The sequence below is a fragment of the Helianthus annuus genome, chromosome 6 (assembly GCF_002127325.2).
Source record: "Helianthus annuus cultivar XRQ/B chromosome 6, HanXRQr2.0-SUNRISE, whole genome shotgun sequence".
Classification (NCBI taxonomy): Eukaryota; Viridiplantae; Streptophyta; class Magnoliopsida; order Asterales; family Asteraceae; genus Helianthus; species Helianthus annuus.
The window spans coordinates 114,221,028-114,293,116 of NC_035438.2; the positions used below are offsets into that span (position 1 = coordinate 114,221,028).

The 72,089-nt window shown below is 39.4% G+C and overlaps 1 protein-coding gene across 1 annotated transcript; it reads right to left on the reverse strand.

Moving 5' to 3' along the window:
* Nucleotides 1–28,794: 28,794 nt before the first annotated feature.
* Nucleotides 28,795–29,568, reverse strand: LOC110934787. The gene has a single exon (XM_022177586.2). The coding sequence runs from the start codon at nt 29,451–29,453 to the stop codon at nt 28,998–29,000; it is 456 nt and encodes a 151-aa protein (XP_022033278.2). The 5' UTR covers nt 29,454–29,568; the 3' UTR covers nt 28,795–28,997.
* Nucleotides 29,569–72,089: the final 42,521 nt, after the last annotated feature.

Here is a 72,089-nt window from a genome sequence, read left to right on the forward strand (position 1 = left end):
TTCGAAGCCCAATAGCATTTCTCTTCATCGCTTCCAGAACATATCTTGAATAGTTGAACGGCTCGTTTGTAATCACACAAATCAATGCAGCAGTCTGTGTGGTGTTTAACTGATCAATTCCCCCTCTATTTTCTGTCATGCACAAAAGAAACATGTGCAGTAATAGACGCCAGTACGGATGAACAAACTTCTTAACCAAGGGAGGAAACTTTCCTTCATAACTCAAACGTGGCAAAATTGCTTCAATGGTTCCAGCAGCAAGCTCGATTGGATCTGTTTCCTGATCATTGAACTTCGACACATCTCTGATAATCTGCTCAGTCACTACAACCTTTGTCCCATCAATCTCAGCAACTATAGCTCCTTTTCCTTCAATGATTTCAACTTTAGCTGTCTTCCAAAAGTCTTGAATAAGGCTTTAATAAACGACCGGATTTTCACGAAGAGCATGAACAATACGGCATGTACTTAGGCCTTTTATCAATGATGTAAACAGCTGCTTGTGCTTCACTGGTGGAGGTGCCAAATATGCTACTTGATTATGAGACGCGATAAACTTTAAATCCATTTTTCTGCACACAAAAACAAATCATATAAGTTTCCAATTACATATATAACAGTGATAAAAATTAAAAACAAAACAAACACTGTCACTGTTCACTCGAAACCATGAGTCGCAACCAGCAAAACTGAGTCGCAACCAGCAGATTGCGAGTCGCAATCATGAGTCGCAACAAGCCAAGATGAGTCGCAACCATGAGTCGCAATCTTGAGATTGCGACTCGTAACCACTGGTTTCGAGTCTTAATTGTTCTTGGTTGCGAGTCAACACTTCATCGGAAACTTCAAAACATCATCGGAAACATCATCGAAATCATCAAATCTTCATCGGAATCTTCAAACATTCGCCGGAATCTTCAACAAAAATTCATAATTCCTGCAAAAACTTGAACAATGACGTCATTGTACCTGATGAATATCAAATCAGATTGCGAGTCGCAATCGGAAGTCAGTCGGAACCGTTGATAGATGCCGGAATATTGAGAGAGAATTGAGATCTGATTGCGAGTGAATGAGGAATGCGAGTCGTAATCACCCTTTTATACTACAACTGTTTCTCATGGGCCCAAATCTTTTGGGCTTGGGCCTTATGGACTTGGGTTCAAAAATGATTTTCAAAAGATATTTTAAACAAACCCAATTCAAAAATCTGATTTAACAAAAAATTACCCATTAAACCTTTTGAGCATTTGTTTGCAAAATAAAAACCTAAAACAAAATTAAATAATAAAATATTATTTACAAAAATAAAATCAGGAAATTTGCATAGATATTCAGGGATCAAATCACAAGGTTTCAGGCTTGACTTCACTTATCAACACTGATCTACTAGAGGATGATCTAGACGATTGCCAGTATATTTGTCCTCTTAAACTCATCTCCCTAGATCTTTTCCATATAACTGCCTGTATCTCTTTTTATCATGTTTTGATATTTTTAATAATGAGCACCCAAACAAATACTAATCAAATCCTGGAATTATGCACAGCTCACTCTATCATGCAAGCAGTTTCCCTACCACATATTTCACAAGTCCAATCCAAATTTCTGAAATCTTAACTGGGAATAGGTTGAGAAGAGAACAGAATAGATCTTAGATTGAGATGATATAATATACAGATCAAATGAGTTTTCTCAATTTGATATAGGTTTATTGGGTTTCTTTTGGGCACTAGAGGGCCTCTTTCGGGTGTTAATTGATCTACAGATCGACAACGTACAGCTAGGTCAGCATGTATCTGGATGCAGCAGAAGCTGACGTTGACTAGCACCTCCAGGTCAGCATGTATCTGGATGCAGCAGAGGAGGTACACGACTTTTTCAGATAAGATTTCAGAATCAGATCAAAATTGTGTGTATCGGGAAACATACAAACATTCAAATAGACATGAGCTAATTCCAAGTGATTTTCTTTTCTGAGGTCATGGACTAGTTTAGTTCTGAACAGAAACAGCTATTGTTTCCAATCTTAAGGATAGAGCCTACCAACACATCATACTAGAGTCAAACTATTTCGATACTGGTCTTTCATGAGTCAGCCCTCGACCATAATGTGAAAATTCATTTCATTTCCCAGTCCAGCCACACTTCCTTTTGAACCTCTTTTTGTATTTTTCAATTTTTCAATGTTTTTGTATTTTTCGATTTTTCTCCCCCTAAATTTGTGCAGAAATAAAAACTACCTAAGAATAGAAAACTTTATGAACAAATTTACCTACGAAAAACAAAACATGCTCAATCAGTAAAACGGATCATTTTTAGAAAATCCACAAGCACTCTGAATTTCGAGCTGTTGACAGGTTTGGTGAACAAATCGGCAGCATTTGCATCTGTGTCGATTTGTTCAAGAGTAATCAGACCTCTGTCAAAACAGTCTCGAATGAAATGAACTTTAATATCAATGTGCTTGGTTTTGGAGTGAAAAACAGGATTTCGAACAATTTGTATTGCAGCATCATTATCGCAGTAAATAGTAGTGTTAAGATAAGTCAAACCATAATCCTGCAATTGATGTTGCATCCACACCACTTGAGAGCAAGAAGCAGAAGCAGCAACATACTCAGCACATTCACTGGACCAAAAAGATCCATGTGAAGTAGTTCGAGTACAGCTTTTGTCGAGGGTACTGGTTTAGTCTTATGAGGTTTTCGATGAGCTTTCCCTTTCGCACAAGCAACACATTTTTCCACCAACATGAAATCCTTGATCGGAAGATCTCGTACCAATTGACCTTTAGCTAGACGGTTCAGATTTTTCATATTCACGTGCCCAAGTCGACGATGCCACAGTAGACCATCATGCTCTGAGATCTTTGAAAATAAACAAGTGATCTCTTCACACGGTTTCTTGTTCATATCAATGACGTAAGCATTTCCCTTTCTTTCAGCTGTCATCAAGAACCAGTCTTCTGGAATAACAATCCCAGGCTTAAGAACATGACATCCCTTCTTTGTAAAATGAACTGAATTCCCTCGATCACAAATCTGCGAAATACTTAACAGATTGTGTTTCTGTTCTGGAACATAATTGACATTTTCAAAGCTGAGAACACCGTTTTGAACAGTTCCTTTCAAAGTGATTCTGCCAGATTCACCTCCCGCAAATGAGACATATCCGCCATTAAATTCTTTGACATTCACAAGTTGGGATAAGTCTCCTGTCATGTGCCTGGAACAGCCACTATCCATGTACCACAGGCGCACGGTAGTCCTCCACAGCTGTTCCTGCACGAGTAGCGGGATTAGTTAGATTTAGGAACCCAGCCCATAGTGGATCTGGGTTTTCCTTGAGCATCGAAATACGTTACCCTCTGCCAAACTAAATTATCTTTATTCAGAAATTTTGAAACATTTTTGTTGGCGACCTTTTGATGATATGATTTCATTGGATTGGATTGCATGCCATTGACTTTAGGTTTCCAAAACTTTCTCGACCAGTTAGAATTTAAACTTTCAAATGCGTTACCAAAAGAATTACTTCGATTACGCTGAAAATTTGTTTGTCTATTCTGATATTGATTATGGCGTTTGGCTGCATTCCAATCCTGATCAGAAGGTCTAGTCCTATGATGATTGTTGTTCTTCATCGTCTTAGTCCTTGCAGACTTCATGGACTCCGAACAGTGATATCGATTAGACGTGACCTTCTGATTTCGCCCTGATGGTTTCTTGTTCGGTGTCCTTGGGAGTTTACCACAATTTCTGGCAATGTGACCGGCAATGCCACAGTTAAAACATGTTTGACGTTTCACACTTTGAATATTTTTGACATTTGGACTCTGTTTGCTTGATTTCGTGTGATTCAACGTTTTAGTTTTCTGACTATGTTTGACTTGTGGTTTTTCTTTTAACTGATTTTCTTCTGATGATTTCTCGTTTTGACCAACATCCTTTTCATTTTCACTTAATCGTGATTCCGAATTTGAACATGTATGAGTTTCATCCAAATGCGTTTTATCAACACATTTATCATCTGAAACTGATTCAGGTTCACTTCCCAAGCAAGAAGAAGTCTCAACAATATGCTCTTCCTCAATGCATTTGCCGTGTGAAACTGATTCAGGTTTCATTTCTGATCCTGAAGAAGTTTCATCAACATGCATTTCCTCAGAGCATTTATCTTGTGACACAGATTCTGATTCATTGTTTAACACAGTTTCCAATGGGGTCCCACTAGATTCAACATTAGGGACACCCACTGAGACAGATTCAGAAGAAGAATCAGGATACACTTGATTTTCTTGAGAAGTCGTTTCAGTGGTTTCACTGAATGCATCCTGGGGGACCTCACCTGTAACATTATCACAAGCTGAAACATTTGATATGTTAGTATCACAAGCATTAGCTGAAAAACAATCATCACCACACGTATTGTTCAAATCATCCACACAAACATTTTCAGTTTTGCCCAAAACAACAGGCTCACAAGACGAAACATACGCAGAAAACGACGCAAACAAAGAACTAGTAAAAGCAATGTCAGACTCAGTTGGTTCAGAATAATGTTCAAAATAAGGTTCAGAAACGTTTGAAATAACAACTGGTTCACTCCCATGAACATCATCACACTTTACTTCAGAGCTATTATCTGCACATGACAATGAAGCGTTAGGATCAATTGAGCCTTTAGGAACAAAATTTAAAGGTGAGGACTTTTGTGGCTCAACATGTCTGTTATGAACAGACGATTTGCTAGGTGACCCATAAGTCATTTTGCTTTCGTTCAGTATCTCCTCCTCAGTCATTGGTAAATAAGTGTAATTGTTATTGTATGGAGGAGGAGTCTGATTATAACCTAATCCCGACCCTTTCTTTTTAGAGTAAGCCAATTGTTGATCACACAGATTTTTGACTAATTTACTGGAGGAATCGAATTTCTTAATGTTTAATTGATTTATTTGGTATTTATCTCTTACATTCTCCAGTTCTTTAGTCACCTCACACAATTTTTCTTTGACTATCATGAGTTGAGCTGTAGCCACACTGACATCGTCCTTGAGTTGAACAATGTCCTTACGCTGAGCTTCGATTTTCTCTTTGAAAAGTTTTTCATTTTTAGTTAAAGTGAAATTTTTCCGTTTAATTTCATTATAATCTTCGATTAGCTCAGCGTTGTGAATTCTATAAGCCTCAACTCGTTCCCTACATTCAGGAGTGCAGAAAACTGAAATTACCTCTTCTTTGGTGAGACCTTTGACAGGTGCTGACAGGATTTGAGTCATGAAAGCAAAATTGTCAGCTGCAGTCTCTTCCTCTGGCTTAGGGTCATGCTCGCTTGAGGTCATGAAAGCAATGTTAGAAGTAGCAGTTTGATTCTCTGGAGCTGATATGTTCAGACGCTCAATTTCCGAAGACCAATCAAAGTTGACGTTGGGCTGCACCACCAGTGCTTGTGCTAATCCTTGCGGCTGTGGACTTCCAGAAGCGGCAGCATCTGCTATACTTGTAGTGGTCACAAGAGCCCTTTCTCGATTAGGAGTAGCTGGTTGAGCAGGAGTTGCAGGAGTTTGATCTCTGTTCACAAGTGGCTTCGGGCAGTTTCGAGCATAGTGTCCTTCCTCGTGACAGTTGAAACATCGAAGATTGAAGGGCACTTTAGCAGCTCCATTCCAAGCATTACCCCACCTGTTTTTACCTGTTCTCTTCACAAACTTTTGGGCTCTGAATGCCGCCATTGCCATCTGCCAGGTAATGTCCATTTCTTCAACATCGTCTGGATGAATCTGTGACAGATCATCAGGACTCCACTTTGGTGGATCAAGCTTCCCTGCAATAAAAGCATTCAAACAATTGATCACTGAAGCTGCTATGTCTAGCTTTTCCTTTGACTGAGTTGCGAAGAAAGCCATCATTTCATTGTTTGTAGAGTGAGCGGAAGCAGGAGCAGCAGTAGAGACGTTTCCAGCATTTTGAACTGAAGCAGGAGAAGCTGGAGAGACGATTTGATTTGAGGATCCAGATGCGTGCACCTTTCCTGAAGTTTGAGAGACGGAGGAAGTATTACGAAACATCTGAAAACCTCCTTGTGACAGAAGAGCTGTGTTACTGTCGCTAGATGTGGTGGGAGCAATTGAGAAACCTGCAGCCAGCATGCTATTCTTGTAGTTAGTCTCTCTCTGCTTATCATCCAATTCACAAGCTTTGATATGTGAGATCATCTCTGACAGGGTACATCTTGCAAGATCTTTGGTTTTCTTGATCATGGCTACATGATGATCCCAACTCTTTGGCAGTGCATTAAGGAGTTGTCTGTTGGTGGATGCGTTTGTGGTATGAATTTCTTCCATTTGCATTTGAGTCACCAGCTTGACAAACCTCTGAATCTGATTGTCTACCGTTTCACCATAAATATGGTTGAAATTGTTGAAGTTTTGTTGCAGCAAATTCCTTCGGCTCTCTTTCATATCTTCGTTTCCTTCATACACTTCGACTAGAGAATCCCATAATTCTTTGGCAGATTTGCAGATGCGAAAACCAATAGCAATATTAGGACCCAAACCCATGGTTAAATAGGAAAGAGCTCGATCATCTTCTTCAACGATGAGCACATCTTCTTCAGTGTATTGATCTCGAGGCTTCTTTATTTTGACATCTGGTTCTGTGGGGCTTTCCATCATAATCTCCCTAGGTCCTCTCAAGATGCTGCGCCATAACTTGTAATCCTTAACCTTCAGATGCTGTTCAAAGCGCCACTTCCACTCGGGAAAGTCATTAGCATCAGTTAACCTTGGAATACATGTTGTAGTTCCAAGCTTTGAGTCCAGTTCTTGTTGTTGAGTTAGGGCAGACAGTTCACTGTTGTTCGATGACATGGTTAATTAATCAGTTAATTAATTAATTGATTTTTATTAAGTCCAAAGTCAACAGTCCAAATGTCCGTAACACAATGTCGTTGCGAGTCGAAACAAACGGGGTTGCGAGTCAATTTCCTGAGGTTGCGAGTTGAAACTGATAAGGTTGCGAGTCAAGTTTGCTGTGGTTGCGAGTCGTAACTGGAATGGTTGCGAGTCGTAACTGAGGCAGGATGAACCGAAACCAGCAATGGTTGCGAGTCGTAACTGAGGCAGGATGAACCGAAACCAGCAATGGTTGCGAGTCGTAACTGAGGCAGGATGAACCGAAACCAGCGATGGTTGCGAGTCGTAACTGGAACGTGATGAGCCGCAACTGAGTGATTGCGAGTCGTAACCTGCAAAACAATAAGTGATAAGAACTGTTTACTCGCAATCCCGACTTTTCAGCAATTTCCAAAATTCAAAGATGTTGTAATCTTTGAATCTGTTGACCACCGATTTCCCGAAAATTCAGCAAACACCAAAGACTGAAATCAACAAACCAAAATCAGTGTTTTTTCGATGATTCTGTCAAGAACAGATGGTAAATATTTCTGCAAAACACTCAACAAAATTGGATCAGTAGCATATGAAAATTCTTGAATCCGAATGATATCAAAACCGAGCCCTTGAATGGCTTCAATGGCTCTGATACCAATTGTAAAACCCGTGAGGATCTCTCAATGATATCAATCTTGACTTGTGTAAGCGCGGAAATCAAACACAAGTTGATTCAAGAATAAATATAAAGATCAAACTATAAACAATAAACAATAAACAATAAACAAACCGAAACTTGCATTCAATGTTTACCAATGACTGATACAAGTATTCGAGAGGAACTCGGTTCCTATGCTTGTGTCGCCTCTAACTCTTAACCACATCAACAACCCTTAATCAAGTGATTAAGGTTGTTTAAATACAAAACATATAGGGCCGAAATCCCTTGGCCCATGCGACATCTCTAACTAGCCCAAACCACATTAGTTAACCCAAAACATAAAGAACTAGATAATTACAAGATCAACCCCTAAACATTAATAACCTACATGAATAAACCTTCGGGTTCCAACACATTCATCATAATTCGATCTTGTTTGCATTCGATTTGAGATTCGGGTTTCGATTCGTGTTTCGATTGATTCGATTGAATACCACACAAAACATAAAGTAAGCACGCACAGGTAACACATAAGGCACACACACACATAAGTACTACAACACCAATTTCGCATAGTTCGAGTCTCGAGTTTGATTGATGATTTGATTAGCTTGATTAATGATTGATTAACTTTATCGCATTGTTACTTCCTACTATTCACAGTCGTAAATCGGTCGCATTGATTAAACATTCGATCACTTCGATTTATTGATTAATAACACTTACTCCACATAATACAATTGTTTGAAGCTTTCAAAATTTTATCCCGGTTTAAGATCTGATCTTCAACCTCTCTGACTCTTTTTGTCAGATCTTCAACAAAGTTGACTTGGACTTTGACTTTGACATTCGAAAACACAGGGTGTTACACCCGTCCCCATGTGTGGCTGGGTCTGTAAAATACATACATATATATATATATATATATATATATATATATATATATATATATATATATATATATATATATATATATATATATATATATATATATATATATATAAGTGTGCAGTGCAAATATAATGCTTATAATATTACCTCTTCAACAATTCATGTAGACATACGAATATAATTTAATAATTCACATATGTACAATGTGAAGAGAAACCCGAATTGTTACATTATCCCCAAGTTGAAGGAAAATTCGTCCCGAAATTTAGTACGCAGCCATTGACAAGTTAGAGTAGTTAAACGTTTTCGCGGGGTGTCACATAAACAATATAAAACTTAACATTTTTATAAAAAAAACCCAAACCAATACCCCCCCCTTACGGTTTTGGATGAGGCCTATCATGGCCCCATGTTTGTAAAATTTGCAAGTGGTTTTGTGGATGTCTAAACATTTATACAATACAACTTTGGATGAGACTGAAGTCCATTATACATGCAAAAAGTCTTACATCCTCCTCTTTTCTCATAACACAAAATACAACACTCTCACTTCTCTTGAAATCGACCTAACAACCACCACCATCACCTTCTAAATTCAAAATACGAACCTTCATTATTCTTACATGCATGGCTACATAATGAAGATCTAAGACACTTGCAAGTGTGGAAACATTCTTGGAGCTTTGATTCTTGGTGTTAGAGCTCATAACCTTCATCTAATCTTCATCTTTTCTTCATCATAATCTATTTAAGTGCAAGTAGTAAGCTTCTAAACTTGTGTTTAAGCTTCTAATACCATGTTAATCATTAGAAGTACAAGTAGTCATCTTGAAGCTCATCTAAAACTACTTGAAACCCTAACTAAAACAAGATAAATCTAACATATTTATGGGTTATTTTGTGATTCTTGATGTTTATTTAGGTAGTAGTTTGTGTAGTAGACTAGATCTTGCAAATTTATATTTAAATCTAAACACATGCATGTTTTGATCTATCAAGATCTACCAACAAAAATATTACGAACTATATTTCATACTTAAAAATGGTTTTATAAAACATAAAGTATGGATTTTATATAAGAATCATGTTATAAAATGTTGTCTTGAAAAAGTACACAAAAGTTTATATAACTTTTTAAGAAAAATGAAGATGAACATACTTTAAATGTGATTTTTGAAATATATAAGATTACATACAAGTTCATAGTATTTCTTCTTGAGATTTTGATTTATATTGATTAAGTGAAAGATTTGAAAATTTGTTGAAGTTAAAAAATATGTTTAAAAATCATGTTTAAGAACATGGGAAAAGTCTATAGTTTAAAGGAAACTATGACATAATTTTTATAAAATCTAATCATGATTAAGGTGTAATTAACTAAGAATTATTTTGTAAAAATTGATTAACAGCCTTAATCATGATTATACAAAGTTTTTGGGTTAAAAAGTTTAAGTTAAATTTACTAGATTTTCTTAAACTAAAATGGATGATTATATATATATATATATATATATATATATATATCACTTTACCTATGTGTATTAATTGTATGTATTTGGAAGATGTAGAAAAATACATAACTAAATACATACATAAAAATACAAAGTACAAAACACTTGAAATATGACAAGGATAAAAATATATAGTTATACATATATACACATAACCATATTGGTTACTTGGACATATAACGGGTACTATATATATATAGGGGATCGTTAAAATGAAAACCACCTCTAGTTGTAAGAACCATGAGAACCACTTTTTAGCCCTTAGATCAACTAAATGGATGGATGAGATTAAAAGTAGCTAATATTAATATTAAAAGCTTTTTGTCCTATTATGTCTTTAATACTTTAATCAAAAAGGGTATTTAGGTAATTTTGTTTTTTTTGTCTTATTACTTTTAGTGTTTTTTAATACACTTTTGTTCTGTCGCATTAAATGTTTTTTTTTTTTTCTAAAATCAGTTTTTTTATTAAAGAAATATATTGAAATCAGAATTTTTGATAAAAAAAATTTACGTGCATTTTTTTAAGACCCGTTTTTTACGCGCGTTTTTTTACGACCCGTTTTACGCTCCGTTTTTTCACGCCGTTTTACGACCCGTTTATTAGTTCCCGTTTTTACGACCAGTTTTTTACGACCCGTTTTTACGAGCCGTTTTACGGCCCGTTTTTTATGACCCGTTTTACGCCCGAATTTTTCACGCGTCGTTTTTCCAACACGCCGTTTTTACGTTAACGTTTTTTACGTTTTACGCGCCGGTTTCTTACGTTGACGTTTTTCTACGTTTTATGCGTCGGTTTTTTATGTTTTACGTTAAAATTTTTACGTTTTACGTTTTTATGTTTTACGTAAAACTTTTTACGTTTTACGTTAAAATTTTTACATTTAACGTAAAAAATTTTACGTTTTACGTTTGGCGCCGTTTTTTACGTTCCGTATTTTACGGCCCGTTTTTTTTTCAAAAAAAAATTACGTTTTACGGGTTAAATTGTACGTTGTACGTTTTACGTTAAAAATTTATATGTTTTACGTAAAACTTTTTACATTTTACGTTTTACGTTAAAACTTTTAAGTTTTTACGTTTTACGTAAAACTTTTTACTTTTTACGTTTTACGTTATACGTAAAACTTTTTACGATTTACGTTAAAAATTTTACATTTTACGTTAAAAAGTTTACGTTAAACTTTTTACGTTTTACATTTTACGTAAAACTTTTTATGTTTTACGTTTTACGTAAAAAATTTAAGTTTTACGTTTTACGTAAAACGTTCTACGTTTTATCTAAAAAGATTTTTACACAAAACGAACGCACCCAGCAAATCGCTACTCGGTAGGTGTCTCAGATAGATTGCTATCATCATCGACGCCTCAATAAAAATAAAAACCCAAACAAACAAAAATCAAAAGAACAAGTGGATTTCTCGAAAAAAATGATGTTTTGGCTCAGATTTTTCGATAATCAGAGGCTGCAAAAGTGGGGTTGCAGGTTCAAAAACCTACCCTCCACTTTCCTTGCCGCGCCATCGTCATCTAAATTTACGTTTTTTTTTTCATCATCGCCGCCCAAATCGAGCACAGTTTTTTTTTCACTATCCAAACATTCAACACATTCGAAATCACTGATCAAACATTCAACACATTCACAAATCACCAAGAAAACCCATCAAAACCACTAACATATCAAAAAACCATCAGATTCAAAAAACCATCAGATTCAAAAAACCATCAGATTCTAGAGAGAGAAACCCACAATAAATCAACACCCACTAAATAAGATCAAGAACAGAAACACCCCCCAAAATACCCACTAAATAAGATCATTCAAGAACACATGTGAAGAACACAGGCCAAGAAATCACCAGAAAATCAACTAAACCCAGAAAAAAAGAAGAACACAGGCAAAAAAGAAATACCAGAGAAATCATCAACTCGTCGGGAGGAGACTAGGGCCTCCGCCGCTCACGGGGTCGCTGCCGCCGGCCCACCACCTGGGTGTTTGCCGCACTCCGGCAGCCTTAAAAATGGCACAAAAATCGGTGGCTGAGGTGGTTGTTCTCAGTGATGTCGACGCAAAGTTCATCAACTCCGGGGTCGGCTGCGAGTGAATCTCCCACCACCGACCAACCACCATCACCTCATTTACCTCCGCCCCCACCATCACCCACCACTCCCCCTGTCTTCCGACCGACCACCTCCCACCACCGCCTTCCACCACCTACCAACCACCTCCTACCACCGACCAACCACCTCCCAGCATCGCCTCGCCACTGATCAAACTTTCTGTGCTTTCTTTATTTTGGAAGGAGACAGAGAGATGATGGATGAAGAAGGTTAGGAACGAATATGAGAGAGAGAGAGAGAGAGAGAGAGAGAGAGAGAGAGAGAGAAATTAAAGGGATTTCAAAATATGGGGGGGGGAGTGAAATATGTCTGTCATCAGTCAGACTTTTAATAGAGATTGATATGATATATTGAGTAAATGACTATAATACCCCTTATTCTTATTGGTGGAGAGTGGTTCTTATGGTTCTTACAACTGGGAGTGGTTTTCATTTTAACGGCTCCATATACATATATATATATATATATATATATATATATATATATATATATATATATATATATATATATAGGATAAGGATCATGTGAGAAGTGATAGGCTAGTTGAGAAACTTGAGAAGCATTCTGGACCACACATTTTTCTAAGCCTTTCGTAATATACACATATGTATAGTTTAAAATTGACTATATACATATGTGTATAACTCAATATACATATATGTATATAGTCAATTTTAAACTATACATATGTGTATATTACGAAAGGCTTAGAAAAATGTGTGGTCCAGAATGCTTCTCAAGTTTCTCATATAGGGTGGACTTCTCTTAGGATCCCTACCCTATATATATATATATATATATATATATATATATATAAATATATATATATAGGGACCGCTAAAATAAAAACCACCTCCAGTTGTAAGAACCGTGGGAACCACTTTCTGGCCATTAGATCTTCAAAATGGATGGATGAGAATAAAAGTAGTTAAAAGTAATATTAAATTATTTTTGTCTTATTATGTCTTTAATATTTTAATCTAAAAGGGTATTTAAGTAATTTTTTTTGTCTTATTAATTTTATTGTTTTTTATTACATTTTTGTCCTATTGCATTAATTGTTTTTTTCTAAATCAGATTTTTTTTTATTAAACAACATTTTGAAATCAGCTTTTTTGATAAAAAAAATTACGCGCGTTTTTTTATGACCCGTTTTTTACGCGCGTTTTTTACGACCCGTTTTACGCTCCGTTTTTTCACGTCGTTTTTGCGACCGGGTTTTTAAGTGACGTTTTTATGCCCAGTTTTACACACCATTTTTTGCTGCGCCGTTTTTTACGTCACGTTTTTACAAGCCGTTTTTACGCCCTATTTTTTATGTCTCGTTTTTACGCGTCGTTTTAGCGTCCCGTTTTTATGTCCCGTTTTTTACGGGCCGTTTATACGGCCCGTTTTACGCCCCGTTTTTTTACGCGCCGTTTTTACGATTCGTTTTACACGCCGTTTTTTTACGCCCCCGTTTTTTACGTGCGTTTTTTACGCCCCGTTTTTCCAGGTTACGTTTTACGTTGTACGTTCTACAGGTTACATAAATTTTTTTTTACGTTTTACGTTAAAAAGTTTTTACACAAAAAAGTTTTACGTTTTGCGTTAAAAAGTGTTTACATAAAAGTTTTCGTTTTACGTTAAAAAGTTTACATTTTACGTTTTACGTTAAAAAGTTTACGTTTTATGTTAAAAAGTTTACGTTTTATATTAAAAAGTTTACGTTTTACGTTAAAACGTTTAAGATTTACTTTTTATGTTTTACATTAAAAAGTTTACGTTTTACGTTTTAAGTTTACGTTAAAAAGTTTTTACATAAAAGTTTACGTTTTACGTAAAATTTTTATTGTTTTACGTTTTACGTTAAAGTTTTTACGTTTTACGTTTTAAGTTTACGTATAACGGATTTTTCGAAAATCGGGTAGAGTTTCCTCTGTTTTTGGAAAATCCCGACAACCAAGTGTCGATTTATTTTTTTTAAATACAACAATAAACCAATCACAATTATCAATACTAGTGGGAATGCCCGCGCGTTGCAGCGGGTATCCCAACTGATTAGCTTCAATTTGTTTGTTTGTTTTATTTGTTTTTTTTTTGTGTTTGTTGCATATTGCTCCTAAGTTATTTGAGAAACTCAAGTAACTGGAGGGACTTTATGAGTATATCTTGATATTTATGCCTCCTGTTTGGCTTTTAGAAACTTGTTTCTGCAAAAAAAGCAAGTCCGAGTCAAACATGAATGAAAGATGTATTTGTTTGGAGGAATATGATGTAATAAACTATTTTGAACCGATTTCAAAGAACTATCTAGTATCTACACACGATTTATTTGCTATTTTTTACCCGTATCCGGCTGACCCGAATTGAACTTGCGACCTGCAATTTGTGTTACCCGTAAACAAACTGGTTAACCGAACATGGTACACCTTCCCCAAAGAGCAATTACAACCAAAAACCTATCTAGTATCTACACACAATTAACCACCATAACAAACATGTTTATAATCACAAATTCAAGATCTGAACGAATGACAAGTTTCTACTATTAAATGAAACCAACAGCAAAATAAAAACCTACCAAATGTATATGCAGACAGATATATGGATCTCTATGGCACACTAAGGTTCCCATTCTTGTAAATATGAGTATTATCATCAAAACACCAATCAGACTCATCACTGGTAACAATCTCTCTCCCATTCAACAACCGCAACGGCACATACACAAATATCTTCTCACCTTCTCTGTCCCTTTCCAGCGCCACCCTCACCACCATTTTCTCCCATTTCTGGTACAAAACACTCACCTCTACTGCAATCATCGCCGGTACAAAACCCGACAAAATCTGAAGTGAACCCGAACCTAACCCGAACCAAAACTCAAACCACATCAGAATTTGAGCACCAAATCTAAGCCGAACTTGAACCAAATACACTCACCTCTACTGCAGTCGTCGCCGGTGCAGCTCCGGCGCCTGCCGACTGCCGTTGTCACCATCAACGTCATTGCTCAAACCCCCACCACCACCACAAAACCCATGAAGAAAAAAGGAAAACCGAGTCTTGATCTGAGGGGTTACCGATGACATCAGCTCACGCAAAACCCAAACACAAATCACGTCATTGCTCAAACCCTCACCGCCTTCGCCGTCAAAACCCACCACCACCACAACACCACCCATCGCCGACTTGAAACCCACCACCACTACAACTCTGCCGCCGTGAACGGCGTTGGTCGTCGGTGACATCAAAACCACCGTACCTGAACTACCACCACCATCAAAGCCTCACCACCACTGCTCCACGCCCTATCGCCGCCATAAGCCGCTGATGCGGCACCTTCGTAACCAGGTGGCCAGAAACCACCAACCTGTATCTCGACTCTCTCTCTCCTTGGGCTCTCTATCTTTCTTTCAATAAAATGCAAGGTATGTGTGTGTTTTGTTTAGTTGGGGGGCTAGGGTTTACAATATACTCTTTATCTTGTTTAGTTGAGATCCAGATGAAGGATTTCAAAATTTGCACAAAAAGAGACAGAGATATGAGATTTAAATGAGAGAGGAGAGAGGAGAGAGGTAATTATAAATTCAGTGATTTAAATGAAGAGAGAGAGAGAGGAGGGATTTGACATTTGTGGTAAATGACCAAAATACCCTTTGAGTTGTCATATTCTGATTGGTTGAGAGTGGTTCTCACGGTTCTTACAACTGGAGGTGGTTCCTATTTTAGCGGCTCCCTATATATATATATATATATATATATATATATATATATATATATATATATATATATATATATATATATATATATATATATCCTTGATTTTTCCACCGTAAAGTAGTGGGTATGTGGCGTAAAGACTTTAAGGCTACCGTAAGTTACGGTGGCTACTGTAACTTACGGTGGCCTCTGCAGGATTTTGCAAGTTTGTTGTTTTCTAAAACGAAAACCTTCATAACTTTTAATCCGCTTGTCCGTTTGACCTACCGTTTCTTCCTACGTGTTTGTAATTTGATTCTCCATCACATAGAGTTAAAATCCGGCATCCGGATTAAATAAATTTGAGATTTCTTAAGCCTTGGACTTATTATCTTTTTACTAAATTTTGACTCGTCTATGTGTTTATCAAACAAACATGTTTGTTTGACCCCCATTTTTCACGAACCCTTTATCTCCAACATTGTCTATCATATTAGCCTCAAATCACGGGTTATCGTTAACCCGTTTATGCTTATATGCTTAATTTTACCCGCTAAGGGTGTTTACGCGCTTTTACGCATAGACTCCCATATTCATTTCTATCATCAAGATTTCACATTTCTACCAAGTGGTATTCCGCCACAACTATTATTGTGGTGGATTTTTATGCGTATAAATTAATTATTCCGAATTTACCCCTTCCGAATGTTAGATTACGATAGCGAACCGCTTTAATACATTTGATCCAGTTAAGCTTTTTGCCCTTACTTTAACACTTGACTAATTTTACCTTAGCATAATACTTGTTTCTAAACGACTCGTAAGGGTCGTTTGCCCCATTTAACGTTCAAGGGCATTTTGGTCAACCTTAGCCTCCTCTTGCATGACGAAGGACCATTAACGATATGTTCGACCAAATTCACACCTTTTACCCAATAAACCTACTTATACATACCTGGCTCGGGTCATAGCTTTGACCCTTTCAAATACCTTTTTGCTTATAAACCTTGTAGTTAAAAGCAACAAAGTCCGCGTGATATTTCCTGTGACCACAAAGCTCAACAAGCGGTCATCAATTATTGTTGTCAATGGTGTTAACACACCATTTGACCCGTTTAGTCAAGATGACCATTTACCAAAATATGATGGCATCTTAATACCATCCTGCCCCTTAAACCTATCCCCGTTTGCACCGTGAGTTCTTATTATATAAAAGACATTTTCTTAAATTGTTCGACCCGTTATGACTTTCACCAAAAGATATCTTTTTCAAATCTTTTGTCTATCCATCAACTCATGTTCAGATTATCATTTGACCACTTTTACCGTTATAATTCACCCCATGACGCGATATCCAAATTTCTCGTTTATTAGTCTTTACCCGACTAGTTTTCCGTTTTTACCCTTTTTGTCATAACTTATGGTTTCTTGCTACTTTTACTTATTCCGACTTGCAATGTATCATGTCAGAATATCATAATCAATTACTTAGCATAACTCGAAGTCAATACTCACATGTATGTGAATTATAATAAAAGAGGGTGTAAGCTTAACTTACCTTGTATCCAAACTACGCCTTTCTTCATACTTGATTTGTTTGACCCGCCTCCTTTCCAAGCTTCCACCTAGCTTGTCAAGCATCAAACTATCATCATAATTCATAAGACGGTTAGATTAGTCATCATTACTTATGACTATTCCATCTTACGGATTTTATGTCGAAACTACTATTCGATTTCATCATTGGTTAGTGTAACTTTCTAAAAGTTAACTACCGTTATTCATATGACATGCACCATTTAAATTAAATCAACTTCATGATTAGCATTCGTATTACCCCGTATCACACGTAATCAATCAAATTAGGTAATTACGCATTTCATTCATAATTTCAACATATTAGTTCTTATTTAGGCATTTTAACAAACACCTAATGTGCATAATTTTACATATTTACTAACTAGTTCATAACTAGTTATTTTTACCAAGATTTACATCAAAAATCAAACTTCTATGTCTCGTGTTCATGAACTACATCTAGAACTTATATCATAACATCAATATTCATCAATTTAACATCCTAATCTGAGTGTTCATCATATTATCATAAAACCCACTTAACACATGGTAATTATCAAATCCCTAGTTTTGACACCAATTCATCAAGTTTTCAACTAGGGTTTGTTTCTAAACCAAGATTTCATCACAATAACACTCATAGATTCAACATTCATTCCAGAATTTCGATTATGATTGTTCATCATAATCTCAAGGTATCACCAAATCATAAAATTCAACATACCTTGTGATCCCTACGATTAGGTGATCATTTATATGTGTTCATGCATTGATTTGGGGCTTGAATTGAGCTTCAATTTGTTGATTTTGTTGGATTTAGGGTTAGAGCTCTTGGAGCTCATCTCCTGGTCGAACTCCACGCACACCCACACCCTTTTTGTGTGTGTTTCGTGTAAATTTTTATTTTTATAAAATCATTTCCAATTTATCCAAATTTGGTCCCTCATATTTTGGCTTGTTATTAAGTTAGCCACAACCTAGTTCTTTCTAACAATATCCCCACTTGTTAACTAGGTTGAACATTCCTAGTTATCTTAGTGGGCTCCGAGAATTTATGTCTAAGTTTATTTTAAGTCCCGTTACTCGGCCTCTTATAAACTTCATTTCATTAGAAGCTTTTATTCACGTTTTAGTTAATATTAGGATTATTTATTTAAGTCCTAATATTCACCGGGTTAAATTTTACCACCAACGGTATTTCACCCGTCTTTCAGCATTAATGTGGTTTGATTACCATACCCATTTTCGGGGTGTTATAGTTAATTGGGTTTGGGCCAAGTTTGGGGCTAGTTTTTATTTTTCTCACGGGTTTGGGATGGGTTTGGGATTTGGTGATATACCCGTTTACCCGACCCAATTACCCGATAAAGTAAACCCATTTACCCGATTGTATACCCGATATAATTTCTTTTATATTTTTAAATATGTAAATATATAATACATCCTTTTTTCTATACACATAGGTATTTTATCCCATATAGATTATAGTTATTTGATATACTTCTTTAGTGATAATACTAAATGTAACTCATTAGTAGTTACCCGATGGGTTTTTGGTCGGGTATGCCCAACGGGTAAATATTTTAAATTTAATGGGTTACCCAAAACCCGCAGGTATACCCGATACCCGATGGGTATTTACCCGCTAGAAACCCGATGGGTTTTGGGACGGGTTTGGGACAAACTTATCTAATCGGCTTTGGGGTTGGGATTACCTAAGCCCGTCCCAAACCCGACCCATTCCCATCCCTACCTATGTGTCTAACGAGATTAGAACACTTGTAGGTTACGTCACATACAGGAACCCGAGTATCACTAATTATTAGCACAGAACGCTATTTGTGAGTTCATGTTCCCCTTTTCTTTAAACGTTTTTCAGTTTTAAAGTTACAATGGTATGGTTAAGCTAGGAATGAAACAATCATAAGATCATGTGCAAATATGATAATATAAAGGGGCCATTAATGAATTTTCAAGTACTAAGGAACGAAAGAGATAAATCTATTGGGTTTTGGCGAGCCCTACTCTTATCGGCACAGTTCGGTTCGTTAGAGTGCTTTTGTGTCCAAAACGAGTGTCGTAGACACAAAAAACGTCTAGGTTTGGTTGCTTCCTTTGTCGACACACATATTAATGTCCTTGCAAAACATTAATGATCAATGATTTCATTAAGGATTTACATACCGGTTTTCAGTACTTCCAACGTTTTAAGGATTCATTTAATTCAAGATAAACGCATGAATTCACCAACTTTTGATGCCGCTTTCAAACTTAACATGTATTTCAGGTAACTAGCGGGTTGCATTTGGAGAACGATTTATGTTGTCAAGAAGTCAAGCATAGAGGTCAACCACTTTTGATAGGCTTTGGTTCACATGTCCCGCCCTCGTGCGAAGCATTGAATGCAAAGTCTTGGGTGTTTTAAAAAACTTTATTTTGTAAACTTGTGTTTTATTTTCAAACAATGTATCTTTATCTCTTTGGTTATCTTTCTTTTGAATAACATAAATGATGTAAACTTGCTTAAATAAATCGTATGGATGAACATCTCACTACTTTTATTCATTTAGATGTTTACTTGATTGAATGCAATGATTACTACTTTGATCACACCTCGCGCTTCTGCTACGGGCGGGTGTGACAATACTAATCTTCTTCGGATGGTATCAATTCGTTTCTCATGGCAAAGAATAAAAAAAAATCAACTAAATTTGACCCTAAGCGTAGATAAAAAAATAAACATTTCACAACGGTATATTTGAAACTTATAAGACGTTATATTAAATTACTAAATAATGAAATGAGTAAACACGACATTTTATAAAAGAAATCATCCTCATCATCATACTAAGTGGGTCCCACCAATAGCAAAACTAAGGTAGGGTCTGAGGAGGGTAAGATGTAGACAAACTTACCTCTAACCCATAAATAGAGAGAGCCTACTTCCAGTAAGACCCCGGCTCAAAAGTAGTTTTGCTTCAAGACTTAGACCTAAGGCACATAACACTTAGCAATCGGGAAAAAGATCGATTGGTACATGTACCCTGTGTCTTTCGGCTATCAACGCCACCACATGATGCATGATTAACCGTCCACCGCTTTTAACGTTATTTTCATGAAATTAGTAAAATAACGCTAAGGTTAGTGCAGTTTCACTCTTGCCTTCCGAGCGCCCACACACACACACATATATATATATATATATAGTTTATAGAAAAAAAACTAAACCATGACATAGCTTCATTTATGTATCTTTGTTAGTTTCTAGGGGTTCTTTAAAGGCTTACGGGTATGCATATGTGATCCATGACCAACTTTATTCCATTGACCAACCAAACATCTGTTTTTTTCATTCTCACACATGACCGCATGATGGTCCATTCCATTTCGCCACTCATTTATGCATACCAAACACTACCTAGTTAATTTTATGGGTTAAAGTTTTATAAAAAAAATACATTTGTGCTTAGGGGCCATGGATTCAAAAAACTCTGGATCAATAAAGAAAAACTGTATATATGTAGTGTATGTACATACAAAATAAATACGCGGCTGCCTGTCATTGGATGTTAATCCTAGGAGTTGTTCCACATGCTCGGTTATAGACCTAGAATACGGTATGAGTTACCATTACAACCCTTTTTCATGGTTTTCTTGAAGTTTATGTTAGATTTATATGTACGGGTTTGATAAGTCAACGCTGCTCGTCGAGCTATGACCCGTAAGAGTTACACCTTGGGCAATGAACATTAAATCCACTTAACTTGGTTAACTGGTGACCACGAACAATTAATGGAACGAAATATATAATTATCTAGAATAATTATATATCCACGAGAAATAGAATTTATTATTTATACGGGTTATAAATAATATAGCGTTTAATTACTTAGTTAATTAAACTTTGTTTTTCGGGCTTCATATCACGTCTGGGCTTGAACTTATTATATTGGGCTTTGGGGCCTAAGAGATAATTAGGGATGTTAACCTAAATATATTACTATATATATTACAATAATATTCCTTTTGATATACCTCTTCTGCCGTAAAGAAACTCACCATACTTTTGGTGATTTTCAGTTAATCCCAATTCAGCCAAGTGCCCCACCTGTGTGCTATTGATTTACGAGTAGCCAAGAAAAGAATAGGGCCACTTCTCAAAAGCAGCTGCCACTTCTGAAACTGCCAACTCCCTTCAATTTTGATTTGCAAATCAGTTTGTTCGTGCAAGCGTTATAGCTTTTATTCGTTGAAGCTTGGTGTCTCACACGGTTAATTTTTAACCACAAAGGTATCATTTTTCTCATCGGGAGATTAATTATTTTATGTATCGTATTTGCATGTTTGTAACCATGATCCTGTTCGGTTCACTTTTGGTGTCGATTTTTATATTTATTCCGCTGCGTGTTTTTATTAATTATATATTTTTAGTTAATAAAAATATGTCAAACCCGTTTTGATAAAAAAAAAGTAAAATTGACATCACTGAATCCCAACAGTGGTATCAGAGCCACGCTTACAACATGCAAATCGGAACCGGTCCTTTTAACCGGTTATAGATCTCAAACTTTAACTTGTTTAAAGTTTCAGATCTAAATATTTCTTGGGCAAGAAGATATTTGGTCAAAAGTTTTATTTGTTTTTATTTGACCAAAAGATTGCCCACTTTAATATGATTGTGTTGAATATGTAAATCTGACCGACCTTATACTTGTATTATTGTTCTTGTTTTGTTTTTTGTTTTATGGTTTTTGGCCCACTTTGTGGCTCAAAGTTGTAACAGATTAGGGTTTCAATTTTATTATTTTTATTATAATGTTGAAGACCCGAAAACAAAACTGAAGACATTACATGAATCAAGGAGGTGCTAAAGACAACTAGATGCACTAGGTCCATCCTTGTGGTTGTTGTTACCCTATGACCCAGTTTGGTCTTGCTATTTGGCTCCAACAAGAACAAACGAAATAGACTAAAGATTTACATATTTATTTTTGCTATTATGGTTGCTCTTATCATATAAGTTGTTATATAACATACCAACCTAATACCAAACTTTTAAAAGGTGTTTTAAAATATTCAAAATCAATTATAACAAGTTCTAAATTGATTTTTACAACTTGTAAGTATTTGTTATAAAACAAATAGTTTATTCTAAAATAAATAATAATCATTAGAGTTTTTGAAATTTAACAAGTTTTAACTTTCTAAAACTCATAACTTAATAGTTTTAAAACTATTAACTTTTATATGGTTATACAAGTCGCGACAAACTTAGTTTTAATCGGTTATTTAAAATTAAGTATCCCGAGAGATGAAAGGGTTCATCAAAATATCACGACTAAATATGTACTAAAATTTGCTCTTACGACCCTATTTGGTAAATATTAAATTAACCCATAATTAAAATCAATAGTCTATGCCATCCTATCACAAGCTACACTTGGAACGTAAAAGCGAACCATCAGTGTTTGGAGCCACAGCACCACACTTGATGTCTAGCATATCCTTCCAAGGTGCAAGGGTTTCGTTGACACGTCCGACCCTTCCACAAGTACCTCTTTTAGGACGACTATTACTTTTTTCTTCTCTCATCACATGCTCCAGCTGTCTCGAAAGTAAAAAGTCGGCATAGATGAGGCAAAACGTATCAATGCATAGACAAGAGTTGTCTTAGCGGCCTCATACTCGAGAGTTGTGCAATTCTCACAATTGACACTCGTTGTCAGTCTGCCTAGTCACTTACTAAAGTGCATGCCACAACTGCCTTTACTACTGACATAGCCAGATTCTCATTCCTTGTTCTAATTATTGTAATGGGTCATTAATTAAAATAAGGAAATATACATCAAAATACTAATTAAAATCTATTTGCTTATGTAACAGATGTCTAATGAAAACAACTCCTTCATTCTCAAGTCTATACTTGAGAAGGAAAAACTGAATAACACCAACTTTCTCGAATGGCACCACAATCTGAGAATTCTCAAGATGGCAAAAAAGCTATATATCTTAGATGGCCCAATCCCTACCGAGCCTGAAAGTAACACTACTGCTGCTCGTAAGGCACTAGAAAAGCATAACAAGGATGCCATTGAGGTAGCTTGCCTTATGCAATCCACCATGTCTCCTGAACTTCAGAAGAACATGGAAGATAAAGATGCTTATGACATGATCCAGCAACTGAAAGGCATGTTTCAGAAACAAGCCAGACAAGAGCGATATGACACCATGAAGCAACACACAAGCTGTAAAATGCAAGAAGGATCGTGTGTCAGTACTCATGTGCTTAAGATGAAAGGGTACATTGACCAGATGAACAAACTTGGTTATCCCCTGCAAGATGAAATGGCAGCGGACTTCATCTTGAACACTCTCCCTAGCTCTTATGACCAGCTCATTATGAACTATAATATGAATGCTTGGGTGAAGACTGTGCCTGAGCTACATGGTATGCTTAAAACGGCCTAGATGAACATTCCACATAAAACCAACCAAGTTCTGATGGTCAAGTCTGGTGGTGTTAAGAAGCCCAACAACAAGAAAAGGGCTCATAACAGCAAAGGCAAGAAAATGGCTGTTGTTGCTGCCAAATCTGCCACCAACAATAAGCAGGTTGCTAAACCACCCCCTCCCCAGGAGCGTCAGTGCTTTGAATGCAACCAAATGGGGCACTGGAAAAGGAACTGCCCACAATATCTAGCCAAGCTGAAGGCGAACAAGGCCAATAACTTTTGCACTTTTTCAGGTATTCTCATTTATGTTATTGAACTTTTTACTGTCTCCGGTAACACATGGGTATTTGATACCGGGTGTGGTTACCACATCACTAATGTTTTGCAGGAGCCTGAAAAGTGGAGGAAGCTGAAATAAGGCGACATGGAACTCATCGTTGGTGATGGGAAAAGAGTACCCGTTCTTACGACCGACACATTTCATTTTTCATGTTCTTCTGACCTTGTAGTTAATTTAAACAATTGTTTGTTTGCACCTGGTATAACCAGAAAAATTATTTCGGTTTCCCTTTTGTTTGAACAAGGTTTCAAGTACGTTTTTAATGGTATTTCTATTTCTGCCTACTTGAATGATGTCTTTTATTTTGAGGCTAAACCTCGAAATGGTATTTATGAGATTGATGTTCAAACATGTAATAATGTATATCATCTTTCTAAGCGTAACAAAGCTGGTATGAATGAAACCTTTCTAAAGTATTGTAGACTTGGCCACATAAGTAAGGCACGCATAAAATGGCTCCAATCCGAGGGGATTCTTGAATCCACTGGACATGACTCCTTTAATGATTGAGAATCTTGCTTAGCTGGCAAACTAACAAAGCATCCCTTCACTGGTGTTGGTGAACGGGCCAATGGTCTGCTAGGAGTTATTCACATTGATCAGAGTCACGACAAGGAACCATGAAAGATACTTCGTTACTTTCATCGACGATTATAGTCGATATGCTTATGTCTATCTTATGAAGCATAAGCTTGAAACATTTGAAAAGTTCAAAGAGTTTCAAAACGAAGTAGAAAACCAACTTACTAGAAAGATAAAAATACTTCGATCAGATCGAGGTGGCGAATACCTCAGCTTAGAGTTCCTCAATCATCTCAAAGAGTGTGGAATAATTTTAGAACCCACTCCACCTGGCAAACCCCAACTTAGTGGCGTGAGCGAGAGGAGAAATCGAACTCTACTTAATATGGTTCGATCGATGATGTGTAGAACGGACTTGCCTCACTCCTTTTGGGGTCATGCTCTTATGACTGCCGCCCACATTGTCAATCTAACTCCGACTAAAAAGGTAAACAAAACCCCATATGAGTTATGGCATGGGCGTAAACCCGATTTGGAATACCTAAAAGTATAGGGATGTGATGCATACATCACAAGTGATGCTGATGATAAGCTCAATCCTCGAGGCAAAAAGGTCGTTTTCGTCGGATACTATAAAAGAAGCGGATATTATTTCTACCATCCTGATGCAAATGTTATTTCCATCAAAAGGAAGGGGCACTTTCTCAAGGAAGAACTTCTTAATCGAGGAACTGGAAATAATGTGGTTGATCTTGAAGAAATTCGAGAACCAACAACAACCGGTGATGAAGTCGGAACGTTTGAACAACAAGAAATTGTTGCTGATGAATCAGACATGAAGACAGACGTTCACAGAAGTAGCAGGACTCGTAAAGAACCTGACAGATACCTTTGGCATCTCGAAGGTGCTGAAGTCTTGGTAGTAGATTAGTCTAATGACGAACCTACTAACTACAATTCTGCTATCTCAGATCCTGAATCTGCGAAATGGCTGGAAGCCATGAACGCTGAGATGTAATCTATGTGTGATAATCAAGTTTGGGACTTGGTTGAGCTACCCCCGAATCTCGGGCAGTAGGGAGCAAATGGATTTTTAAGAGAAAAACCGATATGCATGGAAATGTACACACCTTCAAAGCACGGCTAGTTGCGAAGGGTTTCACTCAAACTCAGGGTATTGACTATGATGAAACCTTCTCGCCCTATGATCAAATCAATCAGGATATTGCTTGCCATAGCCATGTACTATGACTACGAGATATGGCAAAGATGTCAAAGTCGCTTTTCTTAATGGGCATCTCTCTGAAGATGCCTATATGGTTCAGCCAGACGATTTTGTTGATCCAAAATATCCTAATAGGGTGTGCAAGCTGAATAAGTCCATTTGTCGACTCAAGCAGGCGTCTCGTAGCTGGAATCTTTGTTTTGACCAAAAGATCAAAGAGTTTGGTTTTGTTAAAAATGAAGATGAGCCTTGTGTTTACAGAAAGGCTAGTGGGAGCACTGTATCATTCCTCATCCTATATGTGGATGATATACTGATCATTGGAAATAGCATCCCTATGCTTAAGGAAGTTAAACACTATTTGGGAACTTGTTTTGCAATGAAAGATCTTGGAGAAGCAACTTATATTCTAGGAATTAAGATCTATAGGGATAGATCTAAGTGACTTCTTGGGCTAAGTCAAAGTACATACATAGACAAAATGATGACACGCTTTAAGATGGAAAACTCCAAGACATGATGTGTTCCTATGACTAAAGGGACTGTGTTGAACAAATCACAATCTCCTTCAACGGACATTGAAATTAAGCGAATGGAAGCAGTTCCATATGCTTCAGCGATTGGTTCCATCATGTATGCTATGTTATGTACTAGACCTGACGTCTCGCATGCTTTAAGCATGACTAGTCGTTATCAGCAAACTCCTGGCATTGCCCATTCGACTGCTGTTAGAACATTCTGAAGTATCTGAGAAGAACTAAAGATATGTTCTTAGTATTTGGAGGAGGAGAAGAAGAGCTCACTGTAAGATGTTACACTAATGCCAGTTTTCAAACTGACCGAGATGACTCTCGCTCTCAATCAGGTTTTGTATTCACTCTAAATAGAGGAGCTATCTCATGGAAGAGCTCCAAGCAGAGTGTGGTAGCAGACTCAACCACCGAATCTGAATATATAGCCGCATCAGATGCTACAAAGGAAGCTGCTTGGATGAAGAAATTCATAACTGACCTCGATGTGGTTCCAAGCATTAAGAAACCCATCGAGATATTATGTGATAACACAGGTGCTATTGCTCAAGCCAAAGAGCCCAGGTCTCATCACAAGGCCAAGCACATTCAAAGAAAGTTCCATTACATACGGGAAATTGTGGAACGTGGAGACATTGTGATAAGCAAAGTGAACACAGATCAAAACCTAGCAGACCCGTTTACTACCATGACTCAGGACAAGCATGATCAACACATGGGTGCTATCGGGCTTAGATTAGCTAGCAGTATGTTTTGATTTAGTATTTGGATGTACGAACTTTTAACAGTTGTACTTTTTAAATTCATTGTTGATTTACTGGTTAAATGCAATTCTGAATCTTATAACTGTGTTCGATTTTAACTCGTTTAATCCATGAATCTTGCATTCTAAACTATCCGTAGTCGGTCAGACTCGTGGGAACGATTCTGAATTAAGACTATTCTGACTTTAGACTCAAGGAATTGACTTCCATTCCATAGACCTCATTGAGAATGACTTTGGATGTAACTCGCATCAAATCATCTTCACGGATCTTAGTCATAAGATGATTTGATATTGGTATACTCATTTAGTATCCTTTGACCATAGATACATATTAGAACTTCCGTGTACCAAGGATTATTCTTTGATTACTGTCAACCGTTGTCGCGTAACTGCCAGTCATAAAGGCTTTAATTGGGAATAGTTCTGAAGTTCAGTTGGAGTTGTATGTAGTCGATATGGGATTCTGTACTCTTACATGATATGTAACAGTTAGACATTGTGGCGCCCTCGTTGATTCAAACTGGTGAAGTGTAAGGCCTTACCAAAGCTTACTGTGTGTTTGTTTAGACCACTTTGACTTTTGATCGAGAACAATGATAATTGATCACCATATGAGAATGAACTTAATCCATGTCTCATTGATTCAACTTATGTCTTTTACAAAAAGGATGAATGACAACAATTACAATAGGCTATTATCTTGCAATAGTAAGTTGTTACTAATGGCAAGGTGTTTTGGTTAATGACTTTAAAGTGTCATACCTTGTTGGGGGCAGCCATGTGCAGCTAGAGCGCCGCTGACTGTCTGCGTTGAGGATTTTATCGAAGACCGTCCAAGTGGGAGATTGTTGGATTTATATGTACGGGTTCGATAAGTCAATGCTGCTGACCGAGCTATGACCCATAAGAGTTACACCTTGGGCAACGAACATTAAATCCACTTAACTTGGTTAACTGGTGACCACGAACAATTAACGGAACGAAATATATAATTATCTAGAATAATTATATATCCACGAGAAACATAATTTATTATTTATACGGGTTATAAATAATATAACGTTTAATTACTTATTTAATTAAACTTTGTTTTTCGGGCTTCGTATCGCGTCTGGGCTTGAATTTATTATATTAAGCTTTGGGGCCTAAGAGATAATTAGGGATGTTAACCTAAATATATGATATACCTCTTCTGCCGTAAAGAAACTCACCATACTTTTGGTGATTTTCAATTAATCCCAATTCAGCCAAGTGCCTTGTGCTATTGATTTACGAGTAGCCAAGAAAAGAATAGGGCCACTTCTCAAAAGTAGCCGCCACTTCTCAAAAGTAGCCGCCACTTCTGAAAGTGCCGACTCCCTTCAATTTTGCTTTGCAAATCAGTTTGTCCGTGCAAGCATTCTAGCATTTGTTGGTTGAACTTTGGTGTCTTACACGGTTAATTATTAACCACAAGGGCATAATTTTTCTCATCGGTAGATTAATTATTTTATGTATCGTATTTGCATGTTTGTAACCATGATCCTGTTCGGTTCACTTTTGGTGTCGATTTTTATATTTATTCCGTTGCGTGTTTTTATTAATTATATATTTTTAGTTAATAAAAATATGTCAAACCCGTATTGATAAAAATAAAATAAAATTGACATCATTGAATCCCAACAGTTTAATACCATGTTTATATGCCAGATCTTCTCAAAAAGCTTTTCAAGTTGTAAACAAAATGATTGTAGCAATTTGTAAAAGGAAAACCAACTACTAATGTGAAACAAAGAACCAGGTGACAATGTAGACAGAAGTAACCAGTGCACAGTTGTCGAATTTTCTACGGATTGAGTCTGTTTTGTAATGCATCATCCTCTTCTGCCAAAACCATTCTGCTTAAAGGGCTTGGACCTAGCTTTCTCCTTCTTTTAGCATTTCTCTTCCTCATAACTTCCATCTCATTTCGCCTTCTTTCTTTCATCATCGCATCCTCTTCGACTAGAAATCTCCTCATCAAAACATCATCTGTTAACGACTTCCCTCTAAATATCCTCCTTCCGTCTGTGCTCGTTCTTGCAGTTGCGCAGTCTTGTATGCAGTTTGGAAATGGTTTGGATCGCGGGTATGTGTTGCTTCTTCTAGGTGGCATGCCAGCATGGAAAACAACATCGGTGTATGAAGATATAGGGGCACACAGGCAAACGCGGGTAAATGAGATGGCAACCTTTAATGAAGTTGACTTTCTAAGCTTTTGTCTTTCGGGTGTGGTAGAGGAAAGATTTTTGTTTAAGATCATCGGGTATGGCAATGGAATCTCAGGAGATTTCGGAGAGGTGATTTTCCGTGGGGTTTTGACCTCCAATGCTCTTTGATACCAAGGCTTCCTGTTGCAACATACCAATGAGTTTGTTGTTTGAGTTTTTGATGATACTAGTAGAGCAGGAGGTTATTTAGAACGAACCGATCAATCTGGGTTGTATTTTATTTAATCTTCCAGCAGGTTAGAAAGTTGTCCCAAAGTTCATTTTTAATGCATACAACATTCTACATCAATCAATTTTATTGCATTGTAATAATATTATGCTTGTAATAATAGAAGCATTTATGATCGATCACCAATGCACCCAAAATTCTAATACCGTCCAAGTTTTTAAACTAGAAAAGATAATTAATCTTTAATTTATTAAAATCATGTAACCAGCTTAAACATCCAAGAGATACGCATTAGATAATATTTTATATTTACGCGGAAAGAAAGCGAGATACATTCTAGCAAACGTTTGATAAACACCTGATCGATTTGGGATAGAAGACACGCAAAAGTGTATACCAAGTGAAATATGATAATGTTGAATTTCAAAACTAATACATCAACCTTCCTTTTATAGGAGGAAAACACAATCAATCGGTCTACAAGTTATTGTCAAATCTTGAGATTAAGGAAATAAAAAAACGAAACCAAGAGGTAAACATAATATAACTAATCAACCATTAGTTGGGTTATATGTATGTCCATAGAACATGCTGCAGAAACATTCCTATGGAATGGAACTTTTTGTGTGACGGAGAAGAGACATACCTGGATGTTGAAGAAGAGTTGTTCTTGGGATCCTGCATGAACAGATGAGCAATGGGAGATGATCTACGAAGGGAGTTCATATATATTACAAGTGCTCTGATCTGATGAAGAAGCTTTTTGGTTGCAAAATTAATGGTTTTCAAATAGAAAGAAAGACTTCAATTCAAAATTAAAGGAGAAAGTTGGGTTTCTTGCTTTTTAGGGGAGGGAGGGTGGTTCACTAGTGATAGAATTTATCACTCACAAGCACCAATCAAGTTCCGCCATGTCATCGACCATTTTTCCATCACTCACAACCTTTTTTAGTGGGGGTGGTCATCACTCATCACCATACCCAACAATTTCCCCCCAACCAACAAATACCCTCACAAAACAAAACATTAACGCGTGATGGAGATAACGAAAACCGGATTGCGCTAATGTATCACGCGTTTTAGTTTGTACCGGCGGTCGGAATAACGCGTGGAAAACTGGATTGCGTTATGGAATAACGCACGAGCCCGAGTCCCCTTAGTGAAATAACCCCCTTCTTAAAATAAGCTGTAGCTGCTTCTTTTTCCTTGCATCCAGTAATCTATATGTTGATTGTTATGGCCCCAAAAATCACTTTTAAATTATACACCATGTAATGTAATATTCTATAATGATGTTCTTGCCTGTCACTTTAATTAACATAACATAATGGTGAATCAAATTGTAGATCATGCATGCAATAACAACAAGATTTAATCATGTCACTTTTTCTCTCTTTTTTCTAATTATACTTTTTAGTACGCAAGGATTAAAACTTAAAAATATAAGATTGATATTTTTTTTGAAGGAGCACAATGATTATATTATCTCATGAGGTTATCACACTCAAGTACTAATTATAATAAGTGTAATCGTCTAAAAAACCTTATGAACTTTTATTAACTTTCTGAGACCATGTGTAGTGGTGAACTAACATAATGCCCCCACCATGGGGCATTATCCGACACGTGGCAGTCCAGTCAACGTTGGGACATTATAGCAAAAGTGGCGTAGTGGGAATAACGCCCCTTCCAATCATTAAAAAAAAAAAAAAAACCAAACTAAATTCTCATTGGCTAGTAAAAACCAAGTCAACCCATCACAAACCAAAAGTGGCGTTTTTATAAACACGCCTAAGCAATTTTTTTTGAAAAATAATGCCCCATAACGCCTAGTGTAGTGTTGGGGGCGTTTTTTTTCAACTTTTTTCAAAAATCACGCCCCACTACGGGTGGCTGATTAGCATGATTATATCTCTTACTAATAAAATTAACAATAGGGTTAATGCACTAATTTTTGACATTATAGTAACCTATTATTAAATGAAGATATTAAACCTTTTTACGCATAGAAAGAATACTTTTTTTTTTCTCTTGAGTAGGTTACGGGTTTCATGTTGTTGACAAGCCACATGATCACAATTGTCACCGCGATTGTATATGTGGCATGCTACGTCATCATGATTGTCTATGTGGTGGTATGTGACAACCCTCAATTTATATGTATTCCGTACAATTTATTAGTGTTAATTAAAGTGCTTGATGACTGTGCTGAATCATTTAACTGCTCTCTGATTACTGTGATATACTTACATGTGTTTGTTAACGTACTTGGCTTGTGCAGAAAACTTGACTAAATGGTCCTGAATATTTTCCTATGTGTTAGGAATTAATTGTGGTCCTGATATATGAAACAATCTTTATAACTAGATTATGATCTATTATTTTAATTGATTTAGCTTGTGAAAGTTGCCAAGATATATGAAACGATCTAATATTATATTGGATATCTTACTTAAAGATCTAAACAAAATATGGAGGTGTAAGAATATAAGTATGGTGCATATCCTTGCAAATCATTTCATATCTTACAAAAATCAGCCAAATCTAATATTATATTGGATATCTTGCTTAAAGATCTAAATAAAATATGGAGGTGTAAGAATATAAGTATGGTGCATATCCTTGCAAATCATTTCATATCTTACAAAAATCAGCCAAATCTAATATTATATTGGATATATTGCTTAAAGATCTAAACAAAATATGGAGGTGTAAGAATATGAGTATGGTGCATATCCTTGCAAATCATTTCATATTAATTGTGTTACAAAAATATATGTATAAGACGCCTTATGGAACAATTTAACAACTTAACGAAACAGTATCCGACCGAACAACCGGACATTACTCGGGACACCAAATTTTTGCCAAACACATTGTTTAATTATTTCTTGGCTTGTCATGATCCCCGTCTACCATAACACCCACTAGAATATCTACTAACTAACATATCTAACTATATACTTGGAATTTAACTATTAGTTACAAACTTACCATGAAATTTTACACTTAACCCCCCCCCCCTAGCCAATCGGTCACCATCACCACCATATCTCTACACCATACTTCCTAGATTATATCTTATATTTTATTTAGATTTTACTTGTTGTAGTGAACAAGATATTAGAATGTAAGACTATATGTATGGACCATATCTTTGAAAGATCATTTATGTCTTCATTCATATCTCACACCTTACTTCACACCCCATCTCCCTCACCTCTCCTCTCCCTCTCTCGGTTCAACATAACCGCCCATCACCACCACCATTTCACAACCATCTCTTCCATTTTCAAGTTTCATTTAGGTGCTTGAAGGTGAATCAAAGATGCTTGAGCTTGTAGAACTTCAAGAAGAGCTTTGCTTCTTGCTTCTTCATCATCATCTCTTCTCATCATCTTTTCACTAGATTCTACCCTAGCTATAAGCTAGTAGTAAGCTCTCGTTTAACCCTTGATTATCTTACTTTTATGGCTAATATTTGTAGAATGATGTTTATTTCACAAGAACACTAAAAAGGGTTTAACCAAGAAGATGAAACATGATGTACTTGTGTTAGTATGAAGTTGTTTTGATATGTACTGAGTATTTGATGATTTACTTGTTGATATTGATGTGGGATATTGTTACGATCACTAAATATAATTAACGGGATCAACCGAACACAAACTAGTAAGCTAGAGACCAAAAACAGCAATCTGTCCATACTTTACAGCCAACTTCAGTTGGCTGTAAACAGGTCATAAACTCAACGAAAAACCGATATTTTGAATCTAAAATATTTCATTATGAAATACGGTTCTAATGGCACCGGAATCGTAATTTTTGGACTTCGTTTACTATTTTTAAAGAACCGATTCGTAACAGCAGCTTAGGCTGAGTTTTTACAGCAATAAATGAGCATTGTATTTTCTGTTGTAACTTGTATTCTGTGTAGAATCGGACCATGAAATTTGTACAGTAGATGACAACCGATGCATGTGTAATTACCCCACTGGAATTTCGTAAATCGGACACTCGATGAATTTTTAATAAATTGTTCCGTGGACTGTGGTCAGAAATACATAAATCTGAGTTCAGTCCGGAAGATGAACTTTTATAAAATATTGGTAGTGAACCGGACCCCGGTATTTTTACACAATTAAATTTTGAACGTTTAAGACATTCTGTAAAAATTTGGGAATTTTTGGAATAATTTAACTATTTTATTTAAATGTCCGAAAACAGCCGGTTTTGAATATAAATGCTGAATTGAGATAAGTTGTGACTTGCGTGTCTAAATGTCGGGTATGCTATCCGTGAATGATCTAACATGTTATATATGTTATGTGCATTATCGTATGTTTGATTTTGAGTGGGGAATGGATGGGAAACTTAGAGGGCATAAACCGTTAAAGTGATGCATGTTATGTGATAGATACGTGTAGGAACTTTGTGTTCTATTTGAAAGCCACTAAATGACTAACTGGTAAATCATACTAGGACGTGATTGACCGACCTTGACTGTTAGCTATATTGAGAATCTAACCGAGCAAACCGAGGTGAGTTCACACTCTTTCTAAGGCATGGGATTCCCAGGGGTTTGGGAATGGGATTGATTAACTATTTGTACTATCATTACTATTAAACTACTTTTTACTGTCCTCGGATTGAAGGGTACGTACGTAAAACCTACGTACACGATCATAAGACCATCAACTCTATCACTTTAAGTCCCTCATTTATCGACTTAATCGCCGAGGCCTATGGCGAGCGGGTCATTAGTTAATAGCGCTATTAGGTTTAACAAACCTCACACCGTGCCAGTCGGACGGGCGTGTACTAATGGACTATGGGCAAAGGGTCAATGCTGATAGACATTGACTTAGGACACCTCTTATATTTTCGTAGCAGTCGATACGCGTGGTCTAGTAACACATGGGAAACCCCACTAATCTTCGTAAACATGTCAGAAAGACCGCGATGCAAACTCATACGATACATGGTTTTCAAAACGAACAGATAATTTACGAAACAAATGCTATAACTAAACAACCAACTGTGAATTCACTCAACTTTGTTGTTGACTCGTTGTTACATGCCTTATAGGTCGTTAAATGCTTGGAGCTTGCATATGGAGGTGGTCGTTGTGGGATGCGGGCTGATATGTCCCGTATTTAATAAATAAACTTTATGAACTTATTAAACCTACGTTTTGGACTTTAAACTTATGAACTATGGACTATGTTTTGAACTTACGTTTTATGCTTCCGCTGTTTAACTAAAATCGGTTTACTTCCTTTTGGTCACCAATCGTATTGTGTTTGGTTTTAATTACTTAATTATGTTGTTCGATATGATTGGTGGCTCGATCCTGGTCATGTCACGCCTCCAAGCGGTGGTACTCCGCATGGTGGATTTTGGGGGTGTGACAGATTGGTATCAGAGCCATTGGTTAGAGTGAACTTGGTTTTAAAAAGGGAAAAGCTTTTCGATAAAACCAGACTATAACCTGTACAGTGCTCAACGATCCACAACGACGCTTCGCTCCACGTGCAAGACTCGACACCATAAGTGGTATGATATATGCTATATTGTCCGTTAGATAGTTCTCACTGTGCATTAGTTAACGTGATAATTGCTATTTGAACCTTGTGTGCTTACTCTCTCCTGTCGTCCCACACTTACGCACTTTCGTGACACTTCCTCACTTACGTTGCTTCATTATGAAGATCATGAGCGGACGCGGAGGACGTATCAACCTCACTCAAGCCCAGTTGACGGCTTTGATCAACGAACGAGTTGCTGAGGCACTCGCAGCTGTTCCTGCAGGAGGTATAACCTGCTACTTCAAACCATCTTAGGACGTTTAGATCCTACCTTCACGAACCGAATCTTGTGCTTAAACTTGTCCTTTATCTTCGCGCCACAGGACAACATGCCCAACCTCCCGTTCCTTCGATCCGTAACCGATATAACAAAACGCTAACAACCACACCACGATTTCTATCGATCACAAGATTACCCCCCCTCATTACCTTGTTGGGTAGCTAATTGATATCTTATTTTAATCTACACCCTCGTATACCCAACTTAGCAAGCGGATGCCTCCTAATGATGGAATAGTCTTCGGGACATTCGAGGACGGCGATACGGATTACTCAACCTATATACGATCTAAAGACTACATACTGGTGGCCTGGTATGAAAGCCAGCATAGCGACTTACGTCAGTAAATGCTTGACTTGTGCTAGAGTCAAGGTCGAATACCAGAAACCATCAGGCCCACTTCAACAACCAGAGATCCCGAAATGGAAATGGGAGCAAATATCCATGGATTTCGTTACTGGCCTGCCCAGATCTCAACGCGGAAATGATACCATTTGGGTGATCGTGGATCGACTGACCAAGTCTGCACATTTTCTGCCTATCAAAGAAACGGATAAGTTTTCTACTCTAGCAGACATCTACGTAAAAGAAGTGGTATCAAGGCACAGAGTGCCAACCTCCATCATTTCTGATCGTGACGCGCGTTTCACCTCTGAACTGTGGCAAGCTATGCATAAGTCTTTTGGCTCACGATTAGATATGAGCACCGCTTATCATCCACAGACGGATGGGCAATCAGAACGCACCATCCAAACCCTTGAAGACATGCTCAGGGCATGTGTAATCGATTTTGGTAACGGCTGGGAAAAGCATCTCCCGTTAGTGGAATTTTCATACAACAACAATTACCACACCAGCATCCAGGCCGCTCCGTTTGAGGCATTGTATGGACGAAGGTGCCAATCACCTCTTTGTTGGGCAGAAGTTGGTGACAGTTAAATCACTGGTCCAGAACTTGTAGTAGATACAACCGAGAAGATTGCTCAGATACGACAGCGAATGGCGGCAGCTCGTGACCGTCAGAAAAGCTATGCCGATAAGCGAAGAAAACCACTCGAGTTCTAGGTTGGGGATCGAGTGCTGCTCAAAGTCTCACCTTGGAAAGGTGTAGTCCGATTTGGCAAATGGGGCAAGCTCAACCCGCGTTATGTCGGACCGTTCGAGATCATTGAGAGAATTGGCAAAGTCGCTTACAGGCTGAACCTACCCGAAGAACTCAGTGGAGTTCACAACGTATTCCATGTGTCGAATCCGAAGAAGTGTCTGTCAGATGAGACCCTCATAGTTCCTCTCAAAGAGCTCACAATCGACGACAAGCTGCGATTCGTTGAGGAACAGTAGAGATTACGGATCAAGACGTTAAGATTCTCAAGCACACCAGAATACCTCTCGTCCGAGTTCGTTGGAATTCCCGTCATGGCCCAGAGTATACCTGGGAACATGAAGACCAAATGAAACTCAAGTATCCCCAGCTAATTAAGAAAAATGCAACCACTACTGAGGCTGAAGCTACCGCAGAATTTCGGGACGAAATTCCAAATCAACGGGGGGATGATGTGACACCCCAGGAAAATCAGGAAAACAACGCAACTTAACTAGCTTCCTCAGTAACCACATGCTAAATTTCGGGACGAAATTTTCTTAACAAGGGGAGAATGTGACAACCCTCAATTTACATGTATTCCGTACAATTTATTAGTGTTAATTAAAGTGCTTGATGACTGTGCTGAATCATTTAACTGCTCTCTGATTACTGTGATATACTTACATGTGTTTGTTAACGTACTTGGCTTGTGCAGAAAACTTGACTAAATGGTCCTGAATATTTTCCTATGTGTTAGGAATTAATTGTGGTCCTGATATATGAAACAATCTTTATAACTAGATTATGATCTATTATTTTAATTGATTTAGCTTGTGAAAGTTGCCAAGATATATGAAACGATCTAATATTATATTGGATATCTTGCTTAAAGATCTAAACAAAATATGGAGGTGTAAGAATATAAGTATGGTGCATATCCTTGCAAATCATTTCATATCTTACAAAAATCAGCCAAATCTAATATTATATTGGATATCTTGCTTAAAGATCTAAACAAAATATGGAGGTGTAAGAATATAAGTATGGTGCATATCCTTGCAAATCATTTCATATCTTACAAAAATCAGCCAAATCTAATATTATATTGGATATATTGCTTAAAGATCTAAACAAAATATGGAGGTGTAAGAATATGAGTATGGTGCATATCCTTGCAAATCATTTCATATTAATTGTGTTACAAAAATATATGTATAAGACGCCTTATGGAACAATTTAACAACTTAACGAAACAGTATCCGACCGAACAACCGGACATTACTCGGGACACCAAATTTTTGCCAAACACATTGTTTAATTATTTCTTGGCTTGTCATGATCCCCGTCTACCATAACACCCACTAGAATATCTACTAACTAACATATCTAACTATATACTTGGAATTTAACTCTTAGTTACAAACTTACCATGAAATTTTACACTTAACCCCCCCCCCCTAGCCAATCGGTCACCATCACCACCATATCTCTACACCATACTTCCTAGATTATATGTATGGACCATATCTTTGAAAGATCATTTATGTCTTCATTCATATCTCACACCTTACTTCACACCCCATCTCCCTCACCTCTCCTCTCCCTCTCTCGGTTCAACATAACCGCCCATCACCACCACCATTTCACAACCATCTCTTCCATTTTCAAGTTTCATTTAGGTGCTTGAAGGTGAATCAAAGATGCTTGAGCTTGTAGAACTTCAAGAAGAGCTTTGCTTCTTGCTTCTTCATCATCTCTTCTCATCATCTTTTCACTAGATTCTACCCTAGCTATAAGCTAGTAGTAAGCTCTCGTTTAACCCTTGATTATCTTACTTTTATGGCTAATATTTGTAGAATGATGTTTATTTCACAAGAACACTAAAAAGGGTTTAACCAAGAAGATGAAACATGATGTACTTGTGTTAGTATGAAGTTGTTTTGATATGTACTGAGTATTTGCTGATTTACTTGTTGATATTGATGTGGGATATTGTTACGATCACTAAATATAATTAACGGGATCAACTGAACACAAACTAGTAAGCTAGAGACCAAAAACAGCAATCTGTCCATACTTTACAGCCAACTTCAGTTGGCTGTAAACAGGTCATAAACTCAACGAAAAACCGATATTTTGAATCTAAAATATTTCATTATGAAATACGGTTCTAATGGCACCGGAATCGTAATTTTTGGACTTCGTTTACTATTTTTAAAGAACCGATTCGTAACAGCAGCTTAGGCTGAGTTTTTACAGCAATAAATGAGCATTGTATTTTCTGTTGTAACTTGTATTCTGTGTAGAATCGGACCATGAAATTTGTACAGTAGATGACAACCGATGCATGTGTAATTACCCCACTGGAATTTCGTAAATCGGACACTCGATGAATTTTTAATAAATTGTTCCGTGGACTGTGGTCAGAAATACATAAATCTGAGTTCAGTCCGGAAGATGAACTTTTATAAAATATTGGTAGTGAACCGGACCCCGGTATTTTTACACAATTAAATTTTGAACGTTTAAGACATTCTGTAAAAATTTGGGAATTTTTGGAATAATTTAACTATTTTATTTAAATGTCCGAAAACAGCCGGTTTTGAATATAAATGCTGAATTGAGATAAGTTGTGACTTGCGTGTCTAAATGTTGGGTATGCTATCCGTGAATGATCTAACATGTTATATATGTTATGTGCATTATCGTATGTTTGATTTTGAGTGGGGAATGGATGGGAAACTTATAGGGCATAAACCGTTAAAGTGATGCATGTTATGTGATAGATACGTGTAGGAACTTTGTGTTCTATTTGAAAGCCACTAAATGACTAACTGGTAAATCATACTAGGACGTGATTGACCGACCTTGACTGTTAGCTATATTGAGAATCTAACCGAGCAAACCGAGGTGAGTTCACACTCTTTCTAAGGCATGGGATTCCCAGGGGTTTGGGAATGGGATTGATTAACTATTTGTACTATCATTACTATTAAACTACTTTTTACTGTCCTCGGATTGAAGGGCACGTACGTAAAACCTACGTACACGATCATAAGACCATCAACTCTATCACTTTAAGTCCCTCATTTATCGACTTAATCGCCGAGGCCTATGGCGAGCGGGTCATTAGTTAATAGCGCTATTAGGTTTAACAAACCTCACACCGTGCCAGTCGGACGGGCGTGTACTAATGGACTATGGGCAAAGGGTCAATGCTGATAGACATTGACTTAGGACACCTCTTATATTTTCGTAGCAGTCGATACGCGTGGTCTAGTAACACATGGGAAACCCCACTAATCTTCGCAAACATGTCAGAAAGACCGCGATGCAAACTCATACGATACATGGTTTTCAAAACGAACAGATAATTTACGAAACAAATGCTATAACTAAACAACCAACTGTGAATTCACTCAACTTTGTTGTTGACTCGTTGTTACATGCCTTACAGGTCGTTAAATGCTTGGAGCTTGCATATGGAGGTGGTCGTTGTGGGATGCGGGCTGATATGTCCCGTATTTAATAAATAAACTTTATGAACTTATTAAACCTACGTTTTGGACTTTAAACTTATGAACTATGGACTATGTTTTGAACTTACGTTTTATGCTTCCGCTGTTTAACTAAAATCGGTTTACTTCCTTTTGGTCACCAATCGTATTGTGTTTGGTTTTAATTACTTAATTATGTTGTCCGATATGATTGGTGGCTCGATCCTGGTCATGTCACGCCTCTAAGCGGTGGTACTCCGCATGGTGGATTTTGGGGGTGTGACATGGTACACATAGCATGTTGTATCATCATAGTTGTATATGTGAAGTTACACATGGCAAGCCATGTCACTATGGTTGTCTATTTGGCTGTACATGAACCTGCAAACAAAAATTTGTGCTTAAAAGTATTTAATATCTTTTATTAATAATAAAAGAAATATATATCTTGTGTTATCAATTTATTGTTTTTTTATATTCAATTGCTTCTTAATTACCAGGGCAAATTACATAAAATAGCAGCTGTCGACGAGCAATAAACTGTGCCGTCATCCCCTTCTGAATAGAAAACCCTAATCTACTAAAAACAAAGCCTCGCCCCTGAAGGGTCGAAAAGTTGTTGTGGACCACACGCTGAACTCTAGCCACGGACCGAACGGCCTCCGGCACCAAGGAGCCGAACATGTCAAACGCCAGGGGGACAAAGACATGCTGATTATAAATGAAAATAATGTATCCATGATTTGTGTTTCTAGGGTGTTTTGGAGCCATTGTGGCGTTTTTAAATGTCTCGTCCATGTACGAAGATTGGACGAATTATGTGTGACAAGGAGGAGAGTCGTCATTGACTGCGTTTTAAAATTGTGAGATGGGCTTTTTCAATAGACCAATGGTGACTTAGCTGACGTTTTTAGCCTTGCGAATGAAAATCGTCTAATCGCTTTTGTGTGATTTGGCTGACGTTTTTGCTCTCACGAAAGTCCCTTTTTAGGGTTACTTTTTATTATTAACGAGTTTTTACGAGATGTTTTACGAGTTAGTTTACTAAAACAAATGTTTTTGGGGTTAAGAATCATGGCTACGAGATTTTATAAACTATAACCAACTTGATTTGAGTTGGTTAATTATGTTGCAATACACTTTTCAAAACGAGGTTTGTATTTTTGACTCTTGTAGTCTAATAAAGTACTGCAACATATAAACGAGCCATGAATCCAATACTCTCATAAAACCTATGTGCTCGCCAGCATTTCTTTGCTGACTTTGTTTTACATATGTTTCAGGTGGTGTTGATTGATGTTGATTGCTAGGATGTATGCTCACATAGGATCTGGACGAGGCCTTAGTGACATAATAACAATGATAGTTGATGTGTAACTTGTTTGTTTTGGTTTTAAGACAATGATAATGTAAATATTCTAATAAAACGAAACTTTTTGTATCCATGGTTGTGAAACAATAATTCTGTTACAACATTCCCCGACGTTTCCGCCGCGGTTTTCGTTGTTTCAACGCGGTCGGGGTGTGACAGAAGAGTTGGTATCAGAGCCAATGGTTATAGGGAATTAGGTTATTAGTAATGCTTTGACCTAGACTATAACTTTGTAGGACCCTAACGCAAGGAAATTTGCGTTTAGATTTTAAAACAAAACTGACCCCTATCCTTAGGTGATGACCACAATGAGAACACAAATTTCGAATCCGCTTTAAAAACTAATCATCTCTTCGTGGATGATTTGTTACTAGGTTTTGAACCCTTTAAGTTTTCAAAATCTTGTCAAAGTTTGGGTCTAAATAGTGTGAACACGTGCAACCTGGAAGGGTGAGTGCCTGTACCCTGAGTTTTCTGTCCAAGGCTAGAGTGTTCGTACCAATCCACATAATCGGACCAGTCACTCTTACCTGGGAACTCTTGGGGTGAGTGTTCACTTATAGGCGAGCATGTCTTCGCGATACGTTATTTTGACCCATTTACTTTGATTAGTCAATGCGTGTCGTTTGTTTGTTCGAAGTAACGAACAAATGATCGCCTTCCTTGTGTTTTGTCGATGTTTTCAATACCTCTTTTGTTTTTCCTAATTGTTGACCTCACACCGATGCAACTTGGGAGTTTCGATATTATCGTGGGGATGGATTGGTTAACCAAGCATCATGCTGAGGTGGTTTGTTTCGATAAGATTGTTCGTATTCCTCTTTCATCTGGCGGTGTTCTGGAAGTTCGTGGCGAGAAACCATCTGTTGGTTTGAAACTCATGTCGTGTATGGAATCCCAAAGGTATTTACGAAAAGGATATGTTGCTTTTCTGGCACATGTCACCAAGGAGAAAAGCAAGAGCAAGAGTATTTAGGATATTCCGATTGTTCGGGATTATCCAGAGGTGTTTTCTGATGAACTGCTTGGTTTGCCTCCAGTTCGTCAAGTCGAGTTTCATATTGACCTTGTACCCAATGCCAACCCGATTGCGAAAGCAGCTTATCGTCTTGCACCGTCTGAGATGCAAGAATTATCGAAACAGCTTTAAGAGTGATCTGATAAAGGATTCATCCGTCCGAGCTTTTCGCCTTGGGGTGCTCCTCTCCTCTTTGTGAAGAAGAAAGATGGATCTTTTCAAATGTGTATCGATTATCGTGAGCTTAATAAACTTATCATCAAGAATCAATATCCCCTACCTCGAATCGATGATCTCTTTGATCAACTGCAAGGTGCTACCTATTTTTCCAAGATCGATCTGCGTTCTGGGTATCATCAACTTCGTGTTCTCGAAGAAGATATTCCCAAAACTGCTTTCCACACGAGATATGGGCATTACGAGTTCATTGTCATGCCTTTTGGTTTGACGAATACTCCAGCTATCTTCATGGACTTAATGAATAGGGTCTGTAAACCTTATTTAGACAAGTTCATCATTGTGTTCATCGACGATATTCTTTTTTATTCGAAGTCTCGAGCCGATCACGAGCAACACCTTCGTTTGACTTTGGAACTCCTGAAGAAGGAACAACTTTTTGCTAAATTCTCCAAGTGTGAATTTTGGCTTAAAGAAGTTCAGTTTTTTGGGTCATATAGTCAACGAGCAGGGTATTCATGTGGATCCATCCAAAATAGCTGCTATTAAGGATTGGGACACACCGACGACACCTATAGAGATTCGATCTTTTCTTGGTCTTGCTGGATATTATCGACTGTTTATTTCGAACTTCTTGAAGATTGCGGTTCCACTCACTGCTTTGACTCAGAAGAATAAGCCTTATGAGTGGGGACCCAAGCAAGAAGAAGCGGTTCAAACGCTGAAATGGAAGCCAGGTGAAGCTCCTGTTCTATCTTTGCCTGAGGGAAACGATGATTTCGTTGTCTATTGTGACGCATCAAATCTAGGCCTTGGTTGTGTTCTTATGCAATAAGGCAAAGTTATTGCGTATGCGTCAAGACAATTGAAAGTTCACGAGAAGAATTACACCACTCATGATCTCAAATTGGGTGCTGTGGCTTTCGCTCTTAAAATCTGGAGACACTATCTTTATGGCACGAAGTGTGTGGTTTTCACGGACCATAAAAGTCTCCAGCATATTCTCAATCAGAAGGAGCTGAACATGAGGCAATGACATTGGGTTGAGCTCTTAAACGATTATGATAGCGAGATTCGCTACCATCCTGGTAAGGCGAATGTCGTAGCTGATGCGCTTAGTCGAAAGGAACGAGTCAAGCTTCATTCTGTTCGCACTCTACCTGATCTTCAAACTCATGTCCTTCAAGCTCAACAATTTTGTGTTTCACAAAATTTGATAGGTAAAGAATTACCATGTCAACTTGAGCTTAAACTCGAAGCGAAAGGCGATGGGTTACTCTATTTCAAGGATTGTTTGTGGATTCCGAAACAAGACGATCTTCGCACTTTGGTAATGGACGAATCTCACAAGTCTCGATATTCTATCCATCCTGGTGCTGATAAAATGTACAAGGATCTTCGTACCCAGTATTGGTGGCCTGGTATGAAGAAGGATATTGCCTTGTATGTATCAAAATGCCTAACTTGTCTCAAAGTCAAGGCTGAACATCAACGACCTTCTGGTTTGCTTGTACAACCAGAGATACCGGTTTAGAAGTGGGAGAACATTGCGATGGATCTCATCACTAAATTACCGCGTACATCAAAAGGTCACGATGCGATTTGGGTTGTTATCGATCGTTTAACGAAGTCAGCTCATTTTATTCCGATTTGCGAGGATCTATCTGCTGATAAACTTGCAAAGATTTATGTTGATGAGATAGTATCTCGACATGGTGTTCCTTTGGATATCATTTCTGATCGTGATGCTCGATTTTCATCTCATTTCTGGAAGACCATGCAAGCTGCTATGGGAACCCAACTAAATCTAAGCACTGCTTATCATCCCTAAACAGATGGACAATCTGAGAGGACGATTCAAACTTTGGAGGATATGCTTAGAGCATGCGTGATAGACTTTGGTGGTTATTGGGATTCTCATCTTCCATTGACCGAGTTCTCTTACAACAATAGTTATCATGCTAGTATCAATATGGCACCATTCGAAGCTCTCTACGGTCAAAAATGTCGTTCGCCTGTCTGTTGGAATGAGATCGGTGAAGCTCAGCTCACTGGACTTGAGCTCATTCTGGAAACAACAGACAAAATCAAGAAAATTCGCGATAATCTTGTGACAGCTAGAAGCCGTCAAAAGAGTTATGCGGATATGCGACGCAAGCCCTTGGAATTTCAAGTCGGAGACCGTGTCCTACTCAAGGTGTCACCTTGGAAGGGAGTGGTGAGGTTTGGAAAGAAAGGAAAACTTGCACCTCGATATGTTGAACCATTTAAGATTGTTGAAAAAATTGGAAAGGTTGCCTATCGACTAGAACTACCTCCAGAGCATGGAAATATTCATCCGACTTTTCACGTGTCCAATTTGCAAAAGTGTTTAGCTGATGCTGATCTTCACATTCCTCTCGACCAGATTCAAGTTGATGAAACGTTGCACTTTGTGGAGAAACCCATGGAGATAATGGACCGTGCAGTCAAATAGTTGAAGAATAAACGAATTCAAAGTTCGCTAGGAGTCTAAACGTGGCCCAGAGTTTACTTGGGAACGTGAGGACCAGTTGAAAGCGAAATATCCGCATTTGTTTTCACAAGTTTCCTCTAGTTAAAATTTCGGGACGAAATTTCCTAAAGTAGGGGAGACTGTGACAACTGTGTTCTGTAATCGATGTATAATGTAAAACAATGTTAATTATCAATAAAAAAATGTGCTTTGGTGTTATTATATGTGTTTTGGTGTTATTATGTGTGTATTTGTGTTTAATGATTTTACAATTTGATTCGATTCCGATTTCAAGCTTTAAATCGCTTTCTAGAAGGTTATACGCAAACTGGTGCGTAAATGCAGTTAGTATAACACGAAAAACACTCCGGAATAGTGACATAGGCTTAACATACCTTAAATAACCTCCACATAACTTAGAAATAAGTTTTTGAAGGTTTGGTGTGTCAAAATCAAGTTTGTTCGATCGTAGGGACTAATTGTGTCAAACTGTGAAACTATACCGATTTGTATAGTAACGAACATTCCGTAACTTGATCATAAGTTAAACATACCCTAAATATCCTTTACATAGCTTAGAAATAGGCTTTGAGGGGTTCGGTATGCTGAAACAAACTTTATTGATCAATAGGGACTTAAAGCGTCAAAAAGTGCATAAGTTTGCATTTTCGCGCATATCTTACGTTCTGAATATATCCGGACATCCAAAAAATTTATGTAATCATTAAAATATTTTATTTTAGTGATTGGCATGATAAAATTCCATTCGTCGCTTAATTTGGATCGTTTTTGCGTTCGTTACGACTTCCGTCGTAATTAACCGAATAACGTAACCATACGACCAAACGATCCGACATCCGAGATGTTTTTGAGCATATTTTAAGTTTCCTATACTTTAACATCATTTTAGAGGTTTGAAATGAGGTTAACGGGGCTTAAAAGTGTCAAATATGCATCAAAATGTAAGATTCTCAAGTGCAGGGACTAAAATGCAAATCTGCCAAACTTTACCAGGCGGGCCGCGTAAGATCTTGTGCAGATCTACGCGAGCCGCGACAGACTTACAAATCAGAACATTGAATCTGGTCCAAATTTGAAGTTTTGATGGGTTTTAATGGCTGGTTTTGGATGGTATGGGCTCAAATTTGATGGTTTTTAACATCCCCGTGGTTTTGAAAACCATGAGCCCAAGTGGAGGGCCAAGATCGAAGCACGGAAAGTGAGAAAAGACCCTAACGGTTTAACGAATCCTAGAAATACCCAAGCTCTCATTTGGTTTCTGCACACCTTGCCATACCCCAACCGATGGCGGAAACATCGGGGCGCGGCACTGAGCGAAACAGATTGTCCAGAAGTTTCCATAACAACTATATATTTACCAAATATTTAAAGTAACATGTCCCATACCATGTCATAAATGATAATAAAATTATTACAGAAAGATCTAGTCAAATTGTTCTGTTCCGACAACTCAGATTCTTATTACAGACAACTATTTATTGGTTTCTAGACCTTCCCTAGCCTCGATTTCATCACCGTGCAATTAAGCATCCTAGCAACTTAAGCACCTATCACATACGTTAAAGTAAAAGTCAATACACATAGTGTAAAGGCGAGCATACAAGTTTGATAATAGCATATAGAGTTCGAAAGCGTTACGCATAACCAGCACGTACACAGAGTGAAATGAGGCATGTTAGTTATCGACATGAACCTATCGATACCAATGACTGCTGGTTGACTGCCCAAGGCAGTTCGCGATACATACTCACCACTGTGAGCCATGAAGGTATTGTCCTTACAACCCCCGAGTGAATGGGTGCTGAGTCCAAACTAATAGTACTATCGTTGCTATGGCAGGTAGACAGCAATCCATGTGTAAACATAACAAACAAGCATTCATTAAGTCACGTATACATGTGATAGCGGTTAGCGTTTAAAGTATTGCGTAGTGTGTTCGATGTGATTTTGTATAAGTAACGTATGTAACACCCAAAAGTGCATAAAGCAAAAAGGGATCGAGTATACTCACAGCGATTGATGGATTGAAGGGAGCGCTAGAGAGTAGGGTTAGCCTGAACAGTTTGATAGCATAACGATAAGTGACGCGCAAAACGATACAAAGTACAAGTGAGTCGGACAATAGTTCGATCGGATGGTAATCCGATCGGACAGCCAGTCGTGCGAGTGGTAGTCCGTTCGGACGGTCGTCCGGTCGGATGGCCGTTCGAGTGGATTGTTTCTTCCTTTGAGAAGGATGTGTTGTTTATGATGGCTTAACTTTTGAAGTTTTTGTTGTAGCATTTAGAAAACATAGAAGTATCACTACCTTTCAAGTCAGTCGATTGGACGGTAGTTCGATTGTACGACAACCCGATTGGTTGGACACTTCAGCAAGAACAAGTTCACAGCAGGTTGTCACTCGTTCGGACGGTTGTTCGTTCGGGTGGCATCCTTTGTGCGTTAAACATGTTGAAAATTGTTTAAGTGTGGAAGTTCAAATGTCTCATGATTCGAATGGCAGTTCGATCGGATGGTAGTCCGATCGGACAACAATTCGTTCAACACTCAGACTTCAAGTGTTGGCAAAAATGGTTAAATGTGGGACCCAAGGTGCAACTCCTTCGGATTGGCCAGTCGTTCGGATTGGCTGTCCGTTCGGACAGCAGTCCGATCTGACGGCACCCCGTCCTGGTCGTCATGTCTGTCTTACACTTGGTTGTTTTGATTCTTTGTCGTTTTATCGAGACGTTTTGATAACGTGTTAAGTAACAGAAACCTTGGTACCCCTGATCGGACAGGAATCACCCAAATCCGATCAGTTAACCTTTCTAGATGGTGTTCCATGTTTAACCCGAAATCGGTAGTCTCTTGGATAGAATCCAGATCTTGAACCAACACAACCACAAGAATGAGTAGTAAGTCAGCACAAGCTCCGATTCTATCAGTTTTAAGTGCATTGAGTGTAAAAGAGTTGAAAGAAAATTTGAAAAACCATCTTTCAATCCCTTTTCTTGTGAATATGTTTAGATCTATGAAAGATCTTTGTTTGTTTATGTGGAAATCAGTTAGATATAAGTTGTTCTTGGTGGATTGAGACCAAAACATGAAGTTCTTCAAGAACACATGATGACGTCATCCTAGAACACCTTGAATCTTGATGATTTCACGGTTAAAAGTTAAGATTCAAAAGATAGAAAGGTGTAGGAGCGCGTGTAGATTAAGGAAGCACAAGATTTAGGACGAGATCTTACCGGAATTGTGAGAAATCGGAGAAAAAGCAAGGTGAAAGCGCTGGTCGGACGCCAGTTGCCAAAAGTAGAAAGTATGAAAGTGACAAGGGGTATTTATAGGGTTACCCAAAGAGGAAAAAGCTGGTCGTTCGGTTAGGCAGCCCGATCGAACAGCCCGTCCGATCGAACGGCTGGTCGATCGGCTGGTCGCTTGATCGATCAGTCGCTTGATTCGAGTGTTCGATGCAACGAGTTTTGCCGTTTCAATTTTGATTGCGAGCGTTTCGATGCGATGGAGTTTTCTAGTCAAATTACTTTTAATCCCAACTACTCATATCTTGCACTATCTCTTCTCCACCAATTATCATACCGTTTCGATTGCGATTGAGTTCGATTGCGTTTCGATTGATTACCACACATAACATAAATAAACATGCACAAGTAACACATAAGGCACACACACGTATAACAATCACCAAAATGCATAATTCGAGTTGCGAGTGCGATTGCGATAGCGATAATGCGATTAAACAAGCGATAAATAGCGATTACCATGTGATCATTAATAAATACTCCACATAATACAACTAAGGCGAAAATAAAATAGGCTAATCTATGAGTCAAAGAAGTCAAAACAGGAATTAAGCAAGGAGAGACACATCGCAATTAGCAATCTTTTCTTCTTTTGACTTCAATCTTGACTTTGACTTTGACTTCGAAACATGGTGTGTTATAGCCTCCCCTAGTTGAGGGAATTTCGTCCCGAAATTAGGCCGAAGCCGTAAGCAACTGCGGGTACTTCGCCCTCATGTCGCTTTCGAGTTCCCAAGTGAACTTTGCGCCTCGTTTGCCTTCCTATCGGACTTTTACAATAGGAATGCGCGAGCGCCTAAGCTGCTTGGTTTGGCGATCCATGATTTCGTCAGGCTTCTCCACGAAGTGTAGTGTTTCATTTACTTGGAGGTCATCGAGAGGTACAATTAAATTATGCTCAGCCAGGCACTTGCGCAGGTTCGAAATATGGAAAGTCGGGTGGACATTACTAAGTTCCTCTGGTAGTTCGAGTCTGTAGGCGACTTTTCCGATCCTTTCCAGAATCTTAAAAGGTCCAACATATCGAGGCACTAGTTTCCCTTTCTTGCCGAATCTGACCACACCCTTCCAAGGTGATACCTTTAGGAGCACGTAGTCGCCAACATCAAATTCAAGGGGCTTGCGTCGTCTATCGGCATAACTTTATGTCGACTTCGAGCTTTCAACAAGTTGTCTCGAATTTGGAGGACTTTGTCAGTCGTTTCTTGCAATAGCTCAGGACCGGTTAATTGCGAGTGACCGATCTCGTGCCACACGATAGGCGATCGACATCTTCTTCCGTATAAGGCCTCGAATGGTGCCATTTGAATGCTGGAATGATAACGAGAATTCGACTAACGGCAGGTAAGTGTCCCAATTACCACCAAAATCTATGACACATGAACGGATCATGTCTTCAAGAGTACAGATCGTTCTTTCAGTCTGACCATCGGTTTGAGGGTGGAACGCGATACTTAGGTTAAGCGTTGTACCGAGAGCCGCTTGAAACGTTTCCCACAGTCGCGAGGTAAACCGAGCATCACGGTCAAAGATGATGTCACGAGGCGTCCCATGATTACAAATGATCTCATTGGTGTACATTCGGGCTAATCATTCTACCTTGTACTCTTCCCGTATTGGCAAAAAGTGAGCAGATTTGGTTAAACGGTCAACAACAACCCAGATGCTGTTGTGACCTGATGACGTGTGCGGAAGCTTTGTTATGAAGTCCATAGCTATACTCTCCCACTTCCACATAGGGATTGGGGGTTGTTCGAGTAAGCAAGAGGGTCTTTGGTGTTCAGACTTGACCCTTGCACAAGTCAGGCACTTCCCAACGTAGAGAGCGATATCCCTTTTCATGCCCGGCCACCAGTACTAGTAGCGAAGGTCCTGGTACATTTTATCGGCACCGGGATGAATCGAATACCGAGATTTGTGGGCTTCGTCCATCAAAATCTGTCGCAAATTGGTCCGTTTAGGGATCCAAATTCGGTCCAGATAATGGAATATCCCATTTGACTTATTCACAAGCTGGGCTCCATCGTGATAGATTCGCTCCTTCTTCAGAGTGCGCTCATTAAAACAGGCATGCTGGGCTTCGCGGATGAGGGTTTCGAGATCGTGTTGGGCTTGGACATTACGAATGCTGAGCAAATAACTCCGTCTACTGAGAGCGTCGGCAACGACATTTTCCTTGCCTGGGTGATAACGAATCTCACAATCGTAATCGTTGAGAAGTTCTACCCATCGGCGTTGACGTATATTAAGTTCTTTCTGATCGAAGATATGTTGTAGGCTCCTATGACCAGTGAAGATTGTACACTTGGTACCATACAGGTAGTGTCGCCAAATCTTTTACGCAAAACAATCGCGCCTAGCTCGAGATCATGGGTTGTATAGTTCTTCTCATGGATTTTGAGCTGACGAGATGCGTAAGCTATAACCTTGTCCCGCTGCATAAGAACACAACCAAGACCAAAGTTAGAAGCATCACAATAGACAATGAAGTCATTGTTTCTGTCGCGCAATGTGAGAACAGGAGCATTGCAAAGCATGTGTTTGAGGGTTTGGAAGGCAAATTCTTGTTTGGTTCCCTAAACAAAGGATCTGTCCTTGTGCGTGAGAGCGGTAAGCGGCACATCGATCTTTGAGAATCCCTTCGATAAATCGTCGATAATAGCCCGCTAATCCGAGAAGAGAACGAACTTCAGACGGGTTCTTTGGCGTAATCCAACTGTTAACTGCTTCAATCTTCGCGGGATCGACATGAATACCTTGACTATTGACAATGTGACCCAGAAACTGAACCTCCTCTAGCCAGAATTCACACTTGGATAACTTGGCATAGAGTTGATTCCCCTGGAGTAGCTCGAGAACCAAACATAGATGTTGCGCGTGTTCAGCCTTCGATTTGGAATAGATCAAGACATCGTCGATGAACACGATGACGAAACGGTCGAGATAAGGTTTACACACTCGATTCATCAGATCCATGAAAACCGCGGGTGCGTTGGTTAAACCAAAAGGCATAACAACGAATTCATAATGGCCATAACGAGTGCGAAACACGGTTTTGGGTATATCCTCCTCTTGAATGCGTAACTGGTGATAGCCTGAGCGTAGATCGATCTTTGAGAAACACGTAGCACCTTGTAGCTGATCAAACAGATCATCAATGCGAGGCAGGGGATAGCGGTTCTTGATGGTTAGCTTATTCAATTCCCAATAGTCGATGCACATCCTGAACGACCCATCCTTCTTTTTAACAAAGAGGACTGGCGCGCCCCAAGGAGAGGTGCTCGGGCGAATAAAGCCTTTCTCAAGTAATTCCTGAAGCTGACTCGAGAGTTCGCGCATTTCGGACGCTGCGAGTCGGTAAGGAGCTTTGGAAACAGGGTTGGCTCCAGGAATGAGGTCGATACGAAAGTCGATATCACGACTTTGCGGAAGTCCAGGAAGATCATCAGGGAACACCTGAGGAAATTCACGGACAACAGGAACGTCTTTGACTTCTGTCTTTCCTTTCTTTTCCTTCTCCGCTACTACAATGTTAGCCAAGAAAGCTCTGTATTCCTTGCGGAGATACTTGATAGCTTGGTCACATGACATGAGTTTGAGACCTTTCGAAGCAGTTTCACCATAGACACACAATAAATCACCATTCGCGAGCGAGAATCGAATCATCTTATCGAAGCATACAACTTCAGCATGGTTTTCGCGAAGAACGTCCATGCTTACTATGACGTTAAAACTTCCGAGTTGCATCGGAATAAGGTCGATTGGGAAGATGTGATTGTTGAGCTCAAGAGTACAATCACGAAGAACAGAATTAACGACGACAGTTCTTCCGGTGGCGACTTCTACATCGAACGTCGAGGGGAGATGGGAGCGCTTACGACTAAGGAGCTTCTCGAATTCAAATGACACAAAGCAGTTATTGGCTCAAGTATCAAACAAACATGAAGCATAAATACCATTCACAAGGAACGTACCATTGACCACGTTGTTGTCAGCCTGGGCTTGGCGCACATGATGTTTAAAGTTCTGGCGCGTGCGGCTTGTTGCTGTTGCGGTTGTTGCTGCTGGTGATGCTGCTACTGTTGGGGCTCTTGTTTCACAACCCTATTCGGGCACATGTTCGCAAAGTGGTTGGGATCACCACATGCGAAGCAGACTCGGGCGTTGACCGCGAGTGCCTGAGCCGCTTGTTGGCCTTGTGGGGCTGGGAACAGAGCTTGATGAGCAGTGGCTTGAGTTGGTGCTTGACGAGGACCAGTACGGCAGTTAACAGTGAAGTGGCCGTACATGTTGCAGTGAGCGCAGAAACGGCAGGCGAGGCCCACCGGGTGATGATAAGTGCATGTTGGGTAAGCAGGGTGGGGGCCTGTGTATGCACGCTTTGCGGCGGTGCATAAGTAACTGGTCCTGGATGGTGGTGAGACTGTTGCTGAGCCAGTATGGCTTGAAGTGGAGCAGCAGTGGTGGTGGCAGCACAGTTCTTGTTGCTGGAGCTGTTGTTGTTGTTCTTCTTCCTACGACATGAGGACTTTGACGATTGAGCGACGACGGTTTCAGAGGTTGGTACGGCGGTGACTTGGTGCAAGCTCTACGAAGTTTTATCCCAAAGCCAGCTTTTACCCGCTTGTCGTTGATTTCTGCAGCAAGCAAGTAAGTTTCTTCGATCGTTGCTGTCTTTGCGGCATGCACAAAATCCGCAACACAGTCGGGTAGAGCTCGGATGTACTTCTTCATTGCCATGTCGGGCGTTTTCACTTGATCGAGGCAGATGATGCTGAGCTGCTTAAAGCGAGCATTCAGGGCAGCGTTGTCACCTTCCTTCTGCTTAATGTTCCAGAATTCGTCCTCCAGCTTTTGGCGTTCATGGGGAGGGCAGAATTCGTCCATCATGATGGCTTTCAACTCTTCCCACGTCAGCTCATAGGCTGCATCATTTCCGCGTTTGTTTCGTTCGGTCGTCCACCAGTCTAATGCGCGGGACTGGAAGACGCTGGTAGCGTTTAGAGTGCGGAGATTTTCCGGACATCCACTCTGGCACAGAGTGACTTCGACGGAATCGAACCATTGAAACATAGCCGTCGGGCCATCTTCTCCAATGAATTCCTTCGGACTGCAAGCCTTGAACTGCTTAAAGCTGAAAGTAGTCTTGGTAGCAACTTTAGGAGCTTCGGTTCTGGATTCATCAGACGATTTGCTAACATTCTCGTAAATTTCGCTCACGATCTGAGGCACAACCTTGGCCACTTGTTTAGCGAGGATGGCAGCAAGGCGTTTGTCCCTCTGTTCTTGGAGAGTGATTCGTGGGTGACGGGGTCCAGATGATGGTCCAGTTGTCATTGTCTGCAACAGATATCGTCATAGGTCTCAGACACGTCAAAATCGAATCTCACCTCACACGTCTTAATACTTACTAAAGTTCAGGAACACGATGAAACATGTATCACATAAACACGTAAGCAGATAATCACCGATTCACATTAACACAGAAGCACATAAACACATAAAGCACATAAGCATATAGGCACACAGGGCACTGAATGTCACACCCCAACCGATGGCGGAATCATCTGGGCATGGCACTGAGCGAAACAGATTATTCAGAAGTCTCCACAACAACTATCATTGTCATTTAGTTAAAGATACGCCCCATACCGTATCCCAAATAACAAAACAAGTTATTACAGATAACATCTAACCAAGCTTTCTGTTCCGACAACTCAGATTTAATAAAAATAAAATATTGTTCGAATGCCCCTAAAGACCCAGCCTGACAAGATCTACATACAACTAAACATTAAACGCTTGATCTTGACAGACAACTATTTGTTGGGGGCCTCTAGAGCTTATTCCTAGCCTCGCTTTCCTAGCAAGCAAACATCTTAAACACCTGTCACATACGTTAAAATAAAGTCAATACATATAATGTAAAGGTGAGCATACAAGTTTGATAATAACATATAGAGTTCGAATAGTTTACGCATAACCAGCACGTACACAGAGGAAAACGAAGCATGTTAATGATCGACATGGATCTATCGATACCAACGACTGCGGGTTGACTGTCCGAGACAGTTCGCAATACACGATTACCACCGTAATCCATGCAAGTAATTGTCCTTAACAACCCCCGTGTGAACGGGTGCTGAGTCCAAACTATAGTACTATGTTGCTAAGGCAGGTAGACAGCATTCCATGTGTAAACATAACAACAAACATTCATTTAGTCACGTAATATATGCAATCGGTTAGCGTCCAAATAGTTGAGTAGTGTGTTCGATTGTGATTTGATAAGTAACGTATGTAACACCCAAAAGTGCTAAAGCAAAAATGGTTCGAGTATACTCACAGCGATTGATTATGGATTGAAGGGAGCGCGTGAAAGTAGGGTTAGCCTGAATAGTTCGATAGTATAACGATGAGTAACATGGAAATGCAAACAAGTGAAAAAGGGTCGAACAGCCTGGTCGATCGAACGGTGGGTTCGATCGGACGGCTGGTTCGTTCGAGTGGACAACCCGTTCGGACAACCTATCTGATCGGCCGGCAGGGTCGATCGATTGGACTGTTCAAGTGGATTGTTTCTTCCTTTGTGTAAGATGTGTTTATGTATGATGGTTTGAACTTTTGAAGTTTTTGCAGCATTATTTAAAATCATTGAAGTGTTCTTACCTTTCAGGTCGGTCGATCGATCGAACGGGTCGTTCGATCGGTCGGCTTAACCGATCAGTTAGTCACTTCAGTTGCAAGGCCTCAGGAGGTGGTCACTCAATCGAACAGCATGTCCGATCGAACAACATTTCTAAGGCTTGACAAGTTTGAAAACGATTAAGTGTTGAAGCATAGTATCTCATGATCCGAAGAGTAATGTTTACCAAACCAAGGTTCGATCGTACATTACTTCATTCAATACCAGACTTCATAAATTTTGAAAGTGTGGGACCATGTGCTAGCCGATCGGCTGGCCCGATCGATCGGCTGGTAGGTCTGATCAGTTTGGCTGTTCGTTCGGTCAGCCTAGCTGTTCGGCCAGTATTCTGACCTGGTCGGCCTATTCGTCTAACACTTGGCTGTTTTGATCACTTGAAGTTATATCGAGGTAGTTTGACAACGAGTTGAACCTTGAAACCGTCGTTCTTACTGGTTTCCCCTGTTCGGACAGGAATCACCCAAGTCCGGCGGGTGAACTGTTCGGAACGGTAATTTGGCGTTTAACCCGAAATCGGTGAACCTCGTAGTTAGAATCCGAATCTTGAACCACGTGTGATAGGACGTTTAGTGGGCAGGTTCAAGCTCCGTTTCTACCGTTTTGAAGATGTTGAGTGTAAAAGAGTTGAAAGAAAGTCGGAAAATCCGTCTTTCAATCTTTCACACCGTGCAATGTTTAGATCTATGATAGATTCTAGTTTGTTTATGTGGAAATCGGTTAGATCCAAGCTATTCATGATGGAATGAGGCCAAAACATGATGTTCTTCAAGAACACCATGATGACATCATCTAAGAACACTTAGATCTTGGTGATTTCACGGTTAAAAATCAAGATTTGAAAGATAGAAAGGTGTAGAAGTGTGTATTGATAAAAAAACGTACAAGGTTTGGAGTGAAGACTTACCGGAGTTGCGAGAAATCTGAGAAAAGGTGAAGAACAAGAGCCTGGTCGGTCAGAGCTTTCCAAAAGTGGAAAGGATGACAATGATAGGGCTATTTATAGGCTCCAAAAGAGGAAAGGGTTGGCCGATCGGTCAGGCTTCCCGATCGGACAGCCAGTTCGATCGGACGTTCCGTCCGATCGGCTGGCTTGTTCGATCGGTGATATCCAGCTCGATCTGCGGCCTTTTTCGAGCGTTTAGGCGACGATTTCTGATATTTCGGTTTCGATCGAAGGATGATACGAATACAATAGAGTTTTCTAGTCAAATTACTTTCAGTCCCAACCACTATATCTAACATAAGCATCTATAGTTACTATTCATCTTTTGATTTCGATTCGATGTGATTGAGTTCGATTGCTTCTCGAGTTTCGATTCGATTCGATTGATCACCACACATAACAACGTAAAGTAAGCATGCACAAGTAACACATAAGGCACACACATGTATGACAGTACCAAAGTTCGCATAATTCGAGTTTCGAGTTCGATGATGATTCGATTAGTCTTGATTATTGATTGATTAACTTTATTGCATTGTTACTTCCTGCTATTCAAGGTCGGGACCCTTCGCCCAAGAATTGAATTAGGAGATTCTTTGCAAGCCTTTTCCCCTATAGAAGATCTCCCTTTTCGAAATGCTGAAAGTTCACTTTTTGGTTCACATAGATAATTATTCGATCACTTTAATTAGACAACACTTACTCCACATAATACAAATTTAAAATAGACTACTAACAGTCAAAGTAGTCAAACTTTGACTTTGACTTTGACATTTGAAAACACGGGGTGTTACAGCCTCCCCTTGTTTAGGGAATTTCGTCCCGAAATTAGGCTGAAAGCTACGCAACACCGTGATTTACCAATTTAACGCTTCAGATCTTCATTTAATTAGCTGTGGGTACTTGGCCTTCATGTCGCTTTCGAGTTCCCAAGTGAACTCCGCGCCTCGTTTGCCTTCCCATCGGACTTTCATGATAGGGATGCGTGAGCGTCTGAGTTGCTTGGTTTGGCGATCCATGATTTCGACAGGCTTTTCCACGAAGTGTAGCGTTTCGTTGACTTGAAGATCGTCGAGCGGTACGATTAGATCATGATCAGCTAGGCATTTTCGGTGGTTTGACACATGGAAAGTCGGGTGGACGTTACTGAGTTCCTCCGGTAGTTCGAGTCTGTAGGCGACTTTTCCGATCCTTTCCAGAATCTTAAAAGGTCCAACATATCGAGGCGCTAACTTCCCTTTCTTGCCGAATCTGACTACACCCTTCCAAGGTGATACCTTTAGGAGTACATAGTCGCCAACGTCAAATTCAAGGGGCTTGCGTCTTCTATCGGCGTAACTTTTCTGTCTACTACGAGCTTTCAACAAGTTGTCTCGAATCTGGAGGATTTTGTCAGTCGTTTCTTGTAATAACTCGGGACCGGTTAGTTGTGGATGACTGATCTCGTGCCACACAATAGGCGAACAACATCTTCTTCCATATAGGGCCTCGAATGGTGCCATGTGGATGCTGGCATGATAGGTGTTGTTGTACGAGAATTCGACTAGCGACAGGTATTTGTTCCAACTACCACCGAAGTCTATAACACACGCACGGAGCATGTCTTCAAGAGTACGGATCGTCCTCTCAGTCTTTCCGTCGGTTGGAGGATGGAATGCGGTACTCAGATTAAGCGACGTACCAAGCGCTGCTTGAAACGTTTCCCATAATCTCGAGGTAAACCGAGCGTCACGGTCCGAGATTATGTCTCGAGGCGTACCATGATTACAAATGATCTCGTCGGCGTAGATTTGGGCTAGTCGTTCTACCTTGTAGTCTTCCCGTATTGGCAAAAAGTGGGCTGATTTGGTCAGACGATCTACTATAACCCAAATACTGTCGTGACCTGATGGCGTGGGTGGAAGTTTAGTTATGAAATCCATAGCTATACTCTCCACTTCCATATAGGAATCGGCGGTTGTTCGAGTAAGCCAGAAGGTCTTTGGTGTTCAGCCTTAACTCTTGCACAAGTTAAACAACTTCCAACATAGAGAGCAATATCCCGTTTCATGCCCGGCCACCGGTATTTACAGCGGAGATCCAGGTACATTTTATCGGCACCGGAGTGAATAGAATATCGGGATTTGTGGGCTTCATCCATTAGAATCTTTCGCAAATCAGTCCGCTTAGGGATCCAAATTCGGTCTAGATAATAGAAGATCCCATCCGATTTGCTTACTAACTGAGCTCCATCGTGATAGATCCTCTCTTTCTTCAACGTACGCTCGTTAAAGCAAGCATGTTGAGCTTCGCGGATTAGGGTTTCGAGATCATGCTGGGCTTGAACATTTCGAATACTGAGCACATAACTCTTTCTGCTGAGCGCGTCAGCAACAACATTGGCTTTGCCTGGGTGATAACAAATCTCACAGTCGTAATCATTGAGAAGTTCTACCCATCGGCGTTGACGCATATTAAGTTCCCTTTGATTGAAGATGTGTTGTAAACTCCTGTGATCGGTGAAGATCGTACACTTGGTACCATACAGGTAGTGTCTCCAGATCTTTAATGCAAAGACAACCGCGCCTAGCTCGAGGTCATGGGTTGTATAGTTCTTCTCGTGGATCTTGAGCTGACGAGATGCGTAGGCTATAACCTTGTCACGTTGCATGAGGACACAGCCAAGACCAAGGTTGGAAGCATCACAATAGACAATGAAGTCGTTGCTTCCGTCGGGCAGCGTAAGAATTGGAGCATTGCACACCATATGCTTGAGGGTTTGAAAGGCAGACTCTTGCGCAGTTCCCCACACAAAAGGCTTGTCTTTATGAGTGAGAGCGGTAAGCGGCACAACGATCTTAGAGAATCCTTCGATGAATCGTCGATAATAGCCCGGTAGTCCGAGAAAAGAACGAACTTTAGACGGATTCTTAGGCGTAATCCAACTTTTAACTGCTTCAATCTTCGCGGGATCGACGTGTATACCTTGATTATTCACGATGTGACCCAGAAATTGAATCTCCTCTAACCAGAATTCACACTTGGAGAATTTGGCGTAGAGCTGATTCCCCTGAAGTAACTCGAGAACCAAACGTAGATGCTGCGCGTGTTCGGCTTTCGACTTGGAATAGATCAAGACGTCGTCGATGAACACGATGACGAAACGGTCCAGGAATGGCTTACACACGCGATTCATCAGATCCAAGAAAACCGCGGGTGCGTTGGTTAAACCAAAAGGCATAACAACGAATTCATAATGGCCATATCGGTTGCGAAAAGCGGTTTTGGGGATGTCTTCCTCTTGAATCCGCAATTGATGATAGCCTGAACGTAGATCGATCTTCGAGAAGCACTTGGCATCTTGCAGCTGATCAGATAAGTCGTCGATTCGGGGCAAAGGGTATCGGTTCTTGATGGTTAACTTATTCAATTCCCGATAGTTGATGCACATCCGGAATGACCCATCCTTCTTTTTAACGAAAAGGACTGGCGCGCCCCAAGGAGAGGTGCTTGGGCGAATAAAGCCCTTTTCAAGCAATTCCTGGAGTTGGTTCGAGAGTTCCCGCATTTCGGATGGAGCGAGTCGATAAGGAGCTTTGGCTACAGGATTAGCTCCAGGAATGAGGTCAATACGAAACTCGATATAACGACTTGGCGGTAGACTAGGAAGATCATCAGGGAACACCTGAGGAAATTCACGGACCACTGGAACGTCTTTAACTTCGACTTTCTCTTTCTTTTCCTTCTCCGCTACTACAATGTTAGCCAAGAAAGCTCTGTATTCCTTGCGGAGATACTTGCTAGCTTGAACACACGACATGAGCTTGAGACCTTTTGATGCTGTTTCACCGTACACACATAACGTATCACCGTTCACGAGCGAAAATCAAATCATCTTATCAAAGCACACAACTTCAGCATGGTTCTCGCGAAGAAAGTCCATGCCTACTATGACGTCGAAGCTTCCAAGTTGCATTGGAATGAGGTCGATTGGGAAGATGTGATTGTTGAGCTCGAGAGTACAATCACGGAGAACAGAATTTACGGCGACAGTTCTTCCAGTAGCGACTTCGACTTCGAATGACTAGGAAAGATAAGAGCGCTTACGACTAAGGAGCTTCTCGAATTCAAACGACACAAAGCAGTTATCGGCTCCGGTATCAAACAAACACGATGCATAAATACCATTCATAAGGAACGTACCATTGACCACGTTGTTGTCAGCCTGAGCCTGACGGGCGTTGATGTTGAAGGTTCGGGCACGGGCTGCTTGCTGTTGCTGCTGCTGCTGAGGCTGCTGGGGTTCTTGTTTAACCACCCTGTTTGGGCACATGTTGGAGAAATGGTTAGGATCACCACATGTGAAGCAGACTCGAGCATTGACCACGGGTGCTTGAGCTGCTGGTTGACCTTGAGGGGCGGGGAGTAGAGCTTGATGAGCAGTAGCTTGAACTGGGGCTTGACGGGGACCATAGCGACAGTTCGTAGTGAAATGACCGTAGAGGTTGCAATGAGCGCAGTAACGACAGGCTAGTCCCACCGGGTGATGATATGAGCATGTTGGGCAGAGCGGGTGGGGACCTGTGTATGCACGCTTTGCTGGCGGTGCATTGGTCACTGGAGCTTGTCGGTGGTGCAATTGCTGCTGAGTTGGTACAGCTTGAAGAGGGGCAGCAGTTGTTGCGACAGCACAATTCTTGTTGCTGGAGCTGTTGTTGTTGTGCTTCTTCCTTCGACGTGAGGACTTGGAGGGTTGAGCAGTGGCGGTGTCAGTGGATGTTGCTGTGGTGGCTTGATGCAGAGACTTGGATGGCTTATCCCAAAAACCAGACTTTACCCGCTTGTCATTGATCTCAGCGGCAAGTAGGTAAGTCTCTTCGATTGTTGATGGCTTGGCGGCATGAACAAAATCAGAAACACAGTCAGGCAGGGCTCGGATGTACTTCTTGATGGCCATATCTGGCGTCTTGACTTGATCAGGACAAATGATGCTAAGCTGCTTGAAGCGAGAAGTTAGAGCAGCGTTGTCTCCGTCCTTCTGCTTGATCGTCCAAAACTCGTCCTCCTGCTTTTGGCGTTCATGGGGAGGGCAGAATTCGTCCATCATAATGGCCTTTAGCTCTTCCCAGGTCAGCTCATAAGCTGCATCGTTCCCGCGTTTGTTTCGTTCGGCCGTCCACCAGTCTAGAGCTCGGGACTGGAAGACGCCGGTTGCATTGAGGGTCCGGAGATCTTCCGGACAACCGCTTTGGCGCAGAGTGACTTCAAGAGAATCGAACCAGTGAAACATGGCTGTAGGGCCATCTTCTCCAGTGAATTCTTTAGGACCGCATGCTTTAAATTGCTTGTAGCTGAAAGCAGTCTTGTTTGCATCTTTAGGAGCGTCAGTTCGCGACTCCTCAGAAGATTTGCTGACATTTTCATACACCTCACTTACGGCCTTAGCCACTTGTTTGGCGATGATCTCAGCGAGACGCTTGTCTCTCTTCTCTTGACGGGTAAGAAGGGTTCTGCGTCCAGATGACGACATGGTCTGCAATTGACATAGTCGTATGTCTCAGACACAATAGATCGAATCTTACCTCACACGTCTAGACTACTAAAGCTCAGGAACACGAGTAAAGCACACACCACATAATCACATAGGCACGAAGGGCACATAATCCACATAACCACAGAAACACATAAACACACAGAAACACATAAACATATACACATTTTAACACAGAGGTAGAAACCTATCCTTCACAGTTCGCGTGTCGTTCATATAGCGATCGCGTGTAATTATATCGATTAGCATAGTATAATCGTACAGCAGGTAGAGTATAGCATAGTATCGTCTAGATTATAGTAACTAGGTATCGACTAGAGATAGAATAGCAATTCGAGTCGTGTGTGTTGATCGAGGTGATAGCAAAATCAAATATCTTCCAAAATATAAACACGCAAACAGATAAAGCACATCAAATCAACGAAATATCAGGGTAGCAACTGCTTGCTCAGAATCGAAACACATAAATTCGAGAGGTAGATTGTCTGCGGCTATTTAGACATTGACTACCCAAAGCGATTCGACTATTCACAGTAGACTTGTCGTCACTTCCCGACTTTCGGGGTCGTGTTTCTGCCTCGATTCTTGGGCATTCCGCACGCATTCCCTAAGCCATACTCGTGAATTCAGGTCGTTGGAGTCCGTCGAGGCTTTGGTGGGATGGAATATAGTCCGGAAAAAGTTGTCAAGGTTAGGGTCTCACCCCTGGCTTAGCAACTTCTTCCTTGTTTTAGTAAAATTGAGGAGATCATTCGTCAAAATATGGATTTCACTCCTGATTTGGTATAATCATCCTCGTTTGTTATTTAAAATAATGAAGAAACCATTGATAAATTGATAAAATCAGCATAGATCAAGTAACTCAGTCGGGAGTTTGCGGTATTCACACCTAATCCTGACTGAATCGCTTGACTTTATTTGAAAATTCGAGTGCAGAGATAGCGAAGAGTAGCAGATTATAGCACATAAGTCTGGTCTGTTGGTTCCTAACTATAGTCTAGGTCTCTAAGACAGCGACCCGGACTAGGTCATGTCCAGCCTAATTCCCTATAGTTATGGATCTGATACCAATCTGTCACACCCCAACCGATGGCGGAATCATCAGGGCATGGCACTGAGCGAAACAGATTATTAAAGAAGTCTACACAACAACTATCATTATCATTTAGTTAAAGATACGTCCCATACCGTATCCCAAATAACAAAACAAGTTATTACAGATAACATCTAACCAAGTTTTCTGTTCCGACAACTTAGATTTAATACAAATAAAATATTGTTCGAATGCCCCTAAAGACCCAGCCTAACAAGATCTACATACAACTAAACATTAAACGCTTGATCTTGACAGACAACTATTTGTTGGGGGCCTCTAGAGCTTATTCCTAGCCTCGCTTTCCTAGCAAGCAAACATCTTAAACACGTGTCACATACGTTAAAATAAAGTCAATACATATAATGTAAAGGTGAGCATACAAGTTTGATAATAGCATATAGAGTTCGAATAGTTTACGCATAACCAGCACGTACACAGAGGAAAACGAAGCATGTTAATTATCGACATGGATCTATCAATACCAACGACTGCGGGTTGACTGTCCGAGACAGTTCGCAATACACAATTACCACCGTAATCCATGCAAGTAATTGTCCTTAACAACCCCCGTGTGAACGGGTGCTGAGTCCAAACTATAGTACTATGTTGCTAAGGTAGGTAGACAGCATTCCACGTGTAAACATAACAACAAGCATTCATTTAGTCGCGTAATACATGCAATCGGTTAGCGTCCAAATAGTTGAGTAGTGTGTTCGATTGTGATTTGATAAGTAACGTATATAACACCCAAAAGTGCTAAAGCAAAAAGGGTTCGAGTATACTCACAGTGATTGATTATGGATTGAAGGGAGCGCTTGAAAGTAGGGTTAGCCTGAATAGTTCGATAGTATAACGATGAGTAACGTGGAAATGTAAACAAGTGAAAAAGGGTCGAACAACCTGGTCGATCGAACGGTGGGTTCGATCGGACGGCTGGTTCGTTCGATCGGTGATATCCTGTTCGATCTGCGGCCTTTTTCGAGCGTTTAGGCGACGATTTCTGATATTTCGATTGAAGGATGATACGAATACGATAGAGTTTCCTAGTTAAATTACTTTCAGTCCCAACCACTATATCTAACATAAGCATCTATAGTTACTATTCATCTTTTGATTTCGATTCGATGTGATTGAGTTCGATTGCTTCTCGAGTTTCGATTCGATTCGATTGATCACCACACATAAAAACGTAAAGTAAGCATGCACAAGTAACACATAAGGCACACACACGTATGACAATACCAAAGTTCGCATAATTCGAGTTTCGAGTTCGATGATGATTCGATTAGTCTTGATTATTGATTGATTAACTTTATTGCATTGTTACTTCCTGCTATTCAAGGTCGATAATTGGTTCGCATAGATAATTATTCGATCACTTTAATTAGACAACACTTACTCCACATAATACAAAATTAAAATAGACTACTAACAGTCAAAGTAGTCAAACTTTGACTTTGACTTTGACATTCGAAAACACGGGGTGTTACACTGAAGGATAATCACAAGATGCAGTCAGAATACAGAAACCTATCTTTCGAAGTTCGAGAGCGTTCGAGAATAGCGATCGCGAATAACTTATCGAGTAAATAATATAAGCGAATAATATAGCGGGTAGTATAGCATAAGCATATAACATAGCGTAAGGACGTTCATAATTTTAGCGATTTGTCAGCGTTTTGAGATAGAAGTGCAGTGCGAGTCGTGCGTGTCGATCGAAGTGAAAGAAAAAATCGAATAATTCTCGAAAATTTAAACACATAAATAGGTAAATACATATAAACACATAAAATCGACTAATCATCAGAGTCAGCAGTTGCGGGCTCAGAATCGAAACACATAAAAATCGAGAAATAGATTGTCTGCGGCTATTAGACATTGACTAGCCAAAGTGATTCGACTATTCTCAAGGACTTGTCGTACACATTTTGACTTTCAGGACCGTGCTTCTGCCTCGATTCTTGGGCGTCCGACACGCATCCCTTTAGTCATTCCGTGACTTCAGGTCATTGGAGTCCGTCGATACTTTGGTGAGAGTTTTGGAAAACCAAGTAAAAGTCGGAACAAGTCGTCAAGGTTAGGGTTTCACCCCTGGCTTAACAACTTCTTTCCTATTTTAATAAAATAGGGTCGAAAATCCGCGCTAAAGTATGGATTTCACTCCTGGTTCAACGCGAATTCTCGCGTTTTATAGATAAATACAGATCAATTAAGCAATTTAATCGAGAGTTTGCGGTTTTCACACCTAATCTCGACTTAATCGCTTATTCACAATTGAAAATTCGAGAGCAGTGATAGTGTAGCGTAGTCGAGAATAGCGAGAAATGGTGAGTAAGCTCATACATAATCCCTACTGGACATGCACGAGTCGGTCTATTGGGTCCTAACTATAGACTAGGTCTCTAAGACGTCGACCCGGACTAGGTCGAGTCTTGCCTAATTCCCTATGGTTATGGCTCTGATACCAATCTGTCACACCCCAACCGATGGCGGAAACATCGGGGCACGGCACTGAGCGAAACAGATTGTCCAGAAGTTTCCATAACAACTATATATTTACCAAATATTTAAATTAACATGTCCCATACCATGTCATAAATGATAATACAATTATTACAGAAAGATCTTGTCAAATTGTTCTGTTCCGACAACTCAGATTCTTATTACAGACAACTGTTTATTGGTTTCTAGACCTTCCCTAGCCTCGATTTCATCACCATGCAATTAAGCATCCTAGCAACTTAAGCACCTGTCGCATACGTTAAAGTAAAAGTCAATACACATAGTGTAAAGGCGAGCATACATGTTTGATAATAGCATATAGAGTTCGAAAGCGTTACGCATAACCAGCACGTACATAGAGTGAAATGAGGCATGTTAGTTATCAATATGAACCTATCGATACCAATGACTGCGGGTTGACTGCCCAAGGCAGTTCGCGTTACGTACTCACCACTGTGAGCCATGTAGGTAATTGTCCTTAACAACCCCCCGAGTGAACGGGTGCTGAGTCCAAACTAACAGTACTATCGTTACTAAGGCAGGTAGACAACATTCCATGTGTAAACATAACAAACAAGCATTCATTAAGTCACGTATACATGCGATAGCGGTTAGCGTTTAAAGTATTGCGTAGAGTGTTCGATGTGATTTTGTATAAGTAACGTATGTAACACCCAAAAGTGCGTAAAGCAAAAAGGGATCGAGTATACTCACAACGATTGATGGATTGAAGGGAGTGCTAGATAGTAGGGTTAGCCTGAACAGTTTGATAGCATAACGATAAGTGACGCGCAAAACGATACGAAGTACAGGTGAGTCGGACAACAATTCGATCGGATGGTAATCCGATCGGACAGCCAGTCGTGCGAGTGGTAGTCTGTTCGGACGGTCGTCCTGTCTGATGGCCGTTCGAGTGGATTATTTCTTCCTTTGAGAAGGATGTGTTTGTGCATGATGGCTTGACTTTTGAAGTTTTTGTTGTAGCATTTAGAAAACATAGAAGTACCACTACCTTTCAAGTCAGTCGATCGGACGGTAGTTCGATCGTACGACAACCCGATTGGTTGGACACTTCAGCGAGAACAAGTTCACAGCAGGTTGTCACTCGTTCGGACGGTTGTTCATTCGGGTGGCATCCTTTGTGCGTTGAACATGTTGAAAATTGTTTAAGTGTGGAAGTTCAAATGTCTCATGATTCGAATGGCAGTTCGATCGGATGGTAGTCCGATCGGACACCAATTCATTCAACACTCAGACTTCAAGTGTTGGCAAAAATGGTTAAATGTGGGACCCAAGGTGCAAGTCATTCGGATTGGCCAGTCGTTCGGATTGGCCAGTCGTTCGGATTGGCCAGTCGTTCGGATTTGTTGTCCGTTCGGACAGCAGTCCGATCGGACGGCACCCCGTCCTGGTCATCCTGTCCGTCTTACACTTGGTTGTTTTGATTGTTTGTCGTTTTATCGAGACGTTTTGATAACGTGTTAAGCAACAGAAACCTTGTCAATACTTGGTACCCCTGATCGGACAGGAATCACCCAAATCCGGTCAGTTAATGGTTCGAGACGGTGTTCCATGTTTAACCCGAAATCGGTAATCTCTTGGATAGAATCCAGATCTTGAACCAACACAACCACAAGAATGAGTAGTAAGTCAGCACAAGCTCCGATGCTATCAGTTTTGAGTGCATTGAGTGTAAAAGAGTTGAAAGAAAATTTGAAAAACCGTCTTTCAATCCTATTTCTTGTGAATATGTTTAGATCTATGAAAGATCTTTGTTTGTTTATGTGGAAATCGGTTAGATCTAAGTTGTTCTTGGTGGATTGAGGCCAAAACATGAAGTTCTTCAAGAACACATGATGACGTCATCCTAGAACACCTTGAATCTTGATGATTTCACGGTTAAAAGTTAAGATTCAAAAGATAGAAAGGTATAGGAGCGCGTGTAGATTAAGGAAGTACAAGATTTAGGACGAGATCTTACCGGAATTGCGAGAAATCGGAGAAAAAGCAAGGTGAAAGCGCTGATCGGACGTCAGTTGCCAAAAGTAGAAAGTATGAAAGTGACAAGGGGTATTTATAGGGTTACCCAAAGAGGAAAAAGCTGGTCGTTCGGTTAGGCAGCCCGATCGAACAGCCTGTCCGATCGGACGACAGTCCGATCGAACAGCTGGTCGATCGGCTGGTCGCCTGATCGATCAGTCGCTTGATTCGAGTGTTCGGTGCGATGAGTTTTGCTGTTTCGATTTTGATTGCGAGCGTTTCGATGCGATGGAGTTTCCTAGTCAAATTACTTTTAATCCCAACTACTCATATCTTGCACTATTTCTTCTCCACCAATTATCATACCGTTTCGATTGCGATTGAGTTCGATTGATTACCACATATAACATAAATAAACATGCACAAGTAACACATAAGGCACACACACACATATAACAATCACCAAAATGCGTAATTCGAGTTGCGAGTGCGATTGCGATAACGATAAAGCGATTAAACAAGCGATAAATTGTGATTACCATGCGATCATTAATAGATACTCCACATAATATAACTGTGGCGAAATAAAATAGGCTAATCTATGAGTCAAAGAAGTCAAAACAGGAATTGAGCAAGGAGAGACAGATCGCAATTAGCAATCTTTTCTTCTTTTGACTTCAATCTTGACCTTGACTTTGACTTCGAAACACGGGGTGTTACACACCTTGATCTGAATAACTCTAAGTTGAAGTTCTAAAACTTCATACCTGAGTGTTTTGGATCGAGATCTTCCTAGCTTGGACCCTTTGTAAGCATTCTTTCGTTCTTTTATGCGTTTAAACACGAAAGTCAAACTGTGTTTGACTTTCTGCTTTGACCAGGTTATGGTCAACACGAAGTTCATTGAACTTCGCAACGTGAGCGTAATCACGATGGTTATAGTCCCGTGTGACTATACCTACTGATTACCACGTTGACTAGGCGTAGTGACGAGTCGTAGTTTCGGCCAAAATGCGTATTCATGCGTATTTTGTAACCAAACTACTTTTGGGTATCAAAACACTTTGTTTTGATATCAAAACCTGTTTTCTAACTTAACTAAACATGTTTTAACATGTTTAGCTCGTCACTTTTAGTTTAGTGCTAGTGTAGAGTCGTAAGTCAAGCGGTCTAAACAACCGCTTAGACTTTCGAACTAGACCCATTTGGTCGATCATTAAGATCCGACCAAGCATGTTTAGTGACCATAGTTGTATAGGGAATAACCTTCCGAGGTTATACCTTATGGTCACGTAGTTTAAGTAGTTGTATGATAGGTATTTTATATGCCTTCGGTAAATGACCAAAACGCCCTTTTCATGCATAATTGAATTTTAAGCATATGTAACATAAACTTTTGTCACTTAATTGATTACACAACATGTTTAGGCATATAATACTTGTAATAGGACTAGTTAGACATCTCAAACGCGCGTCTACGCGAACGACACGTTAAAGTAGCGTAAGCTAACTTAGTGGGTCGTAACGGGTCGAAAGCACTTAGAATAGGTTCCGATTTAGGATGTAGGCTTTGTAAAACCATATTACATGAGTTCCAACACTCATTTGGTTTACAAGACCTCATTCTATCCGATCTTCCGATTTCGCTGTCGATTATTTGACTAGTGATTCGATTACTAGGTGCTGCTTGATTTCTCTGGTTTACTTGAGTTTGTTGAAGTTCTTTTGATTGAGGATACTTTGCACTTCATGTGAGTACATAGTTCCCCTATTTTACTGTTTTCAATTGTTTTGGGGTGATTCATATGTGTTAAACGTTTTCGAGGTTTAAACGATAGTTTCAAAAGCGATTAAAATGGTTTATATTAAATTAATAACGATTTCGATAAAGTGAACAAACTTGTTGGTTGTAATTACATAACGAATGTCATTCATTAGCATTGATCAAGCCGGCCAGTATTAGGTTATGGTACCATAGGATCTGACAAATCCCGTTATCGAACTACACCCATGGTTATGTGTGGGTTAGTTGGGTAACGACTGAATCTGTGATTGTTAACTTACCCTTTGGTGGTTTGTTAATGCGAGAAGCGAGATAGTCGAGTTGCGAAGGTTTGAATGTTATCAGCGAGACAACCAAAAATAGTTTTCACAATTAAAACGAGTTAAACGATTTTGGGATGAGTTAAACGATTTGAAACGACTTAAACAAGATAAACGATTTGATTAAACGATTGGTTTTGGGTTATGATTAGATAGTGGGACGAGTGTAGCATGATAAAAGCATGGTAGATACGCCGCTGGTACATCTTATATATATAGGTGCTCTTATCATATTACATTTTGTGTCATTATTTAGTTCACTTGGATAAACGATTTGGAAACGATGTCACCTAACGATGTTTTCAATAAGATATAAACCATACGAGTTTTTACGAGATGTTTCACGAGTTGGTTTACTAAAACAAATGTTTTTGGGGTTAAGAATCATGGCTACGAGATTTTATAAACTATAACCAACTTGATTTGAGTTGGTTAATTATGTTGGTTGCAATACACTTTTCAAAACGAGGTTTGTATTTTTGACTCTTGTAGTCTAATAAAGTACTGCAACATATAAACGAGCCATGAATCCAATACTCTCATAAAACCTATGTGCTCGCCATCATTTCTTTGCTGACTTTGTTTTACATATGTTTCAGGTGGTGTTGATTGATGTTGATTGCTAGGATGCATACTCACATAGGATCTGGATGAGGCCTTAGTGACATAATAACAATGATAGTTGATGTGTAACTTGTTTGTTTTGGTTTTAAGACAATGATAATGTAAATATTCTAATAAAACGAAACTTTTTGTATCCATGGTTGTGAAACAATAATTCTGTTACAACACTCCCTGATGTTACCGCTGCGGTTTTCGTTGTTTTAACGCGGTCGGGGTATGACACCTGTAACCAGAATTACCTCTCCTGCTGGCGTACGTATTTCTATGGAATTCTTATCACAGAGGATTTGAGCATGGTTGGCTACCAACCAATCCATTCCTAATACGACATCGAATCCTGCTAAATTCATAGGTAAAAGGTTTGCAGAAAATTTATAGCCTAAAAGTTCTGTTTTTCCTTCTTGGAGAACCTTGTCTATGTTAACATAATTTCCATCTGCTGTTTCTACCGTATAAATCTGCCTAAGTTTGGTTAAAGGTAGGTTAAGAGCTTGGCATAATGAAGTATTTATAAAACTTTGGTTTACACCAGAGTCAAATAATACTTTCGCATAAATGTCATGTACCAGAAACGTACCAGCTATCACATCGGGAATCAGATCTGTTTCTTGTGTTGTCAGTTGGAAGGCTCTTGCATTTTTCTTATTAGTTCCCTCGACAGTTTTGGCCTTATTATCAGCTGGCTTAAGCAATTTTGGGCAGTCGGGCTTGAAGTGCCCTGTTTCTCCGCAATTGTAGCAGATCATGGATTTCTTCCTGCAATTCTCTTCTTGGTGCCCCGAGATTTTGCAGAAATTACAGTACCCCTTACATTTTCCAAAATGCTTTCTTTTACAGGTACTGCAAAATGGAGCAGTGGAGGATTGCCCGGTTCCCTTTTTCTTGAAATTAGTAGTATTATTACCCCCTCGAAAACCTTGGGTAATCTTTTTGTCCAATTCCTTTTTCCTACTTTCTTCTCTTGTACGCGCCAGTCCGTCAGTCAAGGTGTTGGCCAATTCGACTGTATCGTCAATTGTTCGGGGTCTCGCAGCTTTGACTATATCGCGAATTTCGCTAATTAGTCCCCAGATATAGCGAGAAATAAGCAACGGTTCTGGCGAATCCAGAGTTGGTACAATTCTAGCATACTCGAAGAATTTCGAAGTATACCCTCGACAATCAACGTCCACCATCCGGTGGTTCTGGAACTTGTTTGTCATTTGTTCCTTTTCGTAGGAGGGACAAAACTTTCTTTCTACTAATTCCTTAAATTCCTCCCAACTCATGGCATAAGCCACGTTACTTCCCTTAGCTTGTAGCACCGTATTCCATCATTCTAACGCCTCTTCCTTGAAAAGGCGGGATGCATACATCACCCGGTCTTCTTTTGCGCACTTTCTTATTTTAATCACAGCTTCAGTCTTTCCCAACCAACGTAATGCCGCAGTCGCCCGTTCATTGCATGCAAATTCAACTGGCTTACAGGCAATAAATTCTTTGTAAGTGCAACCAGGTGTTGCAATTTTCATTTTCTTAAGTAATGGGGCTTGAACCACATTATTATTATCGCCTCCCCCATTTACGTTGTTACTGAAATTATCGTCGCGAGTGCGTTTGCATGGTTGGCTTGGGAAGGTTCAACAGGATTCTTAACAACAGGGACGATTGCATGGATAGTGTTGGCTATTCCCTGAGCAACGGTATTTTCTATATCTTGCCTATTGAGAAAATGATCTTCATTATTGGTTTCAGATTGGTTAACTTCATTTGCCGGTTGGTCTACTGCGTTTTCCAACTGAATAATTAATATATACAAATTATTATCACAAAATGGATAGCAACTAAACACAATAAGGAAATCACAAACACAACTAAGTCAACACCTATAGCCAAAATCGTCGACCTTGCGACATTTATATATATATATATATATGGGACCGCTAAAATAAGAACCACCTCGAGTTGTAAGAACCGTGAGAACTACACCGTACGGGGCGAGGTGGACCAAAAATTTTTTTCATAAACGTAGATGCGTGTATTATAAACACATTTATAAAAAAATTTCAAAAAAAAAATGTCGTGTGTGTAGTTTTGAGCACCACAAGTTTGTGTTTACGGGTACCGGAAAATTTACGGTACCTGTAAACACAAACTTGTGGTGCTCAAAACTACACACACGACATTTTTTTTTGATTTT

Bases quoted from the DNA above. Each gene is read 5' to 3' on its own strand.
- LOC110934787 (XM_022177586.2), bottom strand. From the start codon at position 29,453: ATGATCTTAAACAAAAATCTTTCCTCTACCACACCCGAAAGACAAAAG.